The sequence below is a fragment of the Quercus lobata genome, chromosome 1, assembly GCF_001633185.2.
Source record: "Quercus lobata isolate SW786 chromosome 1, ValleyOak3.0 Primary Assembly, whole genome shotgun sequence".
In the NCBI taxonomy this organism is placed as follows: domain Eukaryota; kingdom Viridiplantae; phylum Streptophyta; class Magnoliopsida; order Fagales; family Fagaceae; genus Quercus; species Quercus lobata.
The window spans coordinates 40631577-40703665 of record NC_044904.1 but is presented as its reverse complement, the minus strand read 5'-3'; the positions used below and the strand labels follow the sequence as shown (position 1 = coordinate 40703665).

At 37.6% G+C, this 72089-nt stretch overlaps 2 protein-coding genes across 2 annotated transcripts; both read left to right on the top strand.

Moving 5' to 3' along the window:
• The first annotated feature begins 27670 nt into the window (after positions 1-27670).
• LOC115990297 (cysteine--tRNA ligase 2, cytoplasmic) lies at positions 27671-34996 on the top strand. Its single transcript, XM_031114143.1, has 9 exons — positions 27671-28020; positions 29393-29456; positions 30975-31136; positions 32170-32340; positions 32417-32698; positions 32801-32926; positions 33731-33964; positions 34085-34198; positions 34292-34996. Exons 1-9 carry the CDS (start codon positions 27851-27853, stop codon positions 34574-34576), a joined length of 1608 nt encoding a protein of 535 aa, XP_030970003.1. The 5' UTR covers positions 27671-27850; the 3' UTR covers positions 34577-34996.
• A 23498-nt stretch (positions 34997-58494) lies between these two features.
• LOC115953903 lies at positions 58495-58797 on the top strand. Its single transcript, XM_031071729.1, has one exon. The coding sequence runs from the start codon at positions 58495-58497 to the stop codon at positions 58795-58797; it is 303 nt and encodes a 100-aa protein (XP_030927589.1).
• The last annotated feature ends 13292 nt before the right edge of the window (positions 58798-72089 follow it).

The following is a 72089-nucleotide window of genomic DNA, read 5'->3' as shown; positions in this document are numbered from 1 at the left end:
GCTAAAAAATTGGAGTTAATACACACTGATTTATGGGGGCCTTCTTCGGTTGCATCCCTTGGCGGTCTAAGGTATTACACCACTTTCATTGATGACTCAAGCAGAAAGGTATGGGTTTATTTTCTGGAAAAAAAAAAAAAAAAAAATCTGATGTATTTGAAACTTTTAAGAAGTGGAAGGCCATGGTTAAGGCAAAAACAGGTTTGAAAGTAAAATGTTTGAGGTCAGATAATGGAAAAGAGTACATAGATGGAGGGTTTAGTGAGTATTGTGCTACACAAGGAATTAGGATGGAGAAGACCATTCCTAGGACACCACAGTAGAATGGTGTGGCTCAGCGCATGAACAGAACTCTCAATAAGCGTGCTAGGAGTATGAGGTTGCATGCTGAACTACCAAAAACTTTCTAGGCCGATGCTGTTAGCACTACAGCTTACCTGATAAATGAGGACCATCAGTTCCCATGGAGTTTAGACTTCCTGAGGAGGTTTGGAGCGGTAAAGAAGTAAATTTTTCACATTTAAAAGTTTTTTGTTGTGTTTCTTATGTTCATATTGATTCTAATGCTCATAGTAAACTTGATGCAAAATCAAAAATATGTTTTTTCATTGGTTATGGTGATGAGAAATTTGGCTATAGGTTTTGGGATGAACAAAACAGGAAAATCATTGAAGTAGAAATGTGATATTTAATGAATAGGTTATGTACAAGGGCAGGTCAACTATAGTGTCAGATGTTACAGAGATAGATCAAAAGAAATTTGAGTTTGTCAACTTAGATGAATTGATTGAAAGTACTGTCCAGAAAAGGTGTGAAGAAGATAAAGAGAATGTAGATTCACAGGTAGATCAGAGTACACCTGTAGCTGAAGTCTATAGATCTTCTAGGACCATTAGAACTCCACAGCATTATTCACCCACTCTACATTATCTCTTGTTCATTGATGGTGGTAAGCCAGAGTGTTATGAAGAAGCCTTGTAGGATGAAAATTCAAGCAAATGGGAGTTAGCTGAGATGGATTTCTTGTTAGGGAACCAAACATGGGAATTAATTGAATTACCAGTAGGAAAGAAGGCTTTGCACAACAAGTAGGTATACAGAATAAAGAATAAGCATGATGGCAGCAAGTGTTACAAAGCCAGATTAATTGTCAAAGGGTTCCAGCAGAAGAAGGGCATTGACTACTCAGAAATATTTTTTCCAATTGTGAAGATGTCAACAATCAGACTAGTACTGGGAATGGTGGCTACAGAAAATTTACATCTTAAGCAGTTAGATGTGAAGACAGCATTCCTTCGTGGTGACTTGGAGGAAGACATTTACATGATTTAGCCAGAAGGGTTCACTGTTCAGGGACAAGAGAATCTAGTTTGCAAACTAAGAAAGAGCTTGTATGGCCTAAACAATCTCCAAGATAGTGGTACACGAAATTTGTCAGTTTTGTGCATAGAATTGGGTTCAAGAGATGTGAAACTGATTATTGTTGCTATGTTAAGTTCTTTGACAATTCTTATATCATTTTACTATTGTATGTGGATGATATGTTCATTGCAGGGTCTAGCATGGAGATTAATGATCTAAAGAAGCAATTGTCAAAACAGTTTGCAATGAAGGATTTGGGAGCTGCAAAGAAAATGCTTGTTATGAGAATCATTAGAGACAAGGCTAATGATATATTGAAGCTTTCACAGTCAGAGTATGTGAAGAAAGTTCACAGTAGTTACTTGTTTTGAATTTTTATGAGTTTAGGAATGTCAAGGTTGACGTAGAGTTTTGTTGCAAAAGTAAATGATAGTTGATAGTCACCTACAAAAAATTGTAAAAAGTCTATTAGGATTTCTGATACTAAATGCTATATTCTTGCTAAATTTTTTAGTGGAATGTTACCTACAATCCATATTCCATCATAATTTAACTCTCCAAAATTCCATCAAGATTTTTCCAAAATGCATATTATTGACACGTTGTAAGGACAAAAGCAAAACAAAAGAGAGACCACCACACATTGATGGGTTGCTGTTGGCCTGATTTCCTAAAACAATCTTCAGTAACAGGCTGGCAATTAAGGATCGTTAGTCAATAGATCAAGGAAATCTTAATCCTGGCATAGAGGCAATAACGTACTTATTTTACTGTGTAGACTAGTAAAACTGACACCTCAACTTGCCAGAACTGGTCTAATCTATCACATATGAGATCATGTTCTCTTCATAAAATAAGCTTTTCTACACAAAATCCCAAAAGCTTATAGACACAATAAAATCAAAATGGCCTATTTACTATTAGAATGGTAGGAAAGAGTTAAGAGCTCTTGCACTTATATATAAAATATTCTCTAAACAACTTCCTTAATATGCTAATGGATGAAATCATGAAACCCTATTGACTCATTTTATAACCCACTGGTAGATACCTTTTAAGTAGAAAATCAATCAGACATATAGATCATGATAGCATATTTCAATATCATAGTTACAAAATCAAATGGTCCCAAAATATTTTCTCCAACCAACTTCTTTTAGGTTCAAACAGTAATTCACTAACATCTTACATAAAAGATGGTAGAAGACATCTTAATTGAATTCAATTGAGTTTACATAAGTGACAATCTAACTTATATTATCAATAGTTTCAAAATAATTTTAATGAACAGTATGTATTACGTCTAGGTAGACCATTCAATATTTCTTTATATACAATATTAACATGGCAGGTTTAACAATAAAAACAAATGAACAAAAAATATAAGCAAACCTAACAACAACAACATCAAAAAACCTTGCCAATAATCTGAATCTAATAGCCTGGGCAGTATAAAAATTAATAGAATCCAAGTCTAATAGAACAATTTGGAATTATATGACAAATTATTCTTAACACAAAGGACCAAAAGTAATTTTAATGACTTTTTTAACACAGCCACAATATATGTAACAAAATCATAAGATACCACATACGGTTTCTCCAATGGAACCATAAAGTAAACAAAGTTGAGCCAATCTCCAAGCATGTTTGATCATATTTAAAAGAAATTAATAAAGTACCAAAATATAATGTTATGCTGACCTTAGGTATATGCAGAGAAGAAACAGAACTATTTATGACTTGGATGATATTGTAAATCTACTCATGCATACACATATCTTGAGCATCAATGTCTAAGTTCTACCAGCAAAGAATAAGCAACATTTTTGCTTTAATATTCACATAGCCAACAATATATCCTGCATACATATTTAAAATTTTTGGGAAAAAAAAAAAAGCATAAGACATCAGAAAGAAATATGGTCTAATTTAGGTAAATACAAATTTATAAATTACTTTTTTTTTTATAATGCTTATATAATGAAAAACTGAAAGTTCTAAACGAAATACTCAATGAGATTAAGTTGGTGTGCATTCCAAGTCTGATAAGCCAACTCAATGGTAGAAAAACGTTCTTTATAAAATTAGATAGTAACATATTTTACAAATGGGGGCAATTTTTTGTAAGTCTCTCCTGTCTATTCTTAAGCACAATTCAATACAGACAAATGAGATAGAAAAGAAAAATAGTAACATAACAAATACAAAAAGTACCACCACTGTTCCAGCCCTCCAAAACTCCATAAACAAAGCCCTTTCCTAGCCCAAAAATATAGAAAGTTCCCTCCTTTCCCACAAACCCAAGAGGGTTGAGACCACCAACAACTCCCCACAGCAGTCAGACCAACATCTTAAAGAAAGCATGACCAAAAACATATAAAGCTTTCTCCTTTTTCTTATTGAACCAAGAAACCCAACAAAGGCAGTTCATTTTCCCATTCACCCTCAACAACCAACAAAATAGCCAAAAGCAAAAATATATATGGCAAAGCAAGCAACAAGGCATGGGAGCAAAAGTAAAAAAGGGGATATGAATAAAAAGCAGGGCAAAAAAAAGAGAAGAGCAAGAAGTAGAGATGACCCAATAACATTACCCCACTTCATTCTTACTTTCCTTTGTTTATTCTCTATATTCAACCATTGATGCTTATAATATTAAGTTTTAGCAGATATGAAAAATGTTTTTTAGATTTATGTCTCCATTTTTTTAATATTTTTTTTTGTTTAGAAAAAAATTTAAACTTACCTCTTTGTCAACCAAAATCATAGCAATATTGATCAAATCATGGTTGTTTGCTACGTTAACTGCATCCTGCATTCACTAATATCTGCTTCAAAGTTTTGTACTCCATTGTGATTTGAATCTATAATATTTGAACAATTTAAACATCAGCAAATAGCAGAGTACTCGAGTTGTTCTTCCATGAAATCTAAAGACCAAAACCCACAAACACCAAAAAAGAATAAATTCTATAAAGACCACAATCATAAATCAACAATCATAATGTATATGTGAGAAAAAACTCACAAAATCAAATTAAGTTCAAAACTTCAAATACACAGGGAAAAGAAAAAAAAAAGGAAAAAACAAATTTAATTAAGTATCCTAAAATCCAAAAAATCATATATAAGTATATAACCCATATATGCTCTTATAGAATCAAAATCCCATAACCTTGCTAGCAAGAAGAGTATTAATATAATATATAAAAAATATATATAAGAACTGTATATAGATATAAAAAGAAACCAACTTGAACTAATTGATCCTAAAACCCAAAAATTCATAAATAACCCAATTGGAAAATTATGGTCTTTTAAGAAAAAACCCAATAAATTTGCAGCAACCACTATTTCAATATGTCAGGATAGTTAACAAACATGAACAACGAAAATTATTCAATAATCCTAAACAGGTAAATATCATAAAATTAGTATTTTAAAAAATTATCTCATTGGACCCATTATAATAGCTTGACATATCAATGGCCAAAAATATCATTCATATGCAATTACTAACATATCAAACAAACATAAACACACCCAAAAACAAAATAAAAACAAAAACAAACAAAGAAACAAAAACAATTTTTTTTTTCCAAATAGTTTTAGCCATAAAACTAAATCATGGTTTGAGCAACGTAGCAGATCCATATTAATGAGCTATTACAATATTAAGAAAATTTATTAAAAAAACTCTTAAAAACTGTCAATCTAAGAACCAAACGTAGAGGCAATAGTTTGACAGAGCCATTCGTAAATAGGTTAGGGGAAACGATGGGGAGACTAAGAAAATAAGGAGAAAGAACTGTGTGAAGAAGAATAAGAATAAAAAGGTCATGGGAGTGCATTATAAAGAGAAAGAGAGTTTGATCGGGTGGTTCTGTTATCCAAAAGAAAAACCAAATCTAACACAGATATCTGATATTAAAAACCATTCTATCCCAATTCCTTACTCAAAACTAAATCTAAGCCAAAACCTAAATGCAATCCAATACAATACAGTCCAATTAGAATACCTAGACCTAAATCATATTTAAACCCAAATTTAAAGAACAAAAAAAAACAAAGACTAACCGGTGGAGGATACGAATCTAATGGTTTGTCTCGCTATTTCTCTATTTTTTCCCTTTCCAAACCTAAATCAAATATAACCCCAAATTTCAAAAAATCAAATCAAAACCTAATGTTACCCAAATACCTAAATAAAAATCAATCCAACCAAAATTTTCAAAACTAATTCATATTTCATACCCATACCCAGATTTAAGAAAGAATGAAAAAAAGAAAAACTTACCGATGGTAGTTCTCTCAATGTCTGTCTCCTTCTCATCTATGTATCACAAGGTTTATTTTTTCCTCCTTCTCTGTCTCTAGATCGCAAGCATCAGTGTTAAGAAAATTTAAAAGGAAGCGAAAAGAAAGTATCCGAATAGGAGAAACAGAAGGCGCCCTTACGGTGATGGCAGAAGATCTAGGTGGGTGGCGCCCTCCTCTCTATCTCTACCTCTCTATTTTTTTTTTGAGAAAACCCAAACAGTGTTTTAACATAGTGAAACATTATAATTTATCACTTCTAAATGGTGTTGTAGTGTTATCAAATAATGTAATTTATCGCTTTTTAACTTAAACGTGGCTGAATTTTAGATAGCCACTTTTCCTACATGGCAGCATCTCCTTAATTGTAGGAATTAACTTTCTCTCAGCTTCTGCTATTATATATAATATATGATAACTCACTTGGAACCAAAAATTAAAAACTTTAGATGGACACGTGGCATAAAAATTAGACTTCAATTATAGAATTTAATTGAATTTTCTCTTAACTTTGGCTTTAAATACATTTTTCAATTTTATTTCTTATAAAAAATACATTTTAAAATTATAAAAACTCGATAAAAGAAAATAGAGCAATTGCTTTAGAAGAATGGCTATTTGTTTAGGCTAGGGCTTAACTTGGGAGATATTATTTAGTGCACTTGTAGGACCACATCACCAATGCCTAATGGTCCTCCCATCCAATAAAAAAACTCCATGTGTTTTAATTTAATGACTAAGATCCTAGTCACACACCTAGCATAAATGAAAAGGATGAAAATAACCATCACTGGCTTCCAATAACTCATTGCAACCACCTCTATCCCTGTCAATGGAATGATGACAACTTTCAATCTCTCATCGCAACAAACTTTGGTGTTGAGAGGTTATCAAAATATCTGCATAGATGAGATGAGGGGAGGCATAAAGTGAGACTAAGTGTTCGTTTGAGAACAACTTATCTAGCTATTTGGTAGAAAATTTTTTTTCAAAGTATGCTAAAGTATGTTTATACCTTGAAAAAAGTAAGAAAAGTGGGGAAAAGTGAAAAAAAAATAAAAAAATAAAAAAAGTGGGAAAAAGTGAGGTTTTAAAAAACTATACATAAAAGTTAAAAGTAAAAAAATTAATGCTAAAAACTGATACCAAACTCACCCTAAATGTAAAAAATCCAAAGCGAAACCTAAACAATATTGTTGCTTTTATTGGTTATTGCTTATTATCATTGGGAAAAAACAATGGATGAAGAGGTGGTGTGAAAATGTCCAAAACACCCCATAAAGCTTTACTGCAATTATAATTTCTTGATTTCCCTTTGCAACCACCTAGCCACCCTTTACCCTGATTGCACAAACGTGTGCCCTCACACTTGCAGTGCCCCAGCCACAATAACTTTGTCTTTATCTTCCTTCTATCACGTCTCACATGATACTGTTGAAGGAAATTTTCTAACCAAATTAGAATAAAAGCTTGAATTAAATAAATTTGTTCAAATATTTTGTGGTCACTTGTAGGATATCAAATTGATTTTGCACGGGTTTGGAAGCAACATCATATTCTCTAATGGGCTGAGAGATCCTTACAAACATCATATTGTTTGTCCATCTATGATCACAAGGTTTTGGAGAACATATCAGAAAGCATCCTTGCTGTCTCTACAGTTAATGTTCATTCAACGAAAACATAGTAGAGAGGAGATGGAAATATATGAGGAAGAGGCAATGAGATTTTTGGCTCTGCTAGTAGAGTTTTTTGTTATGCTTGTAGGAATATGCTCTCATAGGAAGTACATTGTGAAAGAACCATTAAGGAAATGTTTGAGGAATATCAATCTCAGCATCATTGTGTCATTTGTCACAGTGGATAATCGCCATGTTTGGGATGCTGATGTTTAGATATGGTCCCAAGTTATGCCTTTTTTCTCTTAAATTATCATGGGATTTTTGGGTTATGTTATACTTTCTCTTTATGCTTTGTTGTTTATGTACTTGGTGAGCAATTTTACTACATGGGTTGGTTTTATTTTCCTTTTGTTATGCCACTGTTGTTAGGATTAGTGCCCTAAAATCCTATTGAATGCTATGTATGACATTATATTATATGTAATAAAGTTGTTTTATTATAATCTAAAATAATGGTAACATGAATATTTGGACATTATCATATAGTCCTTGAGATGCATAATATGTGATTTAGTCACAAAATATATAAATCACAAGTTCTTTGTAAACTCAAAATCTTAGTTCATAGTCGGTGATGAAATTAGGTATTTCATTTGTAAAGACTATAACATGAGATGATTTGTCTTGATCATGGAAGTGAAGACTTCTAGTTGATATGTTAATATGTTTTAAGTGTATAAGACATATTGAACTCGACCACTGTGAAATTTATTATTTTTTTAATAACTGTCAAATGAATAATAAATCTCATAACTTTCATTTACATAAAATCTAAATCCTGAGGGAATAGTGAGCCCGGTCATGAAATGTAGGTTGCTTTAATATATCAGTAGTAAGATCTAAACAAACAGTTAAAATCTCAATATGTTAGGCAATCACATGTAGTGTGCATTTGGATTGGGATGGAAAATTAAAATTATTTTACTATTCAGCTTATTTTTGCTATTATTCATGGACCCCACTGCACTTTTTGGTACTATTCATGGGTCACACTATACTATTTCAACTAATTTTTACCTTTATCTACAGTACTTTCAGTAATAAGTTTTCAGTTTCAGCAAAATAAGCGATATCCAAACACACCCGTAATGTTGAAGGAACACATATTCTCAAGATGAAATTCATAGTCTCTTTATAGAGATATAAAATATTCCCTTGAGATAAGTTTAATGGGTTTAGTTATTCAGAGTGTTAGGCCTAACCACTTTAGTAAAGAGTTAATAAAGTTAATATTTTATGAAATTAGATTTCATAAAATATATATGAATAATTTAAATGATTAAACCGGGTACTCAAGGATCAAGATGTAGTAATCTTCAAAGTGACAGTTATATATTATGATATTGTATTACTACGAATATTTTCATGAAGAAGTTAAATGTTTAATAAAGTCTTGGGATATAATTTATTAATAAGGCCTAGAGTGCAATTATATTCATATAGTGGTATTAAATATAATTAATGATAACTTTGGGCTTGTCAAGAGTTGACAGATAAATCCAAAGCCCATTGGAACTAGAACTTTATTTGTCCCTTTTGGTTCCACTCCAAGCCACACACTTAAGCCCAGTTGGGCTGACCCAAAAGGCTAGCCCAATTAGATAATTAGTTATTTATTTAATAAGAGTTATTAAATAAAGTAATTGCCAAGTGCAAAAAAATACATATGATTAAAAAGAGAAAGAATCGGTCTTTTCTTAAGAGACACTTGGTTATTCTCTTGAAAAAATACGTATAGAACTGATTGAGAGACCACACATCTTGGCACATTGTGGAATTTAAGTGAAGATTGAAAGTCTTCCCAAGTTCGATCTTCATTTGTTTTAAATTTTGCTACACCAATGTACGCCTTCTTATTCTTTGTTTCTAAATTTAGATGTTGCATGTTATCTCTCATGAATGAAGTAAATCCATTTATATTCCGCTGCATGTTTTTGTATGAGATACAAAACTATATTTTTTCCATATGTTTTCCTAACAACTGTCTACCTTACTATATTCTTGTGGTTGTTGCTATTGGGTTGAGAGTGTATATTTTGGGATACCTTCTACTTCCTAGATGGATACCTCACATATGTAGTTTTTATTATATGATGGTGATTGGCTGCATTTTATATGTGGATCTGACCCTAGGAAGCATGTTTACTCACACAGTGACTTAGTAAATCTCTGAATCGTCTATCCTGCTTTCACTTAGAATTGCACTTCTAAAAGGAAGCTCATCTCTCTGTTATGATATGCTTTTTGTTCCTGTTCATTTGAAAAATTTTCATTATATAAAGCTTATAAACTTGCACTCATTGTGAGCACTGTTTGTTGTACATATAGGGTAGACAATGGGTTATCTTAGTTATCAAGTGACTAAGATCAAGTAATCAACTAGTTTTTTTTTTTTTTTTTTTTTAATCTTTATGTAAATTGTACTAATTAAGTTAGTGAACACTGAGAAATAATGGTACATATGGTTTATTAGATTAACTTGCAATGCTAGTGATGCCAGCAATAAATGTGTATTCATGCCAAGTTGCAAAAATAAGCTATTGTTGAAGATATGCTTGATTGGCTTAATTTCTAAAATGCTATAATGTGCTTATCTTATTTTGGTAATTAGCTAGTTAGTATTGTTGTACTACATAAGCTTCTTTAAGACAACATCAGGAAATGTTGGTGAAAGATACTGACTAAATAGGACAAAGAGAAACTACAACTTTAACTGTCTTTCAAATTTTTACAACTTACAATACAAGAAGCTATTGCTGAAAATATGCTTGATTGGCTTAATTTCTAACTGGAGTATCGAATAATTGATTATGTGATTTCCTTGCAGGATGTGGCAGGAATTCCTCTGCTCCACTCTCCCCTTGGCAGACCTTGCATTGTTTGCCTTCTATATGTTTGTTATAGCACCAAGTGATTTAGAGAATGTCCCTAATCAGACATCTTCTTTCTGGTCCCATTGGAGCAACCATGATAAGAACCTATCTTACAATATAGTTTGTGTCCTTTGTTTTTTCTTTCCCCACTTGTTAGGTCTGTTGAAGAAGACAATTTAAACAACATTAGGAGCACACCCACTTTTTGATAATTACTAGGTATTTTTTATTGAGGTAAATTCTAGTTATTGACAATTAGGAAGACATTGAGAAAATGAGGTGAATTCTCTCATTGCACAACAACCATGTCAACATTCGTTATCAACAAATTCTGCAGCTGAGCCTCACCAAAGAAAAATGAGTAGGAAAGATCCACTAGTTGAAGTTGTCGTAGATATTGGTTCCTCTCTTAAAGAGTATTGTTCTTCATTTTTAATTGTTAAGAACTTTGGAATAATTTTTTAGTTTGAGATTTTGAATGTTGTAAAAAAAAAAAACCCATGTGTTTGGGTTCTCTCTATGTTGATATAGAGCATTTTTAGTTGTCAATAGCTGGCAATGCATTTTTTTTGTTGGTTATGATGAAAGATAATTAGTCATTATCTTGTCAATTGGATTATCAATGGCTTTTTTATTACCTCATGTATTTATTAAAATTGTTACTAAAATTAAAATGTAGAAGGATTAAGAAAAAATAATAATTAAAAACATATTTTATTGATCTTAAATCCAAATCCAAATTTAGGTATCCAAAAAATGGAATTTCAAATCCTCCATTATTTAAAAAGACCCAAACAAGAAATTTTAAAATCAATAGATTTTAAATCAAGACATTTTAAATCAATGAATTTCAAATCCAAATCCAAATCCAAATATTGCCATCCAAACACAACCTTGGTAGATTCAATTGAACAAAAGTAAAGTTAGAAGACTGAAATAAATTCCCGCCAAACCCAAAATGTGCTATTTAATATGATTATGGAAGTTCAGGATTCTTCAATTAGATGTGTAGGAACACGATTTTTAACGACCCATGAGTGACATTGGGTTCGCATGTGATGGGCCCAAACAATATAATTTGTAGAGAGTGGGCTTGAAAGGCTTGCCTTTAGTCGCCGGTCAGCAGTCTGGCCCTGATTTTATGGGAGCTCATACAAAAGTTGGTTTGGCCTGAATAGCTAAGCCTTACATCGACGTAGCACGAAGGGTTTGACTCCTCGGACTTAGTCCGAGGAGCATCACATTCTTCCCATTCTTCTTTTTGTAGTCTCCCCCCCCCCCTTTGTCTCCTGGCTCTCTTCCCCTTTTATACCAGTGTTTACTTCCCGTCTCTCATCTACGTGTCAGTTTTTCCTTTTTTGGGGGTATTGACTAGTCCTATCAATCCATACATCAGAATGGTTGGGGGTGGTTGGGAAAAGTTAAATAGCAAGGTCTGCAGTATGGGCTTGTCAGGCGAAGGGCTCCACATTACGGTGTTGGCAGCTTTCTTCCTTGTACTGCTCTTGTACTGAATTTTGTCCTTTTCTTCAGGCATTTTGTGAGGTGTTGAGCGGGAGATCGTCCTCGGCCACATCCTTGGGCCTTCAAGGAGCTTTCATTGCGCGTCCTCGGCAGTAGGACTCCTCGACTTGGGCTTTGGGCCCTTAGCACAAAGTGGGCTGGGACCTCAGATTTCGGGCTCCACAATAGCCCCTTAAAATCCTGCTGCCTGATTTTTTAGTTGAGGAAGAGGGTTTTGGTGATGTTGGGCCCACATCATGGCTCACTCAAATTCTGTACTTCTACTACTATTTGTGTTTTTTTCACTTACATGTGAGACGTGCCAAATTAAGAGGCATTCCTTTATTCACTCACGCGGAGTCCTTTGATGCTCCAGTATTCGAGGCGCGCCTTCACGAGGATCTTCAGATCCTACGGCTACGGATGATATTGGAAATTGAGCCAAGTCTGCCTTGTCTGTGGCATTCCTTGGAAAGCTGCACGAATTGAATGCCACCACCTTCTCTTTTATATAAATAGGATAGCAGGTTATTCTCCTTACATATAAACCCTTTGGTTCTCTTCAAAATCATAATCCTTCAGCTATAATCACAGTTTTCATATTTAGTGCTATCCACCCTTTGTGCAATATGTTTGAGACATGGACAGGGGTAAAGGAACTATATCCGCCACAGAGGCGCCGGGTCCTTTCGAGACTCAAGGTGGCATGGTCTAGACAGGGGAGGCATAGATTCAAGATAATCTTCAGTCTTGACAAGGGGGAAATGGTATTTCTCCCTCTTTCAGTCAAAATCCGAAGCAGGTACTAGTCGCACCAGATTCTTGGTGCGTCAGAAGTAAGATTTTCCACCATCAGCGCCGTCTGCTTTATCGCAGGCGTGGTTACGTGGAGGCTCATCAACTTCCGGCTCCCTGCACCTTTTCTTCAACGATGCTGGCCTCAAGTTGGGTTCCCTGTACCTTTTCTTCAGCAGCGCTAGCCTGAAGTCAGGCTCTTTGCACCTTTTCTTCAACGGTGCAAGCCCCAAGTTAGGCTCTTTTGCTGCCTGAGTTATAGGCATGTAAAAGTATTGAGGAATGGCTTCCTTAGACAAAATTTTGGAGCGGCAGCACGTGTCTTCTCTACACCTCTTCTTCAGCTTTTTCTTCATTCCCTTGTGTCTTTTCTTTTCGCTTGTGTAGTTAGTTTCAGTATGAGCTTATTTAAGCTCTTTCATTGTACGATGTACTGTTTCTTTGTCTTAATAAGAAATGGATTTATTTCCTTTTAAATATTTTTCTTTTTCTGCAACAAGTACTTTGTGAATGGGATACTACATTTATATTTTCCTTTAATGATACTTAGAGCAGGAAACCTTGAAACATAATCCTATTAATTCGAACTTATCGAAAATATCAAGTATAATAATGCTAACTCACAGTAGATTAAACTCATGAAACTAACCGAGATAACAGCTGAGTGCTCTGCAACGTGTGCAAGGCGACCGCCCGAGAACGATAAATCCTAAATAAACCGTCCGAGAGGGTTTCCGAGCAGTGAGGGGCATTGGCCGTGTTTTTGATAATACCTCACCCTATGATAGTCGCATCAGTTCCCTTTGTATTGAGGATCCGAGGGTAGACTGGGGATTCCATTCTGTCTATGAGTTAACCCTACTATCAATGGGTAGCTCCTTTTCGGGGTAGATTCTAAGTGCCATATAACGTCCAGGTTGTGTCCAAAACTTGCATTTTTTCTTTTAAGTAGTTGGTTTCCCCATAGGCTTGAGTCCGAGGACCGTACAAGGTCTTGGTTCTGTCCAAAACTTGCATTTTTTCTTTTAAGTAGTTGGTTTCCCCATAAGCTTGAGTCCGAGGACCATGCAAGGCCTTGGTTCTGTCCAAAACTTGCATTTTTTCTTTTTAGTAGTTGGTTTCCCCATAGGCTTGAGTCCGAGGACCATGCAAGGCCTTGGTTCTGTCCAAAACTTGCATTTTAGTTGGTTTCCCCATAGGCTTGAGTCCGAAGACCATACAAGGTCTTGGTTCTGTCCAAGACTTGCATTTTTTCTTTTAAGTAGTTGGTTTCCCCATAGGTTTGAGTTCGAGGACCATGCAAGGCCTTGGTTCTGTCCAAAACTTGCATTTTTTCTTTTAAGTAGTTGGTTTCCCCATAGGCTTGAGTCCGAGGACCATGCAAGGCCTTGGTTCTGTCCAAAACTTGCATTTTTTCTTTTAAGTAGTTGGTTTCCCCATAGGCTTGAGTCCGAGGACCATGCAAGGCCTTGGTTCTGTCCAAAACTTGCATTTTAGTTGGTTTCCCCATAGGCTTGAGTCCGAAGACCATACAAGGCCTTGGTTCTGTCCAAGACTTGCATTTTTTCTTTTAAGTAGTTGGTTTCCCCATAGGCTTGAGTTCGAGGACCATGCAAGGCCTTGGTTCTGTCCAAAACTTGCATTTTTTCTTTTAAGTAGTTGGTTTCCCCATAGGCTTGAGTCCGAGGACCATGCAAGGCCTTGGTTCTGTCCAAAACTTGCATTTTTTCTTTTAAGTAGTTGGTTTCCCCATAGGCTTGAGTCCGAGGACCATGCAAGGCCTTGGTTCTATCCAAAACTTGTGTTTTTTCGAAGGTTAGCCCCTCGACCAAGGTGGGGAGAGTTAGCTTGAGATTGGAAGCCCCTAGAGCTGCCCGTGCCATTGGCACTGCAAGGCGTAGCCCCTAGCGGAAGTTTATGTCGGAGCAACAACTGCATGTCGCTGGAAATGGAGGAAACTTCGCGGACCCCTGCTTGATAGAGACTTGACTCCACCGCCGCTTGCGCCAATGCGCAAGCCTTCCCATGGACGGCGCCAATTGTAGGGACATGATTTTTAACGACCCAAGAATGACATTGGGTTCGCATGTGATGGGCCCAAACAATATAATTTGTAGAGAGTGGGCTTGAAAGGCTTGCTTTTTGTCGTCGGTCAGCAGTCTGGCCCTGATTTTATGGGAGCTCATACAAAGGTTGGTTTGGCCTGAATAGCTAAGCCTTACATCGACGTAGCACGAAGGGTTTGACTCCTCGGACTTAGTCCGAGGAGTATCACATTCTTCCTATTCTTCTTTTTGTAGTCTCCCCCCCCCCCCTTTGTCTCCTGGCTCTCTTCCCCTTTTATACCAGTGTTTACTTCCCGTCTCTCGTCTACGTGTCAGTTTTTCCTTTTTTGGGGGTATTGACTAGTCCTATCAATCCATACATCAGAGTGGTTGGGGGTGATTGGGAAAAGTTAAATAGCAAGGTCTGCAGTATGGGCTTGTCAGGCGAAGGGCTCCACATTACGGTGTTGGCAGCTTTCTTCCTTGTACTGCTCTTGTACTGAATTTTGTCCTTTTCTTCGGGCGTTTTGTGAGGTGTTGAGCGGGAGATCGTCCTCGGCCACATCCTTGGGCCTTCAAGGAGCTTTCATTGCGCGTCCTCGACAGTAGGGCTCCTTGGCCTGGACTTTGGGCCCTTAGCACAAAGTGGGTTGGGACGTCAGATTTCGGGCCCCACAAGATGCATTTACTCTTAAAAGAGAATAAAATAATTTGTTGTCCATTTACAAATGGCTTTCATATTTTAAAGTAACTTTTATAAAACAATCAGGAATAATTTTTTTTTTACTTGTTTACTACGTTTGCATATTTTAAAGTAACTTTTATAAAATAACTGAGAATAACTTCTTTTTTTTTTAAATCATACCGTAAGTGGGGAATAAAAGCTTTTCTAATGACTTCTTTTTTTCTTACTATAAGTGGGGAATAAAGATTAAAAAAAATAAAATAAAATAACTTTTTATCTTCTTGACAAGACTTTTGAATTGAAAAATAACTTTTTTTTTTTTTTTTTTAAGAAACAAACACATACACACAAAGAAAATGAAAATGAGTTCTAACACAAAGATACACTATAACTCCACTTAAAAGTCAGAGTAACTTTTGAATATATGCATATATGAATCAACTTTTGAAATAATACTAATGAACGTTGGCCTTAAAAACACAAGATTTTGCTCATTAAACGATATCATCTTATTTTCTTTGATCGTCAATATGCCACTTATTAAAAAAATTTTAAAAATAATTGTAAGGACACAATTCGGGTCCCAAGCCCAAAGGGTGGATGAACCTAGACCCAAATAGCCCAATACAATGAATTTGTAGAGAGTGGGTTGGAAAACTAGGCTTTAATGAGTTAAACAACAAGTAAAGTGGATCCAGATGACAAGAAAATGAAGATAGACTGTATTAATCTAAAGAAAATCGTCATCGACACAATCCGAGGAGATCAATTTTTATATATTAATACTTAAGTTTGATTACAAGTTTCACTATTGATTGTTACAATATTTCTCCCTTAATTTCTCAATCCCCCCTCCTGAGAGGGTCTCTTCCATTATATAGCTCCCTTTAGATGATCTTGGCCCTCCATTTGTTGATTGTCCAAGCCACTACTTGAGTGCTTGTCCCATCGAACACCTTCTCTGGCTCTCTGTGAGTTGGTGTAGCCAAGGCAGTACTGTTTAGGGGTCTTCTCCACATAAATGCAGTCAGAAAGTTAGCTACAGAGCAATGTGGTGGTAGCAGCTTTCTCTTAGATATTTCTCAACCTCCTTCTATCATGTTCCTTCTTGATACTTATCCTCAACAGTGGAGTTGTTTGGAACGTTGCTCTTGATGTCAGGTCACACCTTCTGACCTCGGCTTTGCTCGGCTGAGGAAGCACTCCTCCTCGGATCACGTCACTGGAACATCGTGCCTTGATCCCTTCCTTTATTTATTGCTGCTGACCTTTATAACACGTTTATCCGTCCTTGAACTACTTAATGTCCTCGGATTGGGCCCCCAACTCAATATATGCATAGATTTGTACTCCTAGGCCTATCACCCCTACAATAGCCCCTTGAGATTCTTTTTTCTGGCTCCTCGGGAAGAAAGGAGGATTTCGATGTCACTATAGCTACTCCGTGCTCATCATACATCACCTTTGACTGTGCAGATGCCTTTTTAACTGCCCAAGACACGCTCCTGATGCTATACGAGACCCGCCTTCATTAAATTTTTACGGCTCTTTGTCCCCTACGTTCTATGGCACGATGTGGATCCAATGGCTGAGGATTTTGCTATAACTCGAGTGAGAGTTTTCCCGCTTGAACTATCTTTTTGATATAAATACTGCCCAAATCAATCATTCTTGTCACTTTAGCACTCATACACTGAACCTGCAAACTTATTCACTCTACTCGTGTCTCACAAACTTCAAGAGCCTGTCCGAGGAGACCTTTCCTCTCTACGTAAGTCTTTACAAACCCTTCCATTTATTTTTCCATCTACTTTTCTTTTCTCCGTGTCTATTCCTCCTCAGCCTTCTTAGTTTCTCCCTTACGGTCTTAGCACCTCCAATCCTTCTCTAAATATGAGTAGATTCGCTTATCTGGTAGACTCTGGAGAGGGTATAGAGAACTTTAGAGCCCAGTATAGGATTCTGCCTGGACTGTCAATTAGGTACTGTAAGGAAGGAGAATAGCACGAGAAAAGGCAAAAGGGAGAGGTGGTAATCTCGATGATTGCCTTCATAGATGGAGGGATGAGAATCCCTATGGGCACCGTCACTAAGGATTACCTTAGGGCTCATAGGTTAGCTCCTACCCAATGTGCTCCAAACATGTTTAGGATTTTGGGAAGTATAGACGCCCTTAATGAGAAAATGGGTTTAGGGCTTACCCACCATGACGTTAACTAGGTTTACAACCACCACCACCTAAAGTGGCAGGGGTATTACCTAAAGTTTAGGTACCTTGAGGTTAGGCTCATCCAATGCCTCCTTAATTCTAACAAAGGTATAACAAGGACTTCTTGATCTTTTCAAGGGAGTGGCATGATGGCCTCCTTGGCCCGACAAGAGAGGGGACACCAAGTTGGGCTTTAGGTCTAGGTTGATTATTTCAAAGTCATCTCCCTCGCCTTTTCTTTTGTTTGTATTTGTATATGAGTTTTCTTGTGACTCGCTCTGTATTTTGCTAACGATGTTTTTCTATTTTTCCCAATGGTTTTGTAGATAAGAACGTTGCTGCACCCAACTTCAACCTTGTCAATCAACCAAATCTAAACAAAATCCTAAAGGCCGAGGTGTTTGTCCATAGTGACGGTCAGCTCAAAGCAACACATTTAATCCACGGCTACACACCCATCTCCAAAAGCTACCATGCACCGAAGTGCGTCATCAAAGCAAAGGACCTTCGCCTACATCAGATCAGTGTTGTTACTCCGAGCTTTCTCACCACCGGTCCTATCTCAGAAGGCACTCTTACCACCAATCCTATCCTCAAAGGCATACCAAAGGTAGCACTGTCGTTCCAACACGCTACCGAAGAGGAGGCAACCTCATCCCAACCTTCAACTAAGGGAGAGGAAAGGATTGTTGAAGTCTTTGACTCTAAAAATGACTTTGAAATCTTCTATCAGCCTTTACCCCCTAAAATCCATTTGGTGACCTTAACCACCCCCTTCCTGTGCAAACAAGCCAGGCCCAAGGAGACTCCCCCCTACCAGAAGACATAGGGATATAGCGTAAGCCAAGGTCGACCCTCCAAAAGCTGCTAGAGTCCCAACCAGGGGGAAAAGCGCCTGGGAAGGCTGCCTAGACCAGGCTTCCTACCCCTCCACCCATGCAACCCCTCCAATTTGATCTCACAGACCACAAAAAGAAGGGGGACCAGAAGGGTAAAGAGGTGGTGAAAGGAGGAAAAACGCACCCCTCCAGGAGGTTGAGCCTCCATGAGAGGCCAAACAAACCAAAGTGGGGCAAACAGGAGATGACAAGATGAGTGATTCTTAAGTCAGACCTCCATCCTGGATCCTGACTCCAATGCTGGATGGAGCTCCTTTGCCAACCAATGCCTCTATTAGGGACTTCCAGCAAGGGAAGGCTGGCTAAGTGACTGACGCAGTGGAGCAGGCTCTGCTACTCCCTAAGGACATGGCTGATCTCCGGTCCATGAGGAGGCATGAGGTCTTCCTCAATTTGAAGAGGTACCTCGCTATGGTAAGCCCTTCACTTAGCCTCTTTCCCTTTTTTCTTTTTTAAATGCTGCAACTTTCCTCCCTTTTCTTCCCTTTACTGTTTCCCTCTCTTTCTTTTTTTCTTTTTTTCTTTTTTCTTTTTTTGTTTTAATAATCAATGTTTCTTTCCTCGGCAGGCCATTCAAGCCTCATTCCAAGTAGAGGAGATAACAAATTTCTGCCACTGGTAGATGAAAGAAGAAGAAGGGCGCAACGCCACCGTGGAGTTCTTCAATGTGGCCGAAAAAAGAATAAACGAGATGAAGAATAAAATAGCCAAGGTAGAAAGGGACAAAAAGAGCGCTAAGGCCGCCTTGGACAGCGCTGAGAGCCAGGCTGAAGGCTAATGGGTGCTCCTTTGCCAAGTCGAGGATTAGCTGGCCGCCTCGAAAGGACATATCATCGCCCTTAAGAAGAAACTAAAGGAGGCCGAGAAGGCAAGGGACCAAGTAGAGAAGGCCAAGGATCAGGCCGAGCAAGAGGGGCATGATGTAGGAATGACAAAGACCGAGGAAGCCCTCAGGGTTGAGGTCTCAGGGGTATGTAAGAACCACTACCTCCAAGTATGGAATAAGCCTCTCAACCAAGCTGGGGTTGAGGCTTCTTCAGTACTTAGGAAGGCAGAGAGTATATACTACCCTTCCGCCATCCAAGCACTTGGCTCGGCCAACTCTAGGACTGATGCCTCCCCCGAGGTGGCAAAAATGGGCAAGGCCAGTCTAGCCAAGGCCCTAACCTCCTCTGACAAGCCTTCTGAGGTGGCTCAACAGTAGGGGGTTGCTGAAAAATAAGATGATGCTAACAAGGGAGTGGCCCCTGATGCCACCAAGCCCCTTACTGCTCCTCAAGATCCACCTAAAGAGAAAGAGGTGCCCTCTACAATGGAGATAGTTCTAGCAACTCTCCCATTGCCTGCCAAGGGTGATCTCAAGAGCAAAGATTCAGGATCTTCAGAGGTAGCACTCTCCCAATCTATCAAGGGTCCACCAAAAGAGAAAATTGTAATAAAAAGGAAGTAGTTTAGAGTAGCCCTTTTTTTTTTTCTTTTTAACTGCTGTTTTTGTCTTTGAGGCTTGTAATTAAGTTACCCTTTTGTAACCAATCTGCCTTTTTCAAAGGCATTAATTAATGAAACTTATGAACTTTTTCTTTCTTCTTGTGATTCTCATACAAGTGTTGATATAGTTTCTATCTTATTTAACATTTAGTGATCGTGACAATGAGATACAACCCCATTCATTTATTTGCCAAATTGGTAACATAGTTATCACACCTCATATGATCTCAACAATGAGCCAGGCATGACCAAGATTCTGTTTAATTCCTAGAAAAGTAACTTAATATATTAATTTACCTAAGGTATATGGTCTGAGGAGCTAGGTATGACAAGTTTTGCTTGATACTTAAAAGAATGGTGTGAAATATTAATTTACCCAAAGTATGTGGTCCGGGGAGCTAGGCATAACTAAGGTTTTGTTTAATACTTAGAAAAGTAACTCAATATATCAATTTACCTAAGGTATGTGGTCTGAAGAAATAAGCATGACCAAGGTTTCGTTTGATATTCACACAAATAGTAGAACGCATGACACATAATGTAATAAACAAAAATAGGGTAAAGAAAACTTTCATCACTAATAATACCTTCTTAGGCTATTTACATTCCAAGGGTGTGGTACAACATTTTAGTCTAGATCTTCAAGATAATATGCACCTATTCCAGCCACTAAGGTGATGCGATATGGCCCTTCCTAGTTACGCCCTAACTTTCCCCAAGCTGGGTTCTTGGTAGTACCCAAAACCTTTCTTAAAACCAAGCCTCCAGGCACTAATGACCTTAGCTTTGCGTTGGCATCATACCCTTACTTGAGCTTATGCTAATAATACGCCGGTTAGACCATGGCATTTTCTCTTCGCTCTTCAATTAAATCTAAGCTATTTCCTAACAGCTCATCATTGTTGCTTGGAGTGAAAGAACTCATTTTTAGCGTTGGGGATCTAGTCTCTAGAGGAATAATAGCCTCAGCTCCATAAGTCATTGAAAAAGGTGTCTCTCTAGTGGACCTTCGAGGTGTAGTACGATACATCCAAAGAATGTGTGGCAACTCTTCCACCCATTTTCCCTTCACATCATCAAGTTTCTTTTTGAGCCTACTTACTATGACCATATTGACAGCTTCCGCCTGTCCATTGCCCTATGGATATGCTAGGGTGGAATATCTATTTGTTATGCCTAGGTCACAGCAATACCTCCTAAAGGCCTTGCTATCAAACTAAAGACCATTGTCCGAGATGAGTGTACGAGGGATTTCAAATCGAGTGACAATGTTTTTCCAAATAAATCTCTTGGCAACCATATCCCTGATGTTTGCTAGTGGTTCAACTTTAACCCATTTGATGAAGTAATCTGTGTCAACCAGCAACCATCTCCTATTCCCTACTACCTTAGGGAAGGGCCTTACAATATCCAAACCCCATTAAGCAAAAGGCCATGGGCTGGACAGAGAATTAAGGAAACCTCCTGGTTGGTGAATGTTTGGGAAAAATCTTTGGCATTGGTCACATTTCTTCACATACTTTTGTGCCTCCCTCTGCATATTTGGATACCAATACCCCTGAGTGAGGGCCCTGTGAGATAAAGATCTAGCCTCTTGTGTGGCTTCCATAAATCTCTTCATGTAATTCTTCTAGGAGCAGTTCAATTACTTCAGGGTGTATGCATAGCAAATATGGTCCAGAAAATGAGCACTTGTATAACTTTTGGTCCTCAGACAGCCAAAACCGAGGAGCCTTTCTCCACATTTTGTCAGCCTCTGATTTCTCCTTGGGTAAGATATCCTCCTTGAGGAACGATACTATGGGGTCCATCCAGTTAGGTCCCATCCTAATTTGATGGATATGGACCACCTTACTCTCTATCTCAACAGGCTTACACAAGTCTTCAATGAGGATAACCCAAGGCAAGCTCTGCGCCAAGGAGGTTGCAAGAGTGGCAAGAGAATCAGCATGGGTGTTTCCACTTCTAGGGATGTGCTACAAGTTGAAAGATTCAAACCCCGACTGTAAATGCTTGACTTGACTTAAATAATCTTGCATTCTCGCATCCCTGGCCTCTAACTCTCCTATTACTTGACCCACCACTAACCTTGAATCCGAGAAAATCTCCACTGCTTTTCCTTCCAGTTTTTGAAGCATAGTCATTTCTACCAATAAAGCCTCATACTCGGCCTCATTATTGGTGGTCGAGAAGCCCAACCTTAAGGATTTTTCAATAATATTCTTCTCAAGAGAAATTATAACTAGCCCCACTCCAAATCCTCTTTGATTCGCTGCACCATCAACATGTACTATCCAGTGTAAAGGCTCTTGCAGGGAGACCATGCCAACTGATTTTCCATCCATATTCTGTTTCTCAATTTTTTCTTCAAATGGGGTTTTAGCAAATTCGGCCACCAAATCAATGAGGACCTGACCCTTGACAGAGATGCAAGACATGTATTTGATATCAAAAGCCCTTAGGATCGTACTCCACTTGGCAGTCCTTCCTATGTAATCAACACTCCAAAGTAGAGATCTAAGCGATAGCTAGGTTAGGACAACAACTGTGTGTGATTGGAAGTAGTGAAGAAGCTTACGTGTAGCATGCACCACTACCAAAATAGCATTCTCCAATGGTAAGTAACAGACCTCGGTCTCATGTAGTGATTCGCTCACATAATAAACTGGCCTCTGTACACCACTATCAACTCGTACAAGCACCAAGCTCACCGTGTGGGAAGCCATAGCAATGTAAGCAAACAAAACCTCATCCACCCTAGGCTTGGACATAATGGGTGGCCGAGATAGGTATTCCTTCAGCTGCTAGAAGGTCAAGACACACTCCTAGGTCCACTCAAACCCTTTCCACTTGTTCAACAATTGGAAGAAAGGCCTACAGCTATCTGCTGACTGAGAAATAAACCGATTCAGGGTAGTAGTCATCCCTATCAACTTCTAGACCTCTTTGGGATTCCAAGGTGGCTGCAAATTGTTAATCGCTTTAATTTGGTCAAGGTTGACTTCAATTTTGTGGTGAGTGACCATGTACCCCAAGAACTGTCTTGAACCAACATCAAAAGAACACTTAGAAGCATTAAGGCGCAGCTTGTACTTTCTTAATATCTCAAAGATATTGCCGAGGTCATTAACATGCTCAAACTCTAACTTACTCTTTACCACCATATCATTTATATAAACCTCAATGTTTTTTCTTAGCTGTGGCTCAAACATCCTAGTCATCATCCTTTGATAGGTAGATCCTGTATTTTTTTAAACCAAAGGGCATTAACTTATAATGGTAATTCCCAATAGAAGTAACAAAAACTGTCTTTTTTTTTTTATTGTCCAAGGCTAAAGGTATCTGATGGTACCTTTGAAAGGCATCTAGGAAACTCATCTAAGGATGACCTACAGTGGCATCTACCAATTGGTCTATTCGAGGCATAGGGAAAGGATCCTTGGGGCAAGCTTTGTTTAGATTTATGAAGTCTACACATACCCGCCACCTCCTATTCTTCTTTTTCACTACCACTATATTAGCCAACCATTTAAGGTAGAACACTTCCTTAATAGCTCCAGCCTGCTTAAACTTGTTTACTTCCTCTTTGACAACGTCAGGATGCTCTTTAGATGAGCATTGAGGTGGTTGCTTCTTAGGAAGGACAGGCGGGTTGAAATTTAGATGATGGAAAATGAGGACCGGGTCCACCCCGGGAGCTTCATAAGCAGTCCATGCAATCACATCAATATTCCTCTTTAGAAACATGATCAGCTCCTCCTTCTCTTGAGGAGGCAGCTAAGCTCCGACCTAAAAATACTTCTCTGGATTACCATCTACCACAATTTTCTCTAAATTCTCACACTTTGCCCCCCTCAGTTGTCTCTTCCATGGGTAACATCGAAGTCTTTGATTACTATAAGCTCCTCTCAATAGAGGTCGATGACTCCACTCCTAGTTGATGCGTTATTGCAGTGATCAAGCACTGCCTTGCCATAGATTGGGTCCCAACCAGCTTCTCAATCCGGTCCCCAAACAGATATTTTACCTTCAAATGCAGAGTGGAGGAAACGGCTCCCAGGGTATGAAATCAAGGTCTTGCCACAATGGCCGTATAGGGAGAATAGGCATCCACTACAATGAAATTCACCTCTACCACCTCTGATCTTGCTTGTACGAGCAGTCGAATTTGGCCCTTAGGAATAACAATTTTCTTGTCAAAGCTTACTAGAGGCGAATCATAAGCTATCTCAAGTTTCAAGCCCAGCGCGTTGTATAAATCGGGATACATAATCTCTACTCCACTGCCTTGATCCATCATCACCCTCTTAACATCAAACCCCCATATCTTAAGGGTGACCACCAAGGCATTATCATGTAGTTGTATGGTTCCCACTTTGTCCTCCTTAGAGAAACTCATCGCTGGCTGGTTTTCCACTCTAGCCCTTTTCAGCACAGGTCTTGAGTCCTCAGAAGGTAGTTGGGCTACAAACATCACCCTAGAGGGGTGAGAGCCAATTTTCCTCGGGGTCGCGAAGATGACATTGATAGTGCCCAAAGGGGGCCTTGAAGCCCCTGATCCAGCTTGTTTCCTTGCCCATTGGGCCAATACAAAAACTATTTTAACTTTCCATCTCTAACCAGTTGCTCTAGGTGATTCCACAAAGTTCTATAGTCTTCGGTGGTATGTCCTCGTTCCTGGTGGTACTGGTAATGAAAACTTTGGTTGCACCTCATGGGGTCTCCTCCTATCTTGTTTGGCCATTTATAGTATGGCTCATTCTTGATCTTCTCCAAGACTTGATGTACTGGTTCTCGGAACACTATGTTAATCATCTAAGGAGTTGTAGGCCCAGATTGCCTAGCAAAATCCCTTCGGGGTCTATTATTGTTGTATCAGTTCAACTTGAAGTCCCTCCTCTCCTGAAGGACAACCTTAGCCTTTCCCTTCCCTTGTTGTTGGTCTTCCTTGACCCTTTTGTATTTATCAATTCAGTCCATGAGCTAGTGTACATTGGTGGTAGGTTTTCCAGTTAAAGACTTCCTCAAACCATGCTCGACAGGTAAGCCAACCTTGAAAGTCATGATGGCCACATCGTCAAAGTCACCATCTATCTCGTTGAACATCTCTTAGTATCTGTCTGAGTACATTTTCAGGGTCTTCCCTTCTTGCATGGCCATAGACAGTAGGGATAGGAAATCTAAGGGTTGAGAAACCCTGTTGCATGTAATAAAGTGAGATCCAAATGCCTGAGTGAGTTCCTTAAAGGAATCAATGGAGCTTGCTCCCAAGCTATCAAATCACCTCATGGCCATGGGCCTTAAACTAGAGGGAAACACCTTGCACATCAAGGTTTCGTTCTTGGAGTGCACAACCATCTTCTAATTGAAGTGGCTCACATGCTTCACAGGGTCTGTTCGACCAATGTACATGATGAACGTTGGCTGAGTGAACCACCGAGGAAGTCTTCCTTCCTCAATTCTATGCGTAAAAGGTGACCTGGAAATTTGGTTAAGCGCTCTACTCATCGCATCATTTCCCAAGCCTTTGGAAGATGAGTTTCTGCTTCTTCGCTCATGGTGGTAGTCCTTATTATACGAGAAAGACTTACTAGGAAAAGTCCTTGATCTAGGTCTATAACTACCATCCTCCTCATCGTCAAAAGAGAAGTTAGAAATGGAGGGAGTTTGCCTTCGCCGTTCGTGGCGCAACTTCCTTTTTAGATGATCAATCTCCAGTTGCATGGCTCTGGTATTCTCCTCATGAGAAAGGTGGCTCCCACCTTGAGATTGGCTCTTACTAGTATGTGTGGTATACACATTGACTTTCCGATCCCTTCTCCGCTCAAGATTAACAAAATGATCTTGACATTGGGATCCCATAGATTCCTCCTGATTCGAACCTGAGCCTACCATACTTGAACGTTGAATTCACTAGAACGCCAAAATTTCGCACAGACGGTGCCAATTATAAGGACACAATTCGAGTCCCAAGCCCAAAGGGTGGATGAACCTAGGCCTAAACAGCCCAATACAATAAATTTGTAGAGAGTGGGTTGGAAAACTGAGTTTTAATGAGTCAGACAACAAATAAAGTGGATCCAAATGACAAGAAAATGAAGATAGATTGTGTTAATTTAAAAAAAAATCATCATCGGCACAATTCGAGGAGATCAATTCTTATGTATTGATACTCAAGTGTGATTACAAGTTTCACTATTGATTGTTACAGTATTCCTCCCTTAATTTCTCGATCCCCTCCTCTTGAGAGGGTCTCTTCCATCATATAGCTCCCTTTAGATGATCTTGGTCCTCCATTTGTTAATCGTCCAAGCCACTACTTGAGTGTTTGTCCCATCGGACACTTTCTCTAGCTCTCTGTAAGTTGGTGTAGGCAAGACAGTAGTGTTCAGGGGTCTTCTCCACATAAATGTAGCCATAAAGTTAGCTGCAGAGCATTTAATGCGGTGATAGCAGTTTTCTCTTAAATATTTCTCAGCCTCCTTCTATCCTATTCCTTCCTAATACTTACCCTCAATAGTGGAGTTGTCTGGAACGTTTCTCTTGATGTTAGGTCGCACCTTTTGACCTCAGCTTTGCTCAACTAAGGAAGCACTCCTCCTCGGATCACCTCACTGGAACATTGTGCCTCGATCCCTTCCTTTATTTATTGGTGCTGACCTTTATAACACGTTTATCCGTCCTCAGACTACTTAATGTCCTCGGATTGAGCCCCTGGCCCAATATATGCATAGATTTGTATTCCTGGGCCTATCACACCTACAATAATAATAATAATAATAATAATAATAATAATAATAATAACTAGTTGCTAACCTGTGCGATGCACAGGAAAGCTTATTATGTTGTATTCGTCTTTGTCATCGTCTCTTTCAATTCTCTGTTCATCTAAATCTACATGCTTCTTAACATGGCTTCAATTTGCAGTGTGTTTTCTTTTTGTGAAAAATATTTGTTGAAATTTTTGTTATAGAATTTTAGTTGAAGTAGAATTTTCAAGTTCTTGAAACATATATCTAATAGAGTTTTACTTAAACTAAATTATTGTAACACTTGATAAGATAATTACACGTTGAAGAGAAATAATAAATATAAAGATATAAAACTTAAAATAAAAAGAATCTAAAATAAAAAGAAAAAAAATAGTGATGATGTGAAAAATTGTAGGAGTTTTAAATATTTTGATTTTATATTGGTATATATATATTATAATAATAATAACAAAAGACTTTTAGGAGCCATAATAACTTTTTCACTAGATAGGTATCATAAGATGCTCATTCGAAAGCTATTCACTAATTTCACTGTTTAGTGTTTACCACCAAATTCTTTGTTTATCTTTCTTCAAAAAAAAAAAAAAAAACACGATTCTTTGTTTATCTTTTGGTTTATTTTATCTATATACATTTTAATTTTTTTTTTTTTTAAGTATAAGCACAATTTATTCCACTTTTTTATATATAGAATTTTAGCACGATTTTAACCAAAACAAAAAAAAGGTAATCGACAAAAAACCAAATAAACTAACTAAACTAAGTTAATATAGTTTATTTAACTAACTTAAGGACTGTATGGTAGAATTGTTTAAACACATGTTTTTAATTTTTAAACAACATTATTAGTATTTTCCCACATTTTTTTACTCACACGTATTTTCACACTTTTTACAATAAATTTATAAATTGTAACTACTACTAGCATTTCCTTTTAACTAATTCCTTTAAGTTTTGTTGTAAAGAGATTGTAAAAGTAATATTTATAAAATAAAATTTTCATAACTAGAAGAAAAAAGAGAAAATTGGGAATAGTTACGAAGTCATTCAATTCAAGCGCTGTTGACACCTCAGCACGCAATCTATCCCCACACTCGTTTCGGTACATTGAAGAAAAGAAAGAAGAATCTTCTCCAATTGTATATTAGGGTAAGGGTTTTGATTGAATTACGCTGCAGACACACACAGAGACCAAGAGAGAAAGAGAGATAGAGCTATGGCGGAGAAAGAGGGATTTAGGGTTTACAACTCGATGGCACAGCAGAAGGAGATCTTCAATACGCTCGTGCCGGGGCGCGTGGGCATGTACGTGTGCGGCGTCACTGCCTACGATCTCAGCCACATTGGCCACGCACGCGCCGCCGTCACTTTCGACGTCCTCTACAGGTTTTATTCCTCTCACTTTTGATTTCATCTAATATTTTTTCTGTACAATTTGCTAATTAGGATAATGATTATAAGTTAATTGCCTACAAATATAAGTTTCGTTTATAATCTTAGTTACTGATCCAACAAATTTTTGCTATTTTAGTGTGTAACGGTGACAAATTTTGAAGCACATTGTGTATGGAGCTTATTTTGTTAGTGAAAATTTGTAATTTTTGGGGTTAGATATTGCATGGAAGATTGTGAATATGGTAAAGACTCAAATTTGGATTGGATTGGTTTGGTTTGAAGGGAAATGAGAAGTGAGTTTTACGGTATTGGATGAAGGTTTCGGTTAAGTGGTGCCTTTAGGACATTTGCTAATGGACCATTTTAGAAATGTTTTGATACAACTTTTATGGGAAATATAAAAAAGCTATAAAAAAATTAGTCACTCTTTTTCTTTTCATATAAAAAATTTAAAAAAAAAAAAATTTCTTAAACCAATGTCCTTAAGGCATCTGTTAACTTTTCCCTTATAGATGAATTGGTTGCTAGTTGCTGCTTTACAATCTGGCAAAGCTTTGTGTGTTTGGTTTTAGCTAGAAGGCTTTAAAACATGAATTCTTTGGCCTAAAAGATCTTTTTTTATTTATTTTATATATATATATATATATATATATATATGACATGGAACCTCACCAAGGCAAGGCCCTTTGGACCCACCATTTGGGAGTAAACCACAGATACATGACCCCATGGTTCAGCCCCCTGCTTGAACCCTTGACCTGGGGCTGTTTTTACCCCTTAACCACAGGGTTTCTGTATATACAACACTTTTTGACCCTTTTTTTTTGGTTACTTATCTATGGGAAAAGCTAATGGATGCTCTAAGGGCATTAGCTTATGAAATATTTTTAGAAATTTTTTATGGGAAAAGAAAAAACAATTAATTTTTTTGATGACTTTTTTTATTTCCCATAAAAGTGGTGTCAAAACTTTTTTAAAATGGTTTATTAACAATTTCCCTAAGGGCACCTGTTGACATGATTCTTTATTTATTTATTAACCTTTATCATACTTGGTAAACCCAATTTGTGAGTATTGCTAGGCTGGGACTAGTGGAACTTAAAATCATCATTGATTTAGGATGAATGATCTGACCACAATGAGCTCATTTTAAGCTGAAACTGAGGTTAACCTTAATGCTTTCACATTGTACTGCTTGTCCCCCTTTTTTAGCTGTTGCCTTTTCTGTATACCGATACAATTATCATTTAGAAGGTTCAGTTAATTAGATCTGTAAAGAAGCTAGTGTGTTGACAATGTTGTGTTTTCTCTACTGGAATTAGGCATATAGGCTTGAGAATTAATATGAATCTGAACTCTACAGATACCTACAATACTTGGGATATGAAGTTACTTATGTGCGGAATTTCACTGATGTTGATGACAAGGTGAGAATCATAAGTATTGGGATCTCTGGATTTACCACTTTATCTGTGATATCTTATTGTAGTGGAGTACTACCATGAATGCATTCTTATACATTAGCATTCATACATGTGTTTGTGCTTGTGTCTCTTTTCCTCATAGTATATAGCTTTTGTTATAGATTTGTGGAATTTCTTTTATTTAGATTGTTGTATTAAGTTGTTTGAAGCAATGGAAAATGTAAAGCTGATTTTTTTTTTTTTTACTCCAATCCATCAATTATAATGGAAATTCAATCTTGTAAAGAGCAGCCACTTTTACTCGATAACATGTGGGAACTTAACCGGGATGCATTCATTTATTATGCTTCCTGTGATTTCTAGAGATCTAGTTCAAAAACCTTTAAATACTTTTATTTAAGAGAAATATAACAAAGGACAGGATATTTTATTCCTTGCATCTGTAGGATCTAGGTGCCATGGCAGGACCAGTTTAAAGAAACTGTCTCAGCCAGTATATGGTCAAAAACAATCATTAAGAAGAAGAGTTAAAATTTATAGAGGACAGTCAAATCTCTTGCTTTCCTAGTTGATTTCCTAGAATTGGAGACTACTTCCTTCTTTGAGTGATCCTTGTGAAAGTATTATTCTTATAAAAGATGGCTGGTTGAGCAGAATATTTAGCTGTTTTATAGCACATCTAAATATTTTTTTTTTAAAGGATTCATTTTTTGTATTGAAAACCAAATGAATTCATGAAACCTTAAAAACCATCCAAAGTAAACACAGGATAAAAGTTTTTATTTTTTAATTTTTAATTTTCCAATGAGCTATAGCTCAATTGGTACTTCCTCTGCAAATAGTAATGGATCAAGTGTGAGGTCATGGGTTTAGACTCTTTGGGTGTGTGTAACTTACCAGTAAAAAAGCTATTTTCTTTTTATTTGAAAAAATAAACTACATTTAAGAAAAACTGAAAGCACTTGTAATAAATTTAGAAATTGAAACTTCCTGCAAAATGAGTGGGAAGAAGTGCTAATGAGCTATAGCTCAAATGGCACCTTGCATTGTAAAAGCAAGGTGGATGGTGAGATCATGGGTTCTATAAGAAGCCTACTCCTCACTTTAATGATTCTTCTACATTGAAAATTTTGGTTAAGCTACTGACATGGTAAGTGCAAAATTCAACTGAACCCTCATCGAGTAAAGTTATTGACATAATATTGAGGCCTTCTATTGATTCTTTGCTTCAACTTGGTTAAAAACTTGCTGTTGGAGACTTATGTTAGAATGAAACTTGTGATCTAATCAATTTATCTTCATTGTGACTTACTGAAATTTTACCAAAAATATTTTCACTAATGGTTGGGAGTACTTGGACACGAAAATTTTTATCCTGAGCATCTATAGAGGAGTTTCCCCATTGTCTATAATTCCTTTTTAACTGTTGTTAAAACAAATATTGATGATACCTTGGTTACTTGTTTATTCTTGGGTTGCTTAATGCTTGGATAGATACGACTAATATCTGGATTATTGCAGATAATTCGCAGGGCAAATGAGCTTGGGGAGGAACCATTAAATTTAAGTAACCGTTTTTGCCAAGAATATCTTGTAGACATGGCTGATCTTCAGTGCCTCACTCCTACCCATCAGCCGCGTGTTTCTGAGCATATGGAGCAGATAAAGGATATGATAACTCAGGTTCATTACTTGCTATGGTTCTCATATTATCTGAAAAAATGTTGGGAAATTCTGATCTCTCTCTCTCTCGCACAGACACACACACACACACACACACACACAAAGATTTGGACATTTCTGGAAATTGTAGCGGTTATTGTGAAAATATATTGGATATTGGCTTTTTAGGGGAGCATAATACAATAGGAATTCCTTCTTAATGGTCTGCCCTTTTTTTTATTATTCATTTTGGGCACACAACGTACCCAATGTTTGTCAAACTTTGAATTCTATGCCCATGGTTAGGTGTAGTGCTGTATATCTATATGATAATATCAGGGACATGCCTTATTCAGATGTACTTTGATATCAAATGCCTGACACTGATTTCAAAATAAAATTTTGCCACTTATTCTCCTTCATTATTCCAATAAAACTGGCTACGCTCTTCCCCTTTTTTCTGGATTAATGAGGTCATTTATGTTAAACTACATTAGATAGACAGTACATAAATTGAGGTGAGGATCTGGTGCAGTGTGTCACCTATAGCCCTTACTGAATATCAACATTACAGTTTCATATCTTTTTCAAATAAAAACAACAAAGAAACAGAAAAACAATTTAAAATTTTGTGATATTTTCAGGTGATATTGAGCTGGACTTATTTTGTTGAGAGGTGTTGAGATAGTGAAAAATGGTTGTACTTGGCTTGCATAAAAAGTTGTCAAAATATTTTTCTAAGGACTAAATATGAGACATTGAAATTTTGTCTGTATGAGCTGTAAAATATACATTTTAGTTTATTTCTGATGCATTCTTTCCCCCTTCCCCTCCTGGTCCCAACTATCTGGTCCTGACCCAGATATCTAGTTGCATCTGGCTTTTTCACACAGAGTTATGCCTTCCTGTAATTGAATTAATTTATTTTTTTTGGAATATTATGGAAAGAAACAAGCATGACCATGATAGAAAATGGAAATTCCCTTTTGCTCCTGCACAATGAGGAGTTTTTTTAATTCTATTTTTGTTAACCAATGGTTTTCATATTATGTAGATCATCAACAATGACTCTGCATACGCCGTTGATGGGGATGTGTACTTTTCTGTTGATAAATCCCCAAATTATGGCCAGTTATCAGGGCAAAAACTGGAAAACAACAGGGCTGGTGAACGTGTTGCTGTTGACACAAGAAAGCGTAATCCTGCTGACTTTGCATTGTGGAAGGTGTGAAATCCCTTGCAAGTGACCTTATAGTCTTTTTCTATATCATTTGATATCTGAAATTTTCTAATAATTATAGGCTGCAAAGCCTGATGAGCCAAGTTGGGACAGCCCATGGGGTCCTGGAAGACCAGGGTGGCACATAGAGTGCAGTGCAATGAGTGCTCATTACCTATCCTACAGTTTTGATATTCATGGTGGTGGAATTGATTTGATCTTTCCACATCATGAAAATGAGATTGCCCAGAGCTGTGCTGCTTGCCAAGAGAGCCGTGTTAGTTACTGGATGCATAATGGGCATGTCACTAATAACAATGAGAAAATGTCCAAGTCCTTGGGTAATTTTTTTACAATTCGTCAGGTAAAGCAAGGCTTAACATTTGGTTAATACTTCTAACAACCTTTTGATGTTTTCAGTCTTGTTAGTATTTGTGTTTAAAATACTCTTATTATATTCTTGTAGATTACTGAACGGTACCATCCACTGGCTTTGAGACTTTTCTTGTTAAGTGCACACTATAGATCTCCTCTCAATTACACAGTATTGCAGCTGGAAAGTGCATCAGATGCTGTTTATTACATATATCAGGTTTAATGCTATTTTAAATTCCAATTAATTTCATTGGGAAGTCTGCCACCATTGTCCTCATGCACCTACCAGCATTGGATTGTTTTCTATTAATTTCTTTATCCATTTAGGGTTGTTCATGTGCGCATACATGTGAATGCGCACGTGTTTCTGTAGCTTGGATTGTTAACTGCGCATACATGTGAATGCGCACGTGTTTCTGTAGCTTGGATTGTTAACTGGAGTGGATTTGAGCCAATATATTCTCCCTTGTACCATTGATAGATCAGTAATAGTTTTCCCAACTGCTTGATGAACTGCTACAACCATTCTGGCCAGATGGTTTAATTAATAATTCTGTCCTTTTTTTTTCTTCTCTCTCTCTCTCTCTCTGTGGAAAACTTCTGTTTGGTACTATTTCACAGGAAACGATGACTTAAGCTGTCAAATATGGATTTTTTGCCAATATAGTTTGGTTCATTGAGTGAAAATTATAAGATTACTATTTAAAAGACTAATGAAAAGAGTGTAGGACTACTTACAGGAAAAAGAAAAGAACATAGAATTAATAGTTTCTGGTTAATGACAAGAATAGAACTAAATACTAATCTGTTTGGAATGTTTTGTATTGGTTAGAATTTTGTGGCAGTTTATGTTAACTAAGCCTGATGCTATGTTTTTCTAAGTTGATATTCTGCAAGAATATCTAATTTGCTTTAATACATTGACTACACAGTAAGATGCACACAGGCATGTACACACACATGAATGGGTTTGTGTTTTAATCGTCAGAAAAATCATGACCAACTATCTTGTGATTGTTAGACATTGCAAGACTGTGAAGATGCTTTATCCCCATTTCAACAAGAAAGTCTCAAGGAGGGGCCAGAACGGAAAAGCAAAACAGCTCGGGTTACTCCTGCTGCCCAAGAGTGCATAAGTAAGCTACGTAGTGAGTTCCAGAGTAAAATGTCAGATGACTTGAACACTGCACAGATATTGACTTGTGCTTTTCAAGAAGCCTTGAAGTTCATAAACAGTTCTTTGAACATACTCAAGGTACATATTTGGAACCCATTCCAAGAGGTCTATGATGTGCTCTCTCCCTCTGCTGTCTCTCCTTCTGTGTATATTGTGCATCTGTGTGAAATGACTGGTTATCTTTTTGATATTTTTTAGAAGAAACAACAGAAACAACAATTATCAGTGGTTCAGTCTCTTATTGAATTAGAGAAAGAAGTTAAAGCAGTTCTAAATATTCTGGGATTGCTTTCCTCTTCCACTTACTTGGAGGTGATTTGGTTTCTAGCCTATGTTAAAATAATTTAATGATGAATATTCTGTTATATGGAATGTATCATTAAGAAGTTACTTTCCATTGGGCAGGTTTTGCTGCAATTAAAAGACAAGGCTTTGACAAGAGCAGGGTTGGAGGAAAGTTATGTGTTGAATCAGATTGAAGAAAGGAAACTAGCAAGGGAAAATAAGGATTTCTTAAAGAGTGATCAGATCAGGGCTGCTTTAACTTTGAAGGGCATTGCACTCATGGATGTGGGCAAGGAAACTATTTGGAGACCATGCATACCAGTTGAACCTGTGCAGCCTGCACAGCCAGTTGAACAGGAACATAAGACCCTGCCAGTTGAACAGAAAACAGGCACCACTGGTTGAACAAGAAAAAAACACATCCCTTTAAACAACAATACAAGTTACAGCTAATTGAACAGGAACGATGGGGACAACATTGTGGACTTGATGGTGGAAAGCCTTGTTCCTGCCCCAACCAGTGGTTGACAGATGATTGGTACAGTTATTATTTAATTATATGGGGATTTTTGTAATTTTTTATTCTATTTTGTTATTAATGTTGTAACATTTGGGACCATCACATGTTAGAAGCCCGAGTCCATGACCAAGTGTTATTTGGTCTTAAATATACAGCAATGTGGGCATAATATGGCTCAATTCCTGCATAAACAGCTATTGCAGGTTGCAGCAATACTATACAAGAACACGGGTTGTGGTGACCCTTTTGTTGTTTGACTACTACTACAGGAGTTTAAAGTTGATCAATTTTCCTTGTTCAATTTATTTCTTTGGTTTTGTTATTGGGATGAAATTGCATCTTAGTTAGATTCTTGCCTCAATAGCAGAATCTTGTGGCGGGTTGTTAATAAAACCTAGTTGCTTCTTGATTGTCAAAAGTTGTTGATTTAGCGGTTTGCTACCTTAGCATGTTCCTTATGGACTTGATGACTTACACTAGAGGTAGTAGTATCTTCTAGAAAATTCATCCATCATAGGTTGGGGTATAATCTGTAGACAATTTTTTTTTGATGACAAGTTTCGAGACAAGGCCACTTCGTGTACGCACACTTCGTGTACGCACCCTGTTGAGTAAATCCTGGATACGCAACCCCTGCCTGCAAGAACTGTGTCCGCTAAAGTAATCCGGTTGGTCCTTCACTCTCTCTCTCTCTGAGGCTGGCTTCCTTGAATTAGCCAAAAATAGAGGCAGGCTACCTTGAATTAACTTGAAATTTTTTTTTTTTTTTTTGAATCTATAAGTTGTTCCAACTTGTGGTTGAGGAAGGGGGGGATTTTTATTATTTATTTTACGTATGCAGTTAGTGGTTATGGGCAAGAAAGCGTCACAGTGGTTGATGAGGAATCTTGAGCAAATGGTAGTTGAGGTCAAACCAAAACAGTTTTTCGAGGGGATACGACTAGGGGTGTTCACCAAACCGCACAAACCACAAAAATCGCACCAATACTATCTACAAAATGACATAATTGCACCGCACTGCAAGTAACAATGCACTGCATAGTACAGTACGGTTTGCTGTTTTATAATAAGAAAACCGCACAAACTGCACCCTCTCTATATCTTAATATATTTATGTATTTTTAAAATTAAATATATTATTAATAGTTTTTTTTATAAAAAAAAAATAAATAAACGTAAGACAAGGAATGGGGAAGGAGGGAGTGGGAAGACAAGACTTACATCACTAATACTTACAAAAGGGCCTTATATTATTAAAAGCTTAATAACCCTAGTTTTCCAAAAAAAAAAAAAAAAGTTTAATAATCATAGGAAAGCCAATCCAAAATAAAGAAAAACTAGCTCAACAGTGTAAAACATGGCATAAAACATAGGGAAAAAAAAATTAGTTTTGGGCTGGGTAGGACAAACCCAAGATTTGAAAAATGTAACGGATTCAAACCATTCAAACCACATCTTATACATCACACCACACATGTGATCGTAAAAATGAGGTGCGGTGCAGTGCGGTTATGGTTTTAGCTAAGCTCTAAACCACACCGCACCACACATGTGACCGTAAAAATAAGGTGAGGTGCATTGCATTTATGGTTTTAGATAAACTGCACCGTAAAGTGCGGTGCCCAAAATAGCCCAAAATCACACCGCACTGCACCGCAAACACCCCTAGATACGCATATATGTTTCAAAAATGTTCCAATACCTTTGGACAATATTTGGTATTGGTTGTGACTGAACTTAAAGTTGATGGACGAAGGAGGTCTGTGATTATTCTAGAAGTAAAAGAGAAATGTGGTTGGAGCCTGGAGGTGTATTTGAGGAAAATGTTGGATTCTAGTCAATATGTTTCTAGGATTGTTGATAAAACTCTCTCATTTAGAAGCATTAGTAATTTTTAGAGGTGCAACCTGTTGAAAAAACTAGTTTTGCATCTCATACAAAACATGCAGTGGAAGCAATATAAGGATCTACTTCATTCATGAGAGATAATATATAACCTTGAATTCTAGAACAAAGAAGAGAAAGCGTACCTTGATGGAGTTAAATTCAAAAACAAGACTTGAGAATACCTTCAATCTTCATCCCAATTTCACATGGTGCCCAAGACGAGTGGTCTCTCAATCAATTCTTATTTATGTTAGTTTTTCCTTTGGAAAAGTGTATTCCAAATATTCTACAAAGAAAAACTATTTTCTCTTCTTTTTAATCATGTGTATGTTTCAATTGCCTTGGTAATTACTTTATTTAATAATTCTTATTAAATAAAAATTAATTATCTAATTGAGTTAGCCTTTTAGGCCAGCCCAATTGGGCTTAAGTGTGTAGCTTGGGATGGGACCAAAGGGATAAATAAAGCTCTAGCTCCAATGGGTTTCAAACTTATCTGTCAACTCTTGACAAACCCAAAGTTACCATTAATTATATAACAAGTAGCACTATAAAAATATAATTGCACTCTAGGCCTTATTAATAAATTATATCTCAAGACTCCAATATAATATCATTTGACCTCTCCATGAAATATCCATAGTGAACAAAGTTATAATTAAACTGTCACTTTGTAAACAACTATTTTATTCCTTGAGTCCCTAGTTTAATATTTTAGTTATTCATATTTATGAAATCTAATTTCATTAAATATAAACTTTAGTAACTCTTTACTAAAGTGGCCGGCCCTAAATAACCAGTTCCCATAAACTTATTTCAAGGGGATATTTCGTGTCTCTATAGAAAGAGATTATGGATTCCATCTTGAGAATATGTGTTTCCTCAACACTACGTGTAGTTACCCAACATACTGATGTTTGACCGTTAAATTAGATCTCACTTCTGATATATCAAAGTAACCTACATTTCATAATCGGATTCACTATCCTCTCAAGATTGAGAGTTTATGAAATTAGAAGTCATGAGATTTATTATTCAGGTGACAGTTGTTAATTAAATAATTAATCTCATAGCGGTCCAGTTCAATGTGTCTTACACACTTAAGACACATCAACACATCAACTAGAAGTCCCCACTTTCATGATTAAGACAAACCATCTTAGTTGATATGTTATAGTCTTCCCAAATGAGATGCCCAATTTCATCACTGATTACGAACTATATTTTGAGTTTACAAGGAACTTGTGATTTATATTTTCTGTAACTAAATCACATACAATGCATCTCAAGGACTATGATAATGTCCAATTAGTTCGTTTACAAATAGTCTCATATAATCAAACAATTTAATTATTTATAACATGCCAATAAATTGGATTTTAGGGCACAAACCCTAACCATCTCCCTCTTGCCCCAAAGTCAATTTTGCATATATCTGACACTTATTTCCCTTTAGAGTAAATCTATTCACTCTAAGGCAAGGTCTGGAAAGAAGTTTTAGCCAAATTTATTACATAAATTATCTTTTCTACTACTACATCCCACACTCTAGTATCTTTCTAATGAGATGATACTTACGCTTAATGTGTATCTTCACCACATAGAGTGAACACATATCCTAAAGTCAAACTTCATGAATAACAATCAAACTAAAAGTCAGTGCTTGTGCAACCAGTAACTATCAAATCCTAACTTTGGTGGACAAGCATATAATCTCCCATTCTCCTAAGATATTTAAGTATATGCTTTACTCCCACTAAGTTAAATAATCCTAAATTTTAATTGATATTTTCTTACCATGTCCACTGCAAAATAGATACTTGGCCTAGTATATAGCATAGCATAATTGAGACTTCCTATTAACATCGTATAAGGAACCATCTTCATATGCTCTTCCTTTTATATGTCTTAGGACTATAGTCCTATACAAAGGAACTTCAAACTTAAAAGGAAGCAATCCTTTCTTGAAGTATCAAATGCTATACTTGGCTAGAATCTAATCTATTTAAGCAGTTTGAGATAGACCCAACTTCCTAATTTCTGAATCTTACCAAAGTTTAACTCTTAGGATGTAACTAGTCTCACCTAAGTACTTCATATCAAACTAGTCTAGACAACAAAAAATCTATTGATGCCTATATCTATACATCATTCTAAATAATTAGAATGTCATCAACATACATTAAGAGATTTGATGATGTACAAAAATCGTCAGTGAGCTGATAGTCCACGAACGCTCCAATGGGTACCTAAAGAGCAAAAAACCAATAATCTAATAGAGAGTACCGGAGTGGTATCGGCCAAGGATTCTCCGAAGATCAAGTTAGTGAATGAGAAATCTTTGAGAACTCTGTAGTGAGAGAACTAGGGAATTTCTGCGTACTTGGGAGAGGAGAAAATTTGATGCTTATATAGTGGGGAGTAGCATATCAAGATCCCTTGGCCGTAGGAACCTTTCCATGTAGAGGAGATTCGTGGCTAGGGTTTTCGAGATTTTAGGGTGTCTTTTCCATATGGGGAAGATATAAACGTGTTTCAGGGTCTTAGGACGTGATGCGCAAGATATTCCCTTTTTGGGTATTTATGCCTGTAGATCACGTAAAGGATTATAGGACCCACCACTTTTGTCCGTCAGCTTGGCCAATCGTCCGTCGGTATGTTGAACAGAAAATGGGGACCTATTTGGCAGTTTGCTTCGAATTGTCATTCATCTCCTTTTGCAGCTACGACGGGTTTGAGGGACCGCGACGACGGAGGGAGGACAATCTAGATGGAGAGAGGACAATCTAGGATGGATGAACAACTATTTCTTACTTAGACGAAAATGCCCTCATCAGCTGCCCCCTACTCCATGACCCGTGGTAGCTGAAGGGTCACGGAGTAGAGAGAATATTCTTTTCATTCAATGCTCCTCGTCTCGATGTCCGATGTCATAAATGAGGGTCAATAAGATCTTCGTAGTCTTATTAAGGGACACGTGGTGCCCTAAGATTGGTGGAAATGAAACGTCATGTTGCTACGCTTTCTGTGTCCTTTCATCCTGTAAATATGTTTGTTCCCTTCATTTTAGTTTCTTTATTTTTCCAGAGAATTCTACTCAGAGCTCCTACATCAACACTAATTGTCCGTCATCTACTATCCGTCCGTTACTTCGGTCGTTCTGTTCGTGTATAGCCTTTCAACCGTCGTCTTTCTCTAGGTAGGTTTTTGTTCATTTTTTTATTCATCCTTTGTATCTGTCTTCCCTTGGCCCTTGGTCTAGTTTCTAGTTTAAGTGACCGCCTAGTTTTTTGTTGGTCACTTGTAGGTGAGAGAATGTCAGGAGGTAGTAAAGAGACAAGCGGTCACATCTCGTCCCTCCATCCAAATGACGTGACGTTCATCCATCGAGAAGTGTTTCTTTGATGGAGGAGCAGATGAGTTCCTTCGAAAGGGAGTCATCTGCTTATCTTTTAGAAGATGAGATGGAGGGAGAGTTGGATGAAAAGATTGAAGGGGAAGGAGAGTATGAGTGTGACGAGAAGGATGGAGAAGAGGGGGAGAATGAAAAGGAGGAGGAGGATGAAGAGAAAGAGGAAGAGGACAGAGAGGAAGTAGACGGAGAGGAGACTGTAGCTCCTTATTCGTCGGGTGATGACTATAGGCCATTCATCCTTCTTGAGATTTGGTCTGTGAATGACTTTCTCTCAAAGATGATGCTAGGGTTTTCAATAATCTGCGACCCCGTTACCAAATACCAGATGATGTCCCCATTAGGATGGTGGGCAAGAAAGAGAAGTGCTACTTTGGCCGAACCATAGACGTCGGTTTTTATAAGGTAGTTTTCATGGCTAGTTTGAGGTTACCCCTTACAGAATTACACCGACAGTTGGCTAACCATCTAGGAATGTCCATCTGCTAGATTTATCCCAATGCTTGGAGGATCTTCTTGGGGGCAGAGGTATTATGGGGTCAAATGAGTGCGGGTCTTTGTTATCTTACTCTGGACGAATTCCTTTTTTCCTATAAACCTCAACAAATCACTGGCTCCAAGTTTTTTTTTTTTTTTTTTTTTTCGTCATTCGTAAGGCAGTGTTGAAGTTAGTGATGAACGTCCGCGACTCCAATCGTGATTGGAAAAGCCATTACTTTTTTGTTCAATGCTTAAATTGGGTGTGTAGACCCGACGAATAGGATAGCATAGGGGATGAGTACGACAATACCTGGGGTATTTTGAACAAGTCATGTGAGTCATCGGACTATCCTTGATCCGTCTATTTTTTACATATTTTACTAATCATTCATTTTTTCTTTTTCTTTTAGCTCAGGTTTGTCCATCAATTACTGAGGAAGAAGTAGATATTCTTCAACGCATCCTTGCTATTCCTCTTGTGTGTAGGAGTTGGAAGGGGCTAGGTACTCTAGACAGCTTGCACGCTTTTTGTGGTGGTCCTTGTGAGAGACTGGGAAAATTGCCTCTCAAAAAAAGAGAGATTTTTGGAGTGCTTTTTAAGGCACCTCTCTTTTTGTGTAAGTGGTGCGGAGTTGCCACTTATTTTTTTATAGAAAAAATAAGAAAAAATAAATACATGATTGAATTGTTCTCTTCATTGATTGAATAAAAAAAATTACATAATTGAAAAATTACATGGCTTTGGGTCCTAATTACAAACTACGAAATAATTACATGGCTTTTTGTCCTAGTTATATTCTACCCAAAATAAAATAAAGACAAGGCTAGATCTACTTATCCAAAAACCTAAATCCGGAGGCTAGGTTATAGAATGGGATGGTGTTAGGCACCCATTCCGCCCAGTCAAAGTTTGGTCTTCTAGACTCTTGTGACCTATATACCTTCTTCATGCATGCTATGAATGATATGTTGAACATGTGAGACAAAATCTAAATCACATAAGTTTATCTATGAATGAAGTCTCTTCTTTTGAAAAAGAATTAGATCCGTTTTGGTTGGTAAAAAAAATTTATTTGTCAAAATACTAGATTGGTTTTGCAGTATGTAGGAAAAAATGGTTTTTTGGAGATAAAGAATTCAGATCTATGTTTATTACATAAAATAAAGTCTTTTGATTTGAAAAATATCAAATCTAAAAAAAAAAATTTTGGGTTTGTAAAAGATCAAATTTGTTTTGTGGTAATAAAAAAAAATGGTTTTTTGATGACAGAAAAATCAAATCTGTTTGTTATATATTTTAAAATAATATGGAAAAGATTGTTTAAGAAGAGAGTTTCACTCATAACATAAATTTATGCAACATGAATTAACTAAAACAAACACAATCATGTTTAATCTTTTTCTTTATTTCAAAATCTGCATATGTTAAAAATTTAGATCTACATCTAAGAAAGATGCAGATCCGTTTTTATTTTAAGAAAAATTCAAATCTACATCTAAGAAAGATGCAGATCTGATTTTGATTGAGAAAAATTCAGATCTGCATCTAAGAAAGATTTAGATCTATTTTTATTTTAAGAAAAATTCAAATCTACATCTAAGAAAGATGTAGATCTGTTTTTATTTTCAAGAAATAGCATTGATCATATGAAAATTATTGGAATTAAGAAAGAGATCATGAAATTACATAAACAAAATCCAGATCATGTTTTAACCAGACCATGATTAACAATTCATGTTATGGATAAAGGAAAACATTCATCATTATAAACAAGAATCATAAAAAGAATAGGGAGATTGAAAACAACCCCTTGCATGAGCATTCCTTGTTCTTTTGAGGATGTTTTAGAGTTCAAAGAAATTTATTCAATTATCTTTAAAACCTAAAAACCCAAATTTAAGTAGCAAATCTTAGAGAGGATTAGCAAATATTAGCAATTTGAGAGCCTTAAAACGTATGTCTCTCAGAGCGTAAAAAAAAAGGTGCTGAATTATGAGACCTAGTCTCTATTTATAGAGGCCAGAAAACTCTAAAAAATAGCCCCAAAGTGTAGAATGCAAATCGAGACTCATCCTTCTGCGAAAAGATCGAAAATGGTGTGCCTTATCGTCACCCAAATGGCATTGAGCCAAAGCCCAAAAGGAAAAAATTCGACCCTTTTAAAGTGCCGTTTGGCACTCCAAAAGTGCCAAATGGTGCTCTTGGATGCCGAACACACTTTCGTGTTCGTGTGCGTTTTGGACTCTCCTTCTGAGATTTTTTGATCCGGTCCTCACACCTATACGTGTTTTCATCCTTAGTCTATGATTTTTATCTCTTTTCTGGATAATTTGGGCTTTTTCAGGAATAATTATCTTGTAGATAAATATCCTAAAATAAATTTTGATAAAGTTCAAATTATCCACAATTTTATTGTTATCTAATCATCCCTTTTATTCCTATGCATGCAATCCTATTTTAAACAATAGTTATCAACCAATCATGGAATTATTTAATTAATTTTAATTGTTTAACTAATTAGAATTAATTTAAATTAATCATGTGTGGTCGACCCTACCTAGACACAATGCATGCTGACCATGCAAACTTGATTATGCGATATCTTTCGATCTGATGGTCTGATTTGGAAACTGAACATACTATCGTGACTGTTAGAATCTCAAGATCATTTTTATGATATGCAATGAATGAGTTAATGCTTGTAATGCATGAACAAATGGATGCATGTAATGCAATCATGATTTTTTGGGTACATCAGTGATCATTCAAGTCATTCCCCTTGATTAAATCATGAGTGCAAAATCAAATTTCTACAGAATGTCCTTTATTGACAGAGCTTGGAAAGTGAATGTCAATGTAAAACAAAGACACTGATTTTAGTGACCATGATTTAATTAAGGTTGAATTTTCAAAGATTACCTAGCCCTCGAACCTAAAACTTTAGAACATAGAACTGGATCCTTATCTTTTGACAAAAATTGAAAATACTTGACTTAGCTGGTAGTTGATGACTCTGGAAATGATTCTTGATAATTGATGTGACCAATAGGCTTTTCAATCCTGGTCTTGAATATGTAGTTGTTTGCAACCAAAAGGCTTCTCAACCTCGATCTTGATGAAAGGTAACTAAAGGGCTTCTCTACCTTGAAACTGAAGTTGTCTGTGACCTAAGAGATTCTCTACCTCGATCTCAATTTGGAGTTGTTGAAATGTCGATCAAAGGTCTTCTCTACCTCAATCTCAATTTGGAGTTGTTGAAATGTCAATTAAAGGTCTTCTCTACCTCAATCTGGAGTTGTTAAAATGTCGATCAAAGGTCTTCTCTACCCCAATCTGGAGTTGTTGAAATGTCGTTGAAATGTCGATCAAAGGTCTTCTTTACCTCAATATGGAGTTGTTGAAATGTTGATTAAAGGTCTTCTCTACTTTGATCTAAAATTACTGGAATATCGATCAAATGTCTTCTGTAGTTTGATCTGAAGTTGCTGGCATGTCGATCAAAGGTCTTTTCTACTTTGATATGAAATTACTGGAATGTTGATCCAAGGTCTTTTGTACCTTGATCTGAAGTTTTTGAAATGTAGATCAAAGGTCTTCTCTACTTCAATTTGGAATTGTTGAAATGGCGATCAAAGGCCTTCTCTACTTCAATCTGGACTGTTGAAATGTCGATCAAAGTTCTTCTCTATTGTAATCTGGAATTGTTGCCCGTAAAAAGTCAAAATTTGGGATTAGTGTTAGGACATATGTGTTTCACATGTTTAAGAACATATGTCATGATTTTATGTAATTGGCTTATCCTTTGACAAAACGCACTTTACTTGTATTTAGGTAGATTTAGGATGTTTTAAATACTTCAAGAAACCTTGTTTCAAGATCAAGTATTGAAACTTTCAAGTTTGTTCAAGAAAACAAGTTCAGAGTGCAAAATCATTAAAGCTCGACAACTGGTCGACAGCTGCATCTATCGAGCTTAAGGAAGCTTTTCTTCATTCTGTGTGCTCGATACCTGCTCGACACCTGCTATCTGTCGAGATTTAAAATTTTCAGAATTTCAATATGATTTTCTTGGGATCCGTGAATATGTCTTTGGGCCTTCTTTTCTTCTAAACCTAGACATATAAAAGGATCAGTTTAAGGGCCGTCAAAGTGTTCACAAGTTGCACAAGTTTTGAGCAAACTCTGTTCAAGCAAATTGTGACCGGAGATGAAGTTCTTGCCCTAGTTTATCTCTTTCTCTTGAAGAAGTTGCTGTGTATGTGCACCGTAGGGTTTCGTGACCAAGCATCTTCGTGATCTTCATCGTGTGGATGAACTGAAGAACTTTGCAACCAACAACCTTCTTAGTTGGTGATTGAAGCCGCGTACTAGGATCCATGCAATTGGTTAGTCACGTATTGGGAGTCGTGCATTTGAAAGGGGAATTGTCACTACAGAACAAGTCCAATTGGGTACTGGGGTAAGGGTTCAACTGTAGGTTCGTAAGGTACTTGGATTCCTTTACTTGTAACCGCTTGTTGTGATAATAGTGGAGTTTCGGGAGTGGTGACCTGAAAATCACCCGGTGGGGTTTTTGCCATTAGATTTTCCCCATTCGTAAACAAATCACCGTGTCTTTTATTTTCTACTGCGTATTTAGTTTATTGGTGATTTGTTTGTGTTACCACGTGTTTGCATGTTAAATTGATTAATTAATAACTTGACTAATTAATTTCTATCACAAGGGGTCATTCAGTTTGTGGCCTATCAATTAGAATTTAAATGTTGAGTGCATTGTTGTTCCATTGCTTTTGGCATGAGTGATTTTTATTTGTTCCTTCTTGATTTTGAACTTTATCAAGAAAAGTTAAATTAACAAAAGATTCTTTTTTTGAGAAACATTTGATTTTTGAAACTTGGAAGTTTCGAAATTGACATTTAATATTTTGGAACTTTGAAACTTTGAAACTTTGAGATTTTGAATTGAAATTTAGAACTTGAAATTTGAAATTTTGAGATTTAGGATTTTGAAAATTAAGACTTGAGATTTTGATCATGAAATCTGAGGTTTGAATTTCTTTTTTGAAATTTTGAAAACTGAAGGTTTTGAAATTGAATTCTGAATTTTTGAAACTTGAGATCTTGAAAGATTTGTAACTTAAAATTTTGAAAAATTGAAACTTGGGATTTCGAAAATTTATGACTTAAAATTTTAAGCATGAAATTTGAGGTTTTAATTTTTCTGAAATCTTGAAAATTGAAGGTTTGGATTTAAAAATTGGGCATTGAGAATGTGGAATTGAAAATTTGGGAATGAAAATTTAGGTTTGAAAAAAAAACTTGAAAACTTGAAAACTTTGAATTTGAATTTTTATCTTTAATCCATTCCAAAAGAAATTTCATTATTTTCATTTTTTTTTGGGTTGACCAAGTCAACTTAGTTTGACTGAGTTGACTTAGCTCTTGGTTGAGTTTAAGTATAGGGGCCAAAATTCCCCCCCCCCCCCCCCACTTCTTTGTTTCTCCCTTTTTTCCTTTTTTGCTTCATCCTCACCAACTTCTCTCCCTCCATTAACACTATTTATCTTCTTCTTCCTCTTGATTTTTCTTCTTCATTTCACCATTTCTTCTCACAAAAAACACTGTTCTAAACTTCTTAACTTTCCCTCATCCATCTCCATCAATATTTCTTTAGATCCTTGTGTTTTTGAGCATTTTCACCACACACCCATTTTTGGTGAAACCCATTTTTCTTTTGCATCAAGATGGCTTCTTCCTCCAAGGGATCCTCTTTTCTTACTTTTCATGGTAAGAAATATGATCCCACATTTGATTGGCATGATGAGGATGGGCTTCGTCAAGACCCTAGGACCCATGCCCCATATTGTCATGTTGACACCAAGGTGAGTTTTTCTTTGGTTTCTTTGATTGGAAAAATATTGTTTCATGTTCCATTGAAATTTTCATGGTGAGATATTGTCATTTGGTTGTTACAATTTGGGGGCATTGTGTGATTAGTTGGTTTTGGAGCATTCTTGGAGTGTTGTTGTTGTTTTTTTTTTTTTTTTTGATCATGGTGCAATTTGGACAATGTTGGTAGCTCATGGAATTTTTACAATGTGGGTAAATTTTGATGTTATTGGACAAACTTTGGTTTAGATTTTGGGAGTATTGGCATTGTAAAAAATTTGTGGTAGGCTTAGATGAATATGTTCATGATGCATGTGGGAAAAGTTTGTTGGCATGTGTAAACTTTGTTTTATGGACATGGCAAAATCTTGTGGGTATATTTGTAGGTTTGAGAAATTTTTGCTCATGGGAAAAATTTTATGGGCATGAAATTTTGATTTATGGAAAAATTTTGTTGGGTATATGATGTTGGTTTATGGAAAATTTGTGGTTATGATTTTGGATATGTAGGAATTTTCGCGGTTCTACATGGACTTGGTCATGTGGGAATTTTTTCCAATGGCATGGTTATGGGAAAAATTTGGTAGTTGTGTATGGACATGTCAAAAATTTTGGTTGTGGTAAAATTTGGTGGGGCATTGATTTTTTGTTGTGGGATTGACTTTTTTGGGCGCATGGGAATTTTTTGGATTTGTGATTTTGGTCATGGGAATTTTTTGGACATGTGATTTTGGTCATGGGAATTTTTTTGGACACGTGATTTTTTTGTTGGCATGGGAAATGATGAGCTAAACTTTGGTGTTGCAGAGTCTCAAGAGTCGAAGCTGTCTCCAAATGTTGAAAAATGCATGGGCAACATTGTCTCCTAGCATTAAAAACATCATCAATGAAGTAGGCTTTGGCACTTTCTTCGAAGCCCTGTTAAATTAGAAGATACATGAATACAAAGATCTTCAGTTACTTCTTGCCTTGACAGAGCGCTTTTGGGACACTACATGTACCTTCCATTTTCCAGGCATTGGGGAGGTAATGTTGACACTTTATGACTTCTCTGTTATCACTGGTCTGAGGATGGGTGGTGAAAGAATTCTTGTCAATGATTTTCTTACTTCAGCTAAACTCAAGAAACTTCTAGGCGTAGTGCCTTCTAGAATGAGAAGTAATAACATCCCTTTGTCTTGGCTATGTGAAAATATTCCCCTTTGTGAGAATGTGGCAAAATGTGCTTGTATGTTCATGCTTCTTTTTGTTGGGACCTTTTTGTGTCTAGATTTAGGAAGTACTGTGAATCTAGGCTACTTGGGGAGCTTGAGAAAAATTGAACAAATCCGGAATTATGACTGGGGCGGCATGGCCTATTCTACTCTGATGCATTTTATGACCTAACTATCTAGGTAGACCCTTTCAAGCTTGGGTGGGGCTCCATTTGTATGGCAGGTGAGGTTTGGGATTTATTTTGGCTATGTGTAGGTTTTGGAAAATTATTCGGGCTATGTATGGGTTTTGGAAAGTTATTTTGGCTATATAATAATGGTGTTGTGAATTTTTCAAGTTTAGATGTGCGAGTACTTTGGGGTTGGTCCTGAAATCTGGGAAGAAGTTGCTGGCATTTTTCCTAGATTTCTCCATTGGTTGCCTAAACATCATTTGTCTACACCTTCCAGGTGTTCTTTGGAAATTTGGCACTTGGTGATTGATAATTTGATTGCTGATGATGTGAGTTCTTCCTCCTCTTTCTTTTGGAATCTTTGGCGCTTAGCTATGGTTTAGTCTCTTCCCATTTTGAGTTCCTTTGTGACTTTTCAGATGGATTTAGACCCTTGGGTTGGATGTGAAGGGTATACAGAGTATGAGCGGGCTTTAGAATTGAATGGCCGCCAAGTGTTGTTTGAGTGTGGGCATGGAAGGTATTGGTCTCTTGGTGATCGGGTGTTTTCCTAAATTTAACACGAGTATCCTCTTGCCAAAATTCCAATTCCTCCTCATCATACTGCTCGGTTGGCCAACTTTTTGGCTGATGAAGAGATTGCTCGAGCTCATGGCTATATTGTTGCAGGAGTAGAAGGGAATTATTCTAAATTCATTCAACTTCATCTGCAGGGTTGCTTGGTTGGCAGAACGATATTTTTCTTCCTTCTAAAGTCAAATTTTTGATCTTGCAAATTCCTTTTCATAGTTTTGTTTAGTAACAATACTTGCATGTTGTATTTTCAGCCTCCATCTTTTGAAGGAGAGGAAGAGGGAGAGGGAGAGGAGGAGATTCCCTCCCCTCACCATACTAGTGGCTCTTCTAGTTCCTTTACGGTGACTTATCCCCAATTTCCGGCATGGCAGTATGATGTGATGAATCTTGATGGAACGTATAGTTCCATGCCTTTGACTAGGCTAGAGCATGTACCAAATGTTCCTTAGCCCAATCTGGTATGTTCTTGAATTTTCAATTCTTTGTCCTTATTTTTTCTTAACTTGATGAACGGCTCTTAACCTAGTAGAGTTGTGCTTCAGGTTGATGTGGATCTAGTGGAAGAAAGTATGCGGATGATTGAAGGCTTACAGTCACTGGCTCGCACTCAATCCTCCCAATACGTGCTCAATGATTTGAATTGGGTATGCCATCTTTCTTTCTGAGCATCTCTTGCTTGAACTATGCTTGATGGCAGAATTAAAACTTAATTTTGCTAACTTTTTAGGCACATAGAATGGAAACTACTGATGCTGCTAGAAGAACTTTAGAGGAAAGGATCAGGAGCCTCGAACTTGAAAACCGTCAGTACGATCCTCTCTTTTTTGCAAGTCAAGAAGGAAATACTAAAGGTGGCTCCTCTAGAGGTGGATCAAGGAGATCCTCGCGCAGGCGGACTCGGAGTCTTGATGATGTATGACTTGTATATTTCATTTTTCTTGCAAAAGAAAAGGAAGTGTTTCTTAGAAAATCTTTTATTACTTTCCATGTTCAGCTCTTTGTCCTTGGGGTCACCTTGGATCATGTAGAAACTTTAACTAAGACAAGTTTAAAATTCACCTGATGAGATCTTATAATGCTAATTTAGACTTTTCTGGCTTGGCTCCATGGAATCTGCTCTTACTTGAATGAGGCAGAGCCAAATGCCCCTAGTTTAAAATGAATTCATGTCTTTTTGGAAATCTTGGTTATGATGATTTTTTTTTTTTTTTGGAAAAAGAATGAGCCATGGGCAAATGCCCTTAGTTTGGAACATGAATTCATGAGTCTTGAAAAAAACTTGATTTGATCAATTTTTGAAAACAATGGTGCAAGTGATGATTTTTGAAAACAAGTGAGGTAGACAAGCCAAAGTGCCCCAGTTTGACCGAAAAAAACTTTTTGAGTGTCAATTGATCTCAAAAAAAATGTCCGAGAATGCAAAATTGCATGAGTGTTCGATGAAGGGGCTGTGTGCCACTTGGCTCATGAAGAGTGCGATTTAGCACTTTTGGAGTGCCGTTTGGCACTTTTAAAGTGCCGATTGGCACTTCTAGAGTGCTGAATGGCACTGGGCCACGCCACAATGCTCACACCATGGTGGGCTAACTCCTTATGATTTTCCAGTGCATGTTTCGCGTTTTCATGTTTTTTGAAAAACATTTACTTTGTTTGTGATCATGAAACACTCTCCTAGTTAGCTACAAACTCTCTGAAACCTGGTTCAAAGCTAATTAGGAATTGATGCAGCTTATATAAATGAATTCTCCTGTAACAAATCTCTGCATCAAGGTTAGCAAAACACAATAATCACAAGCAAAATTCATCCATGGCTAGCAATCATAATTTTTCTCATTCAACAATTCATGATATCAACAAATGGGTTCGTAGCTTTGATTTCAGCACCAAGACCAATTTTATAGCCTACAAACTAGAGGGAATCAAGAGTTTGAGGAATGTTAAAATAAAGTGGGACTTCCTTCGTGCTGCTGTGAAATTTTGGGATCTCGAAGATTATGTGTTTTGGTTTAACACCGTTGAACTCTATCTGTCAATTGAAGAATTTTCTCCTATCCTGGGCTATGATCCAAGCAAAAAATCTATAGCCATTTCTTGTGATCCTAGGCATAAGGAATCTTTATCTGATGCTCTCAGCCTTCCTACTTCCATTACTAATAGTATGATTGAAGGTCATATGGTGAATCTTCACACAATTATCTCTCAGCTGATTGACAAATGCACCTATGGAGTGACTGATAATATGCAGAAAAACTTCGGTTTGGCTTTATGCATGGTGGGAAATTTTTTGCTTTGCTCTAGAAGATACGATTTTGTGGATGCTCGAGCCATAAGTATTGTGAATCAAAATAAGGATGGTGATAATCCTGTTTCTTTTATCTTAGCAGAAACTCTTCTAGGGCTAGACACTAAGGTAGCATCTTCTTGCTAATGTAGCATATTGCATTCTCCTTTCTAGTCTCCTCTAGGTATTGAGCAAGTAAAGCCCCCATTGCTGCATCTATAGTGGTGAGATACAACGACAATGGCTTTTCAGGAACTGGTGGGACAAGTATTGGTGGCTTCTTCAGATAGTTTTTGATCTTTTCAAAGGCTTCTTGGCACTATTCATTCCCCACTGTTTAGACCTCCTCCTTGAGTAATCAGAAGATTGGTTCACACACTATAGTGAGTTGGGCTATGAACTTGCTGATGTACTATATCCTCCCTAGAAATCCTTGGATCTCTTTTTTAGGTCTTGGATGCTTCATCTTTATAATTGCCTTGATTTTCTCAAGATCAACTTTTATTCCCTTTTGGCTTATCATAAACCCTAGCAATTTTTCGGATGTGACTCCGAAAGTACACTTCTTTGGATTCAACTGCAGCTTGTAGAACCAGATTCTTTCAAAGAACTTCCTCAAAGCTGGTATGTGCCCTTCACTGTCTTTGGACTTCACTATCATATCATCAACATAAACCTTTACTTCTTTGTGGATCAAATCATGCAACAATGTAGTGGCTGCACATTGGTAAGTTGCACCAGCATTTTTAAGGCCAAATGGCATGACCTTGTAGCAGTATGTCCCCCATGGAGTGATAAAGGAACTTTTCTCCATATCTTCTAGAGCCATCTTAGTCTGATTATATCCTGAAAATCCATCCATAAACGATAACAAAGCATGAACTGCTGTGTTGTCGACCAGGACGTCAATGTGAGGAAATGGAAAGTCATCTTTCGAGCTACCCTTATTCAGATCTCAAAAATCTACACACATTCTAACCTTCCCATCCTTCTTCGGTACCAGAACCACATTAGCTAACCACTCTGGATAGTTGACCACTCTTAGGAATCCTGCATTGTATTGTTTCTCTACTTCTTCCTTGATCTTGAGTCCACTCTGGCTTCATTCCTCTCAACTTCTACTTGACTGGTTTCATGGTTGGATCTTTTGGAATTCAGTGCTGTACTATATTTGTATCAATCCAAAGCATGTCTTCATATGACCAGGCAAAGACCTCCTTGAACCCTGTTAGCAGTGCCACTAATGCATCCTTCTCTAAAGTGGTTAGGGTATTGCCCACTTAGATCATTTTAGGCTCATCATCAGTTCCCAGGTTAATGGGTTGGATTTCTTCTTTTATAGGTTCTAGGTATCAATGTTTTAATTCCTTATTATTAAGAGTTTCTTTACCAATTTCAGAAATAAAAACATTCAAAGCTAGCAAATAAGTAGAATAAAAATCATATTAAAAGGGAAAGAGTTTTTAACAAACTCTACAGACTCAACAGACTTTACTAGAAAACTATCACAAACAGACTTAACAGGAATAGAAACACTAGCAAAAATAAACTTAATAGGAACAGAAACAATGTTCTTGGCAAGAGTGACTGGTTCACCAATTTCGATCTTCTTGGCAAAAGTGACTGACTTGACGGTCTTGATCTTCCTCACAGAGTCCTCCATAGGGTGGGCGGCACCATTCCATGCCCGGTTCTTTAACTCGGTTGTGGCTTCCACAATGGTAGACGGTTCCCAGTAAGTTCCTTTTTCCCTCAGCATCAATACTGTAGGATCTTCATCCATATAGTCCATGCCTTCATCATCAATCTCCATATCTGTGGACTTGTCAGACTCCAAATGTGGGGGTTTGAAGTGTCTCCCCCCATTGTGACGTGGGAATTTTTGTTGGCTCATTAGGATTGGCATCTTGGGGTTTGAAGTGTCTCCCCCCATTTGTGGACATTGGATCACTTGATTGGGGTTCAAAGTGTCTCCCCCATTTGTAGGTATTGGGTTGTTTAATTGGGGTTCAAAGTGTCTCCCCCCATTTATAGGTATTGGGTTATTTCATTGGGGTTCGAAGTGTCTATCCCCGTTTGTAGGTATTAGGTTGTTTGATTGGAGTTTGAAGTGCCTTCGCCCGTTTATAGGTATTGGGTTATTTGATTGGGTTTGAAATGTCTCCCCCCATTTGTAGGTATTGGGTTGTTTAATTGGGGTTTGAAGTGTCTCCCCTCACTTATGGATGTTAGGTGATTTGGTTGTGGTTTGAAGTGTCTTGTAGGTCAAATATGGGATTGTGATGTTGCAGCAGTGGAGTGTCTTCTATACTCACGGGCATCAATATCATGATGGGAATGACGGGCTTGGAATTGGAGCTACTAGCTTGAGTGTCGAGTTTAGGTTCTCTTTCCAGCCTTCCTTTAGATCTTGACCAGACTCTCCTCTAATGACAGTCATCCCCAACTCCAATTGTGATTGGAAGAGCCGTTAATTTTTTGTTCAATGCTCGAATAGGGTGTGCAGACCTGACGAATGGGATAGCATAGGGGATGAGTACGACAATACCTAGGGTATTTTGAACAAGTCATGTGAGTTGTCGAGTTGTCCTTAATCCAACTGTATTTTACATATTTTACTAATCAGTCGTTTTTTTCTTTTTCATTCAGCTCAGGTTTGTCCATCCATTACTGAAGAAGAAGTAGATTTTCTTAAACGCGTCCTTGGTATTCCTCTTACGCGTAGGAGTTGGAAGGGGCTAGGTACTTTAGACAGCTTGCACGCGTTCTGTGTCGGTCCTTGTGAGAGACTGGAAAAATTGCCTCTCAAAAAAGAGAGTTTTTTGGAGTACTTATCCAAAGACCTAAATCCGGTGGCTAGGTTACGGAATGGGAAGGTGTTAGGCACCCATTCTACCCAGACAAAGTCTGGTCTTCTAAACTCTTGTGACCTATGTACCCTCTTTATGCATGCTATGAATGATATGTTGAACATGTGAGACAAAAACTAAATCACATAAGTTTATCTATGAATGAAGTCTCTTCTTTTGAAAAAGAATCAAATCTGTTTTGGTTGGTAAAAAAATTTGATTTGCCAAAATACTAGATCGGTTTTGTAGTATGTAGAAAAAAAAAAAGGTTTTTTGGGGATAAAAAAATTCAGTTCTATGTTTATTACATAAAATAAAGTCTTTTGATTTGAAAAGTATCAGATCTAAAAAAAAAAAAAAAGTTTTTTTTTGGTTTGTAAAAGATCAGATCTGTTTTGTGATTAAAAAAAAAAGGTTTTTGGATGACAGAAAAATTAGATCTCTTTTTTATATATTTTAAAAAAATATGGAAAAGATTGTTTAAGAAGAGAGTTTCACTCATAACATAAATTTATGCAGCATGAATTAACTAAAACAAACACAAACACAATCATGTTTAATCTTTTTCTTTATTTCAAAATATACATATGTAAAAAATTCAGATCTACATCTAAGAAAGATGCAGATCCGTTTTTATTTTAAGAAAAATTTAGATCTACATCTAAGGAAGATGTAGATCCGTTTTTATTTTAAGAAAAATTCAGATCTTTATCTAGGAAAGATGCAAATTAGATTTTGATTGAGAAAAATTCATATCTACATCTAAGAAAGATGTAGATCTGTTTTTATTTTAAGAAAAATTCAGATCTACATCTAAGAAAGATGTAGATCCGATTTTGATTGAGAAAAATTCAAATCTACATCTAAGAAAGATGTAGATCTATTTTTATTTTCAAGAAACAGCGCTGATCATATGGAAATTATTGGAATTAAGAAAGAGATCATGACGCTTACATAAACAAAATCTAGATCATGCTATAACCAAACAATGATTAACAATTCTTGTTATGGATAAAGGAAAACATTCATTATCATAAACAAGAATCATAAAAAGAATAGGGTGATTGAAAAAAACCTCTTCTATGAGCACTCCTTGTTCTTGAGAGGATGTTTTAGGGTTCAAATAAATTTATTCAATTATCTTTGAAACCTAAAACCCTAATTTAAGTAGCAAATATCATAGAGGGAGGATCAACAAAATTCAGCAATTTGAGAGCCTCAAAATGTGTGCCTCTCAGAGCATTAAAAAAAGGTGTTGAATTATGAGACCCAGTCTCTATTTATAGAGGCTAGAAAACTCTAATAAAATAACCCAGAAGTGTAGAAAGTGAATTGGGACTCATCCTTTTGCGAAAAGATCAAAAAAGGTGTGCCTTATCGTCACCTAAAGGGCGCTAAGCCAAAGCCCAAAAGGAGAAAATTCGGCCCTTCTAAAGTGCCGTTTGGCACTCCAAAAGTGCCAGATGGTGCTCTTGGATGCCGAGCAAAATTTCGTGTTCAAGTGCTCTTTGGACTCTCCTTCTAGGGTTTTTTGATCCGGTCCTCACAACTAGACATATTTTCATCCTTAGTCTATGATTTTTATCTCTTTTCTGGATAATTCGAGCTTTTTTAGGAAAAATTATCTTGTAGATAAATACCCTAAACTAAATCTTGATAAAGTTCAAATTATCCACAATTTTATTGTTATCCAATCATCCCTTTTATTCCTATGCATGCAATATTATTTTAAACAATAATTATCAACCAATCACAGAATTATTTAATTAATTTTAATTGCTTAACCAATCAAAATTAATTTAAATTAATCGTGTGTGGTTTACCCTACCTAGACACAATGCATGCTGACTATGCAAACTTGATTATGCGATATCTTTCGATCCGATGGTCCGATTTGGAAACCGAACATACTATCACGACTGATAGAATCTCAAGATCATTTTTATGATATGCAATGAATGAGTTAATGCATGTAATGCAAAACAAATTGATGCATGTAATGCAAGAACAAATGGATGCATGTAATGCAATCATGATTTTTCAAGTACATGAATGATCATTCAAGACAATCCCCTTGATTAAATCATGGGTGCAAAATTGAGTGTCTACAATCTTGTGTTGACGGATGAATCAGGAAGACTAGATGCTTAATCCAGATAGTGTAAGTGTCCTTCTGTTTATATTTGCCTGTCACTTTTTCAGTAGATTCTTCTATCTTAACCCTTTTTCTTTTAGAGATGTATCTAGGGACTAAGAGAGCTTTGGAGGTGAAGAAGGTTGAAGCCCTTCAGACCAAGGCTGGTGGCTCGTCAGCCTCTATTGCCAAGATGAGCCAGAAATGGAAGAATCAAAGCAACAGTGACTGTCCGCTGAAAGAGGGAGTTAATCGGCCGGTCAACTTGTGCCCGTCGGGGTCTCAAGGTATGCCTAATCCCCCTCGACACTAAGTGGGTAAGGGCTTAATGACATCTCACAGTCCCGTCATCAATGAGTCTGTTGCCTCCCCAGCTTTGCTAGTGAAAGACAAGCAGAATGCCATCCAAATGGCGTACTCCATCGTTAAGGATCCTGATCTTGACGAGTGCTTGGATCATGAGATGAACGTTCTAGGGGATTTTGGCCTTTTTGATTTGATGAGGATAAGTAGCTTAGTCGTACTTTTGGTTCTATCATGTGTTGTTTTGGTACTAACCATTTGCCTTCTACCAAGCTTCTGTATGGATTCGTGCACTTCAAATTCAGTGCACCGCTCAAAAAGCCGTCGTCAAGCGCTTGAAGACCCATCTGGAGGAAGAATATGACTAGCTAATGAAGTATAAGGAGGGTATGAAGACTCTTAGCCAGGAAGTCAAGGCCTTGATAGAGTAGGTGAAGAAGCTCGAAGGTGCCACCTATAAAGCAGAGGAGCTGACGAAGGCTAACGCCATCCTAACGACGGAAGTGACCTTTTTTCCGTGAATCCGTGAATAGAGCCAAGGCTGACGCTGTCGAAGAGTATAAGGACTTGCAACCATTCTTCAACTTGTTGGGGTCTCAATATGGTGAGGGCTTTGAGGATTTCAGGAAGCAAGCCATTGTCCTCTTCCCCAACATGGATCTTTCTACCGTATAGATCAAGCTTACTATTCCTCCAGCCCTAAACCGGACGATGAGGTTGTTGAAGTTAAAGATGTGGAGGGGGACACTCTCGAGAATAGCGTTACTCCTCAAGTGATGGAAGGTGATGGTCAGCCTTAAGTTGAAGAGATGGCGGTCAATGTGGAGAATGCTAACCCTACCGACATCGTGATCTTGCGGAAAGGTCCCATCCCTAAGATAGGAGATGATAGGTGTCATCCAGTCGGCCTCCGTAGGGATCACCTATATATCTACCTTGGAAATAGCTAGTGAATTTTGGACAGAGGATAGTACCTGGCTAGTGACAACCACGTGTTTTGTAGATGCTGCTTTGGCTAGACGATCAGCTTGCTCATTTTCTCCCCCTCGGGATCTGCACGAACCTAGTCGAGAACTTCTGGCTTATCCTTTCCCTAACCATGGTCAAGTACTCTTTCATTCATTCCCCTTTGGCCTTGTAATCTCCGTTGATGTGTCCAACAATGACTTGTGAGTCACTATGTATGACTACTAATTTCGTTGTTGGTTGTTAGGAATTGAAGGTGGAATGCCATTCTATCGAGTCTCCTTTGGGGGACTGAAAGACGACCCCAATTCCCCCAACATGTTGGTTGGACGAGCCATCCGTCTGTACCATCCTTGTTGCTAGTTCTTCATCCTCATCCTCTTTTGATGTGAACTCGACAACAAAGTCAGCCAAGGCCTGGGCCTTGATCGCAGTCCTTGGCTGGTGTAGGATGTCGAATTCACATAGCTCTATTGCCCATAAAACCAATCGTCTAGCTGTGTCAGGATTGTTCATCACCCTCTGCAATGGTTTGTTCGTCTGTACCACTACGATGTGCGCCTGGAAGTATGGCCTGAGCTTCCAGGTTGTCGTGACTAGAGTGAAGGCTAATTTTTCCATTGAGAGGGTTTCTTCCTTCCGCCGCCCAAAGTGCTCAGCTGGTGTAATACACCAGTAGCTCTATGCGGTTTTCTTACTAGATAAGGGCTGAGCTAACAGCCGTTGGTGACACGGCTAAGTAGAGGGAGAGCTCCTCCCTGGTTTTAGATGGACTTAACAAGGGAGGGGAGGCGAGGTTTGTCTTTAGCTCTTCGAAGTCTTCCTAGCAATCGTCCGTCCATTCAAAGGCTTTCTTCGGTATCTTGAAAAATGGCTAGCATTTGTCTGTTGCCCTAGAGATGAATTAGTCCTTTCTGTCAGCCACCTAGCAGAAAAGGCTGACGTGGTTGACGGAGCAAATAAAAAAATAATATAAAATACACTGTTGTCCACTGTGGCCATACCTGCTCAGCCACGTGTCTTTCCCACCCTAATAAGTGAACACGTGATTGTCACGTGACAACATTAGCAACTGATTTGGCGTGTGAATGTTGTGAACCACTCATCTCTTTCTCCAAATCAATCTTACACCATAGCCAAGTTCATTGAATCCCTTTCTCACACCTACGGCCTAAAATGACCATATCCAAGCTCAGCAAAACTCTACAGCCATCATCAGCCCACAAGGAGACTTTCCAGATGAAGATATCATGAGGATTGAGGTAGAATCTTGGAAGATGTATTTTGATGGAGCAACTAACCAAAATGGAAGTGGCATTGGAGTTCTCTTAATTTCTCCAAAAGGGACACACATCCCATTTTCTGGTAGGCTTAACTTTGCTGCCACATAATAATGCCACTGAATATGAAGCTTGCATTATGGGGTTATGAGCAGCCCTGGGTCTTAGAGTAAAAGAGTTGGAAGTATATGGTGACTCAGCCTTGATAATCTCTCAGATTCAGAATAAATAAAAGATTAAGGAAGAAAGGCTAATGCCTTATCATGAATGTCTTCAAAAGTGGGCCTCGAAATTCAGCAAGATTCATTACCAATATGTGCCAAGGATGCAAAATCAGATTGCAGATTCTTTAGCAATAATGGCTTCCATGATTAATGGGCCTAAAGAAGATGAAGCTAGACCAATAGTGGTGGAACAGAAAAAAGAGCTAGCTTATTGCATGTCAATAGAAGAGGATGAGGAAAAGAATGGAGTAGGCGAATGGTATTCTGACATCCTACAGTATGTCAAGGATGGAACATACCCAATGTCTACAGATAAGAATGACCAATTGACCATCAAAAGGCTATCTACTAACTATATTATCTATGGGGAGAGGCTTTACAGAAGATCATATGATGGAACTCATCTCCTTAGTGTGACTGCTAAGGAAGCACAATAGATAATTGAAGAGGTTCATGAGTCAAGCTATAGGCCACATATGAATGCACACATGTTATCCCGAAAGATAATGAGACAAGGTTATTACTAGACTACTATGGAAGCCGATTGTGCAGCTCATGTTCGGTGGTGCCATCAATGCCAAGTCCACGAAGATCTAAAACACATGCCACCCATGCCATTACATACTATGACATCACCCTGGCCATTTTCTACATGGGGGATAGATATTATTGGGAAGATTCACCCAACTGCATCCAATGGCCATGAATTTGTACTTGTTGCTATAGACTATTTCACTAAATGGGTAAAAGCTACCTCATACAAGATTGTGAACTCAAAGAAACTTGCTCAATTCATTCAGAAAAACATCATGCAGATATGGGGTACCACATGAAATTATCTCTGATAATGGGTTGCATTTCAAGGGAGAAACGGAGAAGCTACTATGACAGTTCAACATTTAGCACCACAAATCCTCACCTTTTTGTCCTCAGACTAATGGAGCAGTTGAGGTTGCAAACATGAATATATAGTGGATCTTGAAGAAGAGCACAAAGAACTACAAAAACTGGCACTTGCAATTACCCTATGCATTCTAGGGGTATAGGACATCAATTCGATCCTCCACAGGAGCCACTCCTTATTCATTGGTGAATGGGATGGAAGTAGTCCTTCCCATTGAAATGGGTGTCCGTTCATTGAGGACAGTACTAGAAAGTGAAATCCTTGAAGTAGATTGGTTTTAAAGCAGATATGACCAGTTATGCATGTTGGATGAGAAAAAACTCAAGGCCTTGTATCACATTCAGGGATATCAAAGGAGGCTCAGGAAAGCTTTTGACAAGAAAGTAAGAACTAGAGATTTGAAGTTGGGAGATTTGGTATTGAAAGAGATCTGAGCACAAATTCAAGATGCAAATGGGAAATTCAAGCAAAATTGGGCAGGCCTATATATTATCAAGCAGATATACTCCAAGGGAGCAATAAGGCTGATGGACTTAGATGCAAATCCTTTTACCGAACTAGCCAACATGGATCAATTAAAGAAATACCATGTCTGAGGTGGTAGTCTGAAAACGCCACGTTTGGAGTGGTTGTAAATTATGTTATTTCCCTTCCTAGGCTAAAAAAAAATAGAAAAGGGGGTAGGTTGAAAATCTGAAAAGGTGATCTACGTAAAAAGGAGAGTGTAAGTTTGAATTTTATCAACCATCTTGTTGGCTTTATTCTGTGCCAAATTTGCTTGTATTTTAGCAATTAGTAATCCTGTAGTTAGGTGGGAATCATGTAAGGGTAGTGTGTGAGAGAGTGTGAAGAAATCCTCAAGATTGTGCAAAGAAGTAGGGACTCGTGATTGGATTTCATGGGTGGCTGGCGGCTTGCAAGCCGCCAGATAGTTGCACATGTGCCAAGCATGCCAAAAGTTGAAGAGTCGCGCCAGCTGTTGCGCTACAGGACAAAAGTCCCAAGTTGGCCAGGACGTTAGCTCGCGGCTTGAACTCGCGACTCAACCCAGTCATGAGGTCAAGTCGCCAGAACACCCTGTTTAGGAAAAACTGACTTTTCACATTCCTTCTCACCCTACTATATATATACCATTATACCCATGATTTTGAGAGAGCTTCTAGAGAGAATTTTGAGAGAGAAACCCTAAAGAAAAACAAGATTGATTCATCCACAATCTTCACATAGAGACTCTTCAAATTCCTTTACTCTCTTCCTCTCCATTGTCAAATCCTTGAGAGATACATTACCAAAACCTTTTCTCACCATACCCATATCTGTGAGGAGGTCATTTGGTGTTTGGGAAGCAGTTAAGAAGGGACCAATTTCATATTGGTAGATGCTATGGTCAAGTAGCGGAATCCGGCAAGCTAAAGAAGAAATAGGTTCGGCGTAACCTCGTTGGAGTAGGAGCTTGGAGGAATTAGGTACATTGGGTAGATTAGGCTTGGAGGGTCTTCTACTGTTCATGTATCCCAACTACATTCTTTAGTGGATTATTTACCGCTTGGAGGGCGGCATAGAGGTTTTACACCAAGGGCTTCGGTTTCCTCTTCAATAACAAATCGAGTGTTGTCCTTGTATTTGTATCTATCTTCCCTTAATCTTTTCCATTTAATTTCTGCTGTGGATGTGAATTTATTTGGTTTAGATTGTTTATCAATTCTATATTAAGCTTACATTCATTTTCCGCACATTTATTGTTTGATATTAAGCTTGAATTGGTAATTTGTAAATTAGGGGTCTAAATATTCAAGGTGTTTTATACACTTATTGAACTTTCAGAGAGTAAAAAAAAAAAAAAAAAAAGGAGAGTGAGAGAGCCTGCTAGGTTGAAAACTAGAAAGGGCAATCTAGGCAAAAATTAAGGCAAATAAAAAATGAACTACATGGTGACCTGATCCTTCTATAAAGGGGGTACGTAGGCAACCATGCATTGGTCCGATCACAATTTTCCCAAGCCCACCATTTGCCCACTAAGCAAATTTTTTTTTTTCCAAAATTCAAAAAGTCCATTAAACCATGTCATCACACAAAATCCAAAACCCAAACCCTAAATCAAACCATTAAAAGAAAAATAAAATAAAATAAAATACCTTTTAAACCTAAACTCTAAACCAAGCCATAAAAAACCAAACCTTAAAAACTTGAACCTTAGATAGAACTTGCAAGTCCTAAATAATTCATAAACATAAGAGTTTCACATCAACTTTTAAAATAAACATGTTCAAAGCCAAAAATAAGAAGGTTATTTTGTCTTCAGTCTTTTTCCTTTTGGTTGATCATTTATTTCTTATGTGCTAGGTACCTTGTCATCTTTGTCCCTTCTTTTAAAATCATAGTTGCCATCATCGTGTTTTTCCCAATTGTCTCTAAGAAACTGTTTTCTCATAGTAACCATGTTAGCCTCCTTGTCAGCAATCTTGCCCACCAACCAATTAGAGTATTTTGCAGTTATCTTATGAAAGTGAACCTTGACAAAAGACTGATCCACTTGGTCAGCCATCTCCAAGCCCAACAACATGTTCCTTATAGAAGTAGAATTTGTGTCCACGGGAGTGAAAGGTTTTCTTCCTTTTCCACCAGGTATTCCTTGCTCATATTGGAACTTCCTTAAGAGTCTATCCGCCTTTTAGAATGTGGCCCTCCTTAATCTAACTATGAAGATGTGATTTGAATCTGGGGATCGCAGTAGAGGAGGTGTACACTTCCACCAATAACAATTCCATCGAATTGAAGCACTGGATTTCTTGTTCAGAAATTTCACCCAGTCGTTTTTAGTTTGACACTCAATTTTGATGACAGTCCCACTAAGAAAGCTGCTAAGACCAGAATTACCAACTGTAGGCTTGGCAATCATATCCAGTCTTTCCATCAACCATATCTGCAAAGTTAAGGGACTCCTAAGAAAGTTTTGAGACTCTCCACCATGAAATACAAAGTCCAATCCTAGAAGAGTTTCTTCCAAGATCAGAGAAACACTTATGGCTCGAGCATCTGCAAAACCATGCCTTCCAGAGCAAAGTAAAATTTTCCCATGAAGCATAGAGTCAAGCCAAAAACTTTCTGCATGTTGTTAGTCACTCCATAAGTGCGCTTGTTAATCAATCTTGAAAGAATTGCACGAAGACTCACTATGTGTCCTTCAATCATACTACTAGTGATGGAAGTAGGAAGACCTAGAGCATCAGACAAAAGTTCCCTATGCCTTGGATCACAAGAAACTACCACGGATTTCTTGCTCAGATCATAGCCCAGAATAGTGGAAAATTATTCAATTATGGGGCAAAGTTTAGTAGTTTTAAACTAAAACACGTGATCTTCAGGATCCCAGAACTTCACAGCGGCACGAAGGAAGTCCCACTTGATTTTGACATTCCTCAAAGCCTTAATTCCCTCTAATTTGTAGGCTGTAAAATTGGTCTTGATACTAAAATCAAAGCTACGAACCTATCTGTTGATATCATTAATTATTGAATGAGAAAAATTTTGATTGCTAGCCATAGATGATTTTTGCTTATGGTTACTGTGTTTTGCTAACTTTGATGCAAAGATTTTTTTTGCAGAGAAGATATTAAAATAAGCTACTTCAGTTATTAATCGGGTTTAAATAAGTTTCAAAGAGTTTGTAACTGACTAGGAAAGTGCTTCATGGTCATAAACGAAGAAAAATCTTTCAAAAAACTTGAAAACACAAAACACGCATCAAAAAAGCATGAAGAGTTGGCCCACTGTGTCGTAAGCTAGTTGGTGCTTTAAAGTGCCATTCGGCACTCCCTAAGTGCCAAAAAACACTCCCAAGTTCCGAACAACACTCAACTCCACCAACGCTCAATTACACTACTTTGCATTTTCAGGCACTCTTTAGATCCATTTTTGAGCCTATTTAACACTAAAAAAGTTTTTTTTTTTTTTTTTTTTTTTGTGGGTTAAACTAGGGCATTTAAATATGCCTTACTTTTATATATATATATATATATATATATATATAATCATCACTTGCATCACTACTTTCAAAAAGAAGAAGAGAGAAAAATGGACCAAATTAAGATTTTTCAAAACCATGGATTCATGCCCCAAACTTGGGGCATTCGGCCATGCCTTGTCCCCTATTTATGGAACAAGTAAAAAACATTCTTTCTTTTTTTCTTTTTTCTTAAAAAAAAAAAAAGGTCTGATCCTTTTCTTATCTAGTTTCATCTGCTGAAATGCAAGTAAGTAGATGATATCTGCTGAGCTTCTGTTGTCAACGAGCACCCAGTGGATGTTGAATTCCTACTCTGAGCATGATTACTAGTGGATCATCATGGGGTTGCCTAATGTTGCGACCGTCTCTCTCTAAGAAAACGATATCAGGTTCGTCATTCCTTGGCATCTTCACTGGAGGGAGTCATGAATGGACACTATTTATTTCTCTCTCATGGGATTTTTTTAGGGACTTCAGTGTTCCACCTGTCGTTAATCCTCCTGAGATCGTCTTTATCTCTCCTGCAGGAGGTTGGCTATCTCCTGCTTCTTGATCTTTGTCTTTATCGTCTTTTCGTTGGTATCTGTAGGGCTCCATTTTCCTAACTTACTTCTGTAACTTCCCTTACCGAATTAAAGTCTCCCCAAGTCTTTCAAATGTCTACACTCGTCGGTGCAATGCCTGTGGTCCTGGTGGAATCTACATTACCTGTTCTTGTCTCTTCTTTCTGCTGAAGTACAGATTGGCTTTGACCATTGCAGGGAGGGGTCGTCCCTTATATGCATCAAGACTTGCTCAATTGGTGTTGTTAGAGGAGTAAAGTTAGTGAACTTTGGCCTCCTATCCTGAAGTTCCTTCTTCTTTCCTGTGATCTACCTAACACTTCGTGTTTCCTTCTTCTTATTGCGACTACTGCTTGTTTCTTCGTCTCTCTTCCTTTTTACTTTCATTTCTTTTTCTAGCACCACATCTTTTGCATTCAAGTACTTCTGAGCTTTTTGAAGCAATTCCGCGACCGTTTTTGGTGGGCTTTTTGTGATTGAGAAGAAAAAATCCCCGAGTACCAACCCTGCTTGGAAAGCTATTAGGATGACTTGATCTTCAGCTTCATCTACCTGCAGTACCTCCTTATTGAATCAAGTCACATATTGTCTTAGCGATTCTCCTTCCACCTGTTGAATGTTGAGAAAATGACCGGTTGTCTTCTTGTGTCTTTGCCCCCCAATAAAATGATGAATAAAACCCTTGCCATGTTGTTCAAATTTTGCAATAGTTCTTGGGTGTATCTTGCTGAACCATACTCTGGCTGCTCCTTTCAGTGTCATTAGGAATGCCCTGCACATCACCTCATCTATGGTCATCAGCAACAACATCAATGTCTTGAATGATTCAATGTGATCCAAGGGGTCCTTGGAACTGTCATATGATTCCAGCAATGGGAGACAGAATTTCGGTGGGAGGAGACAATTCAGTACTTCAATGGTGAATGGTAAGTCCGTCCTTCAAATCATCCCATCCAAATTCTCCCAACCTTTATCCTTCAAGGCACTTCTTAATTCATCCATCTCCTTCCTCATGTTGCGAAGCTCATTTTCCATCCTGGAGGAATCTTCTCCTGAGATCTTGTCTCGCCTGTTGGCTTGGGAGTTTGACTCTTCTTCATTCTAGTTTATTAGGACATATGTGTTTCACATGTTAAGAACATATGTCATGATTTTATGTAATTGGCTTATCCTTTGACAAAACGCACTTTACTTGTATTTAGGTAGATTTAGGATATGTTTAAATACTTTAAGAATCCATGTTTCAAGATCAAGTGTTGAAGCCTTCAGTCTATCCAAGAAAACAAGTTGATTGTGCAAATTCATTAAAACTCGACAGCTGCATCTATTGAGCTTAAGAAAGCTGTTCAAAGCTCGGTGTGCTCGACACCTCCTATCTGTCAAGGTTTAAGATTTTCAGAATTCAAATCTGATTTTCTTAGGATCCGTGAATATGTCTTTGGGTTTTCTTTTCTCCTAACCCTAGACATATAAAAGGATTGTTTTAAGGGCCGTCAAATAGTTCACAAATTGCACAAGCTTTAAGCAAACTCTGTTCAAGTAAATTGTGACCGGAGACGAAGTTCTTGCCCTAGTTCATCTCTTTCTCTTGAAGAAGTTGCTGTGTATGTGCACCATAAAGTTTTGTGACCAAGCATCTTCTTGATCTTCATCGTGTGGATGAACTAAAGGACTTTCCAACCAAAAATCTTCTTAGTTGGTGATTGAAGTCGCGTACTAGGATCCGCGCAATTGGTTAGTCATGTACTTGGGAGTCGTGCATCAGAAAGGGGAACTGTCACTACAGAACAAGTCCAATTGGGTATTGGGGTAAGGGTTCAACTGTAGGTTGGTAAGGTACTTGAGATTCCTTTAATTGTAACCTCTTGTTGTGATAATAATGGAGTTTCGGGAATGGTGACCTGAAAATCACTCGGTGGGGATTTTGCCGTAAACAAATCACCGTGTTAATTATTTTCCGCTGCATAATTAGTTTATTGGTGATTTGTTTGTGCTACCACATTTTTGCATGATAAATTGATTAATTCATAACTTGGTAAATTAATTAATTAATTTCTATCACAAGTGGTTATTTAGTTTGTGGCCTATCAAGTGGTATCAGAGCAGACACACTCTAATTGGGGTTTAATTTTTGCTGTGTTGATCCATTGACCCCTGTTGTCATGGCTGTAATTGGCTTGAAGAGATCTTTGTTTTCAAATACATCTTATTTTTCTAATCTCTTTTTGGTTGAGTGTTTCAGAAAATACAAGTCTAAAAGTTATTTGAATTCTCTTACGATGACTATTGAAAAAGATCTTAGTGTGGCTAAGAAGAAACTAGATTGTCTCAGAATGAAAATGTGCAAAGGAGTACGTCTGAGAAGAGTGAAAGTTAAAGGCTTAGCTCGAAAAAGGCAGATGAGAGAAAGCACCAATCCCACTGATCTGTCATCTAAACATGAAGTGTGTTTTATGATGAAATCCACATTTAAAGTCATGGATACATGTTTGTGGTACCTCGACAGTGGTTGCTCAAGACACATGACTAGAGACAGATCTCTCTTCAAGACTTTCAAGTCTAAAAAAGGTGGCAATGTCACTTTTGGTGATGGGAGCAAATCTCAAATTAAAGGAAAGGGAATTATTTCTCTACCTGGACTACCAGACATTGCAAATGTCCTCTATGTAGAAGGTCTAAGGGTGAACTTGTTAAGCATAAGTCAGATATGTGATTAAGACTTCATGATACTATTCTCAAAGGGAAAATGTCTTGTTATGGATGAGTCTAGAAAGAACCTCATAAGCAGTGTTCGCACTTTAGACAACTGTTATGGATTGGTTCCTGATGCTGATATTGTGTGCAACAGCATTCTTTTGCCAAATGAAGATTTATGGCATCAACAGATGGGACATGCTAGTTACAAACATCTTTCTATTGTATCTAGGCATGAATCAGTCTTGGGAATACCAAAGCTTAGTAGAATGAGCAATGTGGTATGTGGACCATGTCAACTTAGGAAACAGACAAAAGCTAAGCATCCAAGCACTCAGACATCAGCTACATCTAGGCCATTGGAGCTTCTACATTTGGATCTTAGAGGTCCAACTAGAACCGAGTCTCTTGGTGGTAAGAGATACATCATGGTTGTGGTAGACGACTTTACTAGGTACACTTGGGTCATTCTCTTACAATCCAAGTCTGATGCTCCTGAGCACATTGAAGCTTTATGCACAAGATTGCAGAATGAGAAGAACCTGAAGATCGATCAAATTCGAAGTGATCATAGTAAAGAATTTGAGAACTTATATATGGAGTCCTTTTGCAAAAGATCAACCATATCTCAAGAATTATCTGCTCCTATTACTCCTTAGCAAAATGGTGTGGTAGAAAGAAAGAACAGAGTTATTCAAGAGATGGCCAGAGCCATGTTATACAACAAGGATTTGGCCAAAAACTTGTGGGGAGAAGCTGTTAACACTGCTTGTCATATAGTTAATAGAGTGTACTTCAGACCCGGTACCAAGAAGACTCCATATGAGTTATGGAAAGGAAGGAAGCCGAATGTGAAGTACTTCAGGATCTTTGGAAGCACCTGTTTCATCCTCAAGGATAGAGAGAATGTTGGAAAGTTTGATTCTAGGAGTGATGAAGGTATATTTTTGGGCTACTCCTCCACAAGCAAGGCTTATCGAGTATACAACAAGGCTTATCGGGTATACAACAAGAGAACTATGAAGGTAATGGAAACAGTGAATGTTGTTATTGATGAGTCTTCAGATTCTGGTTCTCAGAAAGGAATTGAGGAGTTACCCAAAGAAATTCTTCCTCCTGAGCCTAATGAAGTTCAAGAACTTATTGAATAAGAACCTGCATCTCCAAGTGCTCCTAATACTCCCAGTGTTTTGGAAGATTTTGTAGACATACCCACTTCACCAGATTCTGAGTCTCATGAAGAGAAAATACCTTCATCCAGGGTTAAATTAAATCATCCTCCAGAAGTTATTGTGGGAAATATGAATGAACTCACATTAAGGAAACGAACTGTTGATAAATGCGTTGTTAACTTTGTGTCTTATTCTTGTTATCTATCACAGGTTGAACCCACAAAGGTTGATTAAGCTCTTCAGGATGAAAGTTGAGTCAAAGCAATGCATGATGAACTTCTTCAGTTTTAGAGGAATGATGTTTGGACCTTGGTACCTAAACTGGAGGGTGAACACATCATTGTTACAAAGTGGATACTCTGCAATAAGACTGATGAGGAGGGCAATGTGATCCACAACAAGGCTCGGCTTGTAGCTCAAGGATACTCGCAAATAGAAGGAGTAGACTATGATGAAACATTTACTCCGGTTGTCCGTATGGAGTCCATCAGAATTCTCCTTGCACTAGCTTGTCAATTAAAGTTCAAGCTTTATCAGATGGATGTGAAGACTGCTTTCTTAAATGGATTGCTCAAAGAAGACATTTATGTGGCTCAACCAAAAGGATTTATTGATCCACACTTTCCAGATCATGTACTGTACCTCAAGAAGGCACTCTATGGGTTAAAACAAGCCCCCAGAGCTTGGTATGATCGGCTTACACAATACTTGATGTCATATGGGTTCACAAGAGGAAAGGCTGATCAGATTTTTTTCATCAAAAGAGAAGATGGCGAGCTGATAGTTGCCCAAGTCTATGTTGATGACATCATCTTTGGATCAACTAAGGATGAACTTGCTCATGGTTTCTCAAAACTCATGCAAGTCGAGTTCAAGATGAGCATGATTGGAGAGCTAACTCACTTCCTTGGGTTGCAAATTCGTCAACCAGATTCAGGTATATTCCTATCTCAATCTAAATATGCTAAGAATGTTGTGAAAAAGTTTGGGTTAGAATCTGCTAGTTTTTTCAGAACCCCTATGAGCCCAAATGTTAAACTCACTATTCACTTGTTAGGTAAAAGTGTTGATCCTTCTCTATATAGAAGCATGATAGGTAGTCTTCTTTACCTTACTGTTGATAGACCTAACATTAGTTACAGTGTTGGAGTGTGTGCTAGATATCAGGCTAATCCCAAAGAGTCCCATATGACTGCTTTAAAGAGAATCATAAAGTATGTCAAAACCACTGCTGAGTTTGGTGTGTGGTATAGCAAGGACACAAGTGATGTCCTAGCTAGGTACTTTGATGCTGATTGGGCTGGGAATGCTGATGATAGAAAGAGTACTTCAGGGGGTTGTTTCCACGTCGGTAATAATCTTGTCCCTTGGATGAGTAAAAAGCAGAACTCCATCTCATTATCCACTGCAAAAGCTGAGTACATTGCTGCTGGTAGCTATTGCACCCAACTCCTATGGATGCAAAAACTCCTCCATGATTATGGTATCTGCCAAGAACATCTCACTATCTATTGTGAAAATACCAGTTCCATTAACATCTCTAAGAATTCGGTTCAACATTCTAGAACCAAACACATAAAGATTCGACATCACTTCATTAGGGAGCTTGTCGAAGATGGTACTTTCACTCTTGAGTTTATTCACACCAATGATCAGAAGGCTGACTTGTTTACCAAACCTCTTGACAATAAACGCTTCGAATTCCTTCATCAAAACATTGGTGTTATCTCCATGGGATGATCTTCTTCTCTTTTTCTTTCTTTCTCATGCATCTGCATCTAGTTTTTATGCTTTGGTTGTTTAGCATGTTTTTGTTTGATTATTTTTCAGTTTTGCTTTGTTTTTTTTTTTCATATAAAAATAAAAAAAATTGAAAAATAAAAAAAAAATACAAAAACAGTGTGTGTTTTGTGTACATTGGTACTTGTGTACCTTGGATGGCCATTGAAACAAAGTCTTCTAAACTTTGTATCATTTGTAGCTTAGAGGAGCATCTCTATGCACAACTAAGCAAGTAAGCTTTGTGGCTCTTGTTTGTGATGAGTAAGATTAAGTTGTCTCTTGTACTTAACACTCATATCACTCTTTTTGACGAGAATGACTAAAAAATCCTAAGAGAAAGGCATTAATAACCATCTCATCACTGTTGCCCGCCAATCATAATATGACACCTATATGCTTCGACATAGCAAAAGTGCAGTATCAATGACATTTATGTGCTTAGGCATAGCAAAATTGAAATGTCAAATATCATTGAGTATTTCTTCTCTCTCTAATATGCCTATGCATGATATGCTTAAAAGAAAAATATACAAAGAAAAATCAAAAGCAAAAAGATCAAAAATGCTTTAAAAATGATTGCAAGCGTATATTCTAGGAGATATGGGAGTTATAGGATGTACCTTGAAGGTGATAGTCCTCATCAAGTAGTTATGATTGTGTGTGAGTTAAAGTGATTTTCTCATATCCCAAATCGTCATAACATGTATACACTTATGCAATCTTGTGATGTTTTTCACACACAACACGCAATATTCTTTGCTATTCTTGATACATGAGCAGGTACAATGTGATTTAGCCATCACAAGGTTTTACATGTGTTAATATATGCTCACTAAACTGTCTTGACTTGTTTTTGAAATATAAAATTGGTTAGACTTGTTTAGTGTGTGTGTGTGTGTGTGTGTTTCTTTTTGAAGATCCATGTGCTTAAAATGTTTATTAAGAGATGATTTTGAGAGCTTAATATGTTGACTGGATTATTGGTTGAGTTGCTTGTTGGATTGCATTCATGTCTGTGTTTTTCATATCTCGAAAAACTAGTTTTAAATGCTGGCTCGACACCTCCTCAATACCTTGCTGTCTGTCAAGCTTCTTCAGCTTTTTCTAATCGCAATCTTGACAACTGCTCGATACCTGGTGGATCGATCGAGCTTCTGTTCTTGATTCTGTTGGGTTGTTCCTCGACACCTCCTCGATACCTCAGCTGTCGACGACCTTTTTCTCGACACCTTCCTCGACAAATATCTCAATACATCTCGATACTTGCATTTGTCGAGATTTACTAATGGCATTATTTAAGCTCCCTGTGAGATCCGGAACTCATTTCACTCGATCTCTCTCTCGATACTTCTCTCTTTTCTCTCCCAAACATTCTCATCTCACTCCAATCTTTGTTCCTCAAGGATTCTTCAAGCTTTTTCAAGAATTTCTTCTCTTGGTAAGCTTCTAATCCTTTCACATTCATGCATTTCATGTTTTGAAACCTAGGTTTTGGGGTTTTTCAAAATTGATGAGTTATTATTGAAATTTTGGGATGGGTTTTCACTTAAATGAGTTTAAAACCTCATACATTGCATCACATTAGCATTATAATGGTATTGTCATGCATTTAGATGTGTGCTATCAGTTTGTGTGCTGATAGGTTTGGATTGGGCTGAGCCCATAATGCAATTTCTTTTGCATGTCATATGTTCATGCATTTCCCATGCATACGTACTCTTTTTAAATATACTTGTTATATTTGAAATTGCTTAGGACTTTTCTGAATGTCTTTCTTTCTCTCCCTCTCTTTTTGTTTACGTTAGTCTTGTCTATGGCACCTAAGCGTAAATCCACTCCAGCCCGGAACCCTCTTCATTCCGGAGCTTCTTCATCATCTGATCCAACCCTGTCTCATATTTGGTTTCGTGATGATGATGCCTTCAAGGCATTTTCGGAGAAATTTTCTAGACGAGGCATTCATTCTAAATGCCAAGTCATTCTGTCGGACTTTGCTGACACCAACCTTCCCTCTGTCATTTATAATAGGGGATGGGAGTCACTGTGTGACATCCCAGTCACCTGTCCTCTCGTGCTTATCTAGGATTTTTACTCCAACATGCACGGGATTGATCGGTCAGTACCTCTTTTCTTCACTCGCGTTCGAGGTACGTGCATTCCTATCACACCGCAACTTGTTACGGATGTGCTTCGGGTCCCTAGGATAGAGTTTCCTGACTATCCTAGTTGTGAGCGTCTGAGGACTGTGTCCAGGGATGAGCTCATGTCTGCTTTCTATAAGCGCCCTTCTGTTTGGGGTGAGCGTCTATTTACACCATGTAGACCTCTTGCTAAAGGTCCTAGATTCATGAACATGGTGATGACCTTTGTTTTGTATTCACTCTCTCTCTACAACTCCATTACAAAGTCTCGTGCTCGATTTTTGTTATCTCTTCTTGAGCATCTTACTATAGATTTCCCTTCTCATTTCATTCTGTCTATTATAGATGTTCGTCTAGATTTGGCGTCCCATGATAAACTCATCTCTCCTTCCGCTATCACGAGGATCTTACGCCATTTTTCCGTTCCTTTTCCCTCTTCCGACCATTTCACCATCATGTGTGCCATA

Bases quoted from the DNA above. Each gene is read 5' to 3' on its own strand.
- LOC115990297 (XM_031114143.1), top strand. From the start codon at position 27,851: ATGGCGGAGAAAGAGGGATTTAGGGTTTACAACTCGATGGCACAGCAG. The intron at 31,137-32,169 runs GTTCATTACTTG...CATATTATGTAG, and splicing joins TAAAGGATATGATAACTCAG to ATCATCAACAATGACTCTGC. The intron at 34,199-34,291 runs GTGATTTGGTTT...TCCATTGGGCAG, and splicing joins CCTCTTCCACTTACTTGGAG to GTTTTGCTGCAATTAAAAGA.
- LOC115953903 (XM_031071729.1), top strand. From the start codon at position 58,495: ATGGCTTCCATGATTAATGGGCCTAAAGAAGATGAAGCTAGACCAATA.